We start from the raw sequence: 72089 nt of genomic DNA on the forward strand, positions 1-72089 counted from the left end.
TTAATAGCCCCCCTGTCCCACCAGCCCTGTGCCACTGGAGTCTGGGCCACCCAGGTGTGCAGGCCCAATCTGGCCTCACTGTGAGGGCTCAGGGGAGACCCAGTGGGAGTTAACTGTGCCCTCTGCAGGGGAAAAGGACTTCTTGGTTCCCAGTGATTCTAGGTCTAGGAGAAAGGTTTGCTATTCTGCAGTCATCTCAGCCCAAAAGTAATAAAGGTTATATAAATACAGGCTGGGACCAAAGGAGGGGGTGCTTGGTTGCTAAGAGATGCATGCGTGACATGGCTGCCAATTATGACACGGCTGCCAATTGTGACACGGTGACCAATTGTGACACCGGCGTCAATTATTCACTTTATCTCAGTGCATGGTACTGGTACCTCATTTACTTAGGTCACATACTGTGAACTACTTATCTGGGTCACTTTCCGTGTCTCAATTGTGCGAATTGCTCTCTGTATCCCAAACATCATGTCCGGGATGCGCTTCTGGGCCCCACAGCTCCTATTTATGTGGCAGCTGTTGTGGCTCCTGGTCCAGGCTCGTCCGCTTCCAGAGCTGGCCCTGGACCCTAACCTGTTGACCACCACCACCCTGGGGCTCACCGAACCCTGGCCTCAGGATCAACAAAACCTTGCCAAAGAGCCCTCATATACTGCTGGAGAAGTAGAATTTCCCTCCCAAAAGGAAGTCTCAGCTCTGCAGACAGAGTCCTCTGAGGAGGAAGAAGAGGAGCCTATAGAAGTGCCTCCAAAGAAGGGCTCAACTACACCCCACGTGCACTTTGCCAGTGCAGAGCTTTCTGCAGGTAATGAAGAGGGTCCTGCTCAGCCTCCAGAGATCCCTGAGGCAACGCTTCTTCATCCAGAGCCTGCTCAGGCTCAGCAGCCAACCCCGCCTGAAATCGGGGTTGAGTCTGTGGACCTGGGGCTCACCATCACCCCACGTCCAATGGAGGAGGCTGTACAACCTACCACCCTGCAGCAGACTACAGCTCCTCCAGAACACCCTGCGGTGACACCTTTCCATCCAGGTCCTGCTCAGGCTCAGCAGCCAACCCCGCCTGAAATCGGGGTTGAGTCTGTGGACCTGGGGCTCACCATCACCCCACGTCCAATGGAGGAGGCTGAACAACCTACCACCCTGCAGCAGACTACAGCTCCTCCAGAACACCCTGCGGTGACACCTCCCCATCCAGGTCCTGCTCAGGCTCAGCAGCCAACCCCGCCTGAAATCGGGGTTGAGTCTGTGGACCTGGGGCTCACCATCACCCCACGTCCAATGGAGGAGGCTGTACAACCTACCACCCTGCAGCAGACTACAGCTCCTCCAGAACACCCTGCGGTGACACCTTTCCATCCAGGTCCTGCTCAGGCTCAGCAGCCAACCCCGCCTGAAATCGGGGTTGAGTCTGTGGACCTGGGGCTCACCATCACCCCACGTCCAATGGAGGAGGCTGAACAACCTACCACCCTGCAGCAGACTACAGCTCCTCCAGAACACCCTGCGGTGACACCTCCCCATCCAGGTCCTGCTCAGGCTCAGCAGCCAACCCCGCCTGAAATCGGGGTTGAGTCTGTGGACCTGGGGCTCACCATCACCCCACGTCCAATGGAGGAGGCTGAACAACCTACCACCCTGCAGCACACTACAGCTCCTCCAGAACACCCTGCGGTGACACTTTTACATCTGGATTCTGTTCAGAGTTGGCAGCCAACCTTGCCTGGGGTCATGGAAGGTACCATATCTCTGAAACCAGAACCATCTGAACTAGTTCCGATTCAAGAGAAAGCCACCAGGAGCGTGTGTCAGCTCTGCTCCTGCAGAAATGAGACGCTGTCCTGTGTGGCTCACAGCTCAAAGCAGAGGCTCCGCAGCGTGCCTGTGCTGCAGCCCGGCATCGACAAGGACACCTTCACCACCTTGTAAGACTCCCCTGTCCTCGTTTGTTCTCTGCATCCTGCCACACAAGGCAGCCTTTTACTGAGGTTGTCCTGAGCTTCCCACATCTTCCCCAGCTCAGCTTGACTGATGTGGTTTTCCTTTTGTTTGTCAACTATCTCTTATCTTCATTACCCTTCTTACTATTATTTCCCGTTTACTAGTATTTTACTTGTAATTGCCCATATTATCTTTCCTTATTCATCTTTTTAGCCCATCACTTCATTCCTTAACCTCCACTCTCCCACTTTTGATCCATTCCTTTTACAATGTGGCCCCTCCCCATCTCACTGGTGGTGATACAACATAGTGGTTAAGAGTAGAGATTCTAGAGTCAGAGTGACTGGGTTTGAACCCAAGGATGTCATTCATTAGTATTGACTTTTTTTTTTTTGGTGACAGAGATAGAGAATCAGAGAGAGGGACAGATAGGAACAGACAGACAAGAAGGAGAGAGATGAGAAACATCAGTTCCTCATTGCAGCTCCTTAGTTGTTCATTGGTTGCTTTCTCATATGTGCCTTGATGGGGCCAGCAGCAGAGTGAGTGACCCCTTGCTCAATCCAGCAACCTTTTGGCTCAAACCAGTGACCCTGCGCTCAAGCCTACAGCCCCGCACTCAAGCTGGTGAGACTGCGCTCAAGCCAGATGAACCTGTGCTCAACCCAGCGACCTCAGAGTTTTGAACCTGGGTCCTCTGCATCCCAGTCTGATGCTTTTTCACTGTACCACCGCCTGGGCAGGCCCATATTCATCAACTGTAACAAAGATTATGATAGTTATCATCTCATAGGATTGTTGTGATATTTGGTTGAGTTAATATAAACTTAGATCAGTGCCTAACATACGTATGTGTTAGCTATTATCATTATTCAATCCTCAGTTATGTCGAAACTTATCTTTGTCTCTGGCTTTCTAGATAAAATACTCATTTTGTGCCCAATCTAGGGCCACATACTGTGTGAGCCACAGAAGTATGTCATTGTGGATCGTGACATACGATGAGAAGAAGATAATGTGCATAAAACAGGAGGTGATATATGATTAAGTTCTAAAAGAGATTCAGACCAGAGGTGTGACAGTTCACCACAGTCTGTAGGTGCTCGGGTGTGGAAGTCAGGGAAACCTGCAAGGATAACCTAGAACTTCAGCAGGGGCTTAAACGCTGGATATGATTTGTTAGAGAAAAAGTATTGAGTAGTGTCCAGGCAAAGGCAGGGCTGCGGGAGTGATCAGGATTTAATAGGCCAGTCTCGCTGTAAAGCATTGGCTTAGGAAGCAGTGAAAAATAGGACTACGCAAAACCCTGGCTGTCAGCTGTAGGGGTTTGAAGGTCACACTGAGACAGGGAGAGCCACTGAAAGATTTCAAGTGAGAGAGACAGAAGATTAAAATAAAGATTATTTTAGATTTCATATATAGAGCAATGTAAAGAGGAATGCTTGACTCAGGGAGATAAAATGCTCTGGCAAAATTTAGGTGTGAAATGAGAAGGTGCTGAAAATGAGTGGTTGTGACAGGAGTAGGAAGAAAATCCTGGGAACTCTATATGGAAGAACAGACAAGATTTAGTAACTGCCTAGAGTTGGGAGATGGGAGGTAAGGAAAGAGAAAAGTCAAACATGATCCTGTCAAGATTTTGTCCTGGATACAAGGAGAATGGTAGTGGTGTAGCAGGTGAACATACAGCAATTGGGAATGAGAGCCAGGCTGAGGGAGATGAGTTCAGTTTGGGTATTTTATTGCTCAGTGTAAAGCAACCAGAGGCTCCTGGGTGAGTGGAAATGTCCATTAGGCAGAGGGGTAAACAGGTATCTGTTTGACTTTTTGTGACCTTCCTGAAAAATCTGTATGTAAACTGAATAGGTGAGTCGTTGCTGATGAGAGAGGACAAAGCTAGAGGTAAAGATTCAGAGCCATCCACAGATTTAGTGGTTGAAATGAACCTCAGGAACTGATCAGTTTCCAGTCAACATCTGTAATTCATGAATACGTTCTTACTACTTTTTGTTTTTTATTTTTCTGAAGTGAGAAACAGGGAGGCAGAGAGACAGACTCCAGCATGCGCCAGACCAGGGGGCAATGCTCTGCCCATCTGGGACATTGCTCTGTTGCAACTGGAGCTATTCTAGTACCTGAGGTGGAGGCCATGGAGCCGTTCTCAGTGCCTGGGCCAATTTTGCTCCAATGGAGCCTTTGCTGCAGGAGGGGAAGAGAGAGATAGAGAGGAAGGAGAGGGGGAAGGGTAGAGAAGCAGATGGTCATTTCCGTGTGCCCTGGCCGGGAATCAAACCTGGGACTTTCACATGCCGGGCCGACGCTCTACCACTGAGCCAACTGGCCAGGGCTTTGATTTTTTTTTTTAACATCACCAAAGTATATTGGATAAAGTGTGAAAATCCCACCTAACTCTTTCTATGTATTTCTTTTGAACTTATTTATTAATTTTAGATAGGAAGAAAGAGAGGAGTCAGAAACATCAATCTGTTCCTGTATGTGCCCTGATTGGGGATTGAACCTGCAACCTTTGCAAATTGGGACGATGCTCTAACCAACTGAGCTATCTGGCCAGGCCTCCACCTAACCCTTTCTGTCACTCTTGTTACCATTTTGTTGTATGTGTACCCTTCCAATCTCTCTCTCTTTCTCTCTCTGTCTCTCTCTCTCCTTTGAACTCTTCCCCATAATGAGGTGGTATTTACCCCTTGTTTGGTGATTTCTGCTTTTCCTATCAAATATGTCTATGAGATCTTTCCATATTAGTCCTTTTCACTTCTCTTTGCCCTTATTCTTCTAACACCTGGAGAGATTTTTACAGAGGGCTTGAGCCAAAGCTTTGATGAGGCCTGGCATAAGGTTTCTTTATATTTAGTTGCTGATGTGATATCTTTTCCCATTGATTTGTAGAAGGAGTCATTTTAGATACAAGTAATTGGTGGGGGGGGAGCACTCAGAGTAATTAACTGGCAGCACCTGTCTCAGGTAAGAAGGTCAGGTCTGAGGTGGTGCCTCATTGTTTGTGCCAGCGACCCCACATCAGGTCTTTATTAATTATGCAACCCGGGAAGCTGATGGCTGTGGAATGAGAAAGCTGGTGTGTTCTGCATTTGAGTATTCCCCACAAGGTCGCCATGGTTGCTTCACTTACTCTGTTCATTCTTTCCCTGCCTGTTCAAGGACACTGACTGTGTTTTTCCACAGAGATTTGCGGGGAAATGCCATCGCGTCCCTGAGTGAAAATTCCTGGGAGCCCTTTCACCACATTGAAAAACTGTGAGTATATACCTCCAAAAATGAATACAAAGAACCAACCGCATTGTAAGATCCTTCTTGGTCCAGTATTTTGAGGTCAATAGCTCTGAAAAAAGGTGTTTCCTTGTCTGCATCCCAAATTAACCTCTGTTGATTAAATCTGGTGTTTATTTAAAAAGTTAAATTTGGCAGGCCCTCTTTACAATGAATCCCTTTAAACTGATTTTCTATTATCACAAGTAATACACGATTACGTTTTCAATATATGACAATGAAATAACAGGTATCATGAGAACTCGGATGTGCCCTCGTCCCCCACCCTTAGGGTAACCGCTACTCTGAGTTTACTGTATCCTTCTAGACCTTTTCCCACACACTTGCCTAATTACATATTTACAGAGAGCAAAATAGGGATGTCACATGATTTTCATATCACATGTTTTTTTACACCAATGGTAATGTCCTATGACTTGCTTTTTTCACCTAACGATGTATCTTAGGTTTGTTGCCCTCTTGGTGCATAGAGGGTTTCCCCATTCACTTAAACTCCTGCTTAATATTTCAGAGCATGGGTGTATCACAGTTTAATAACCCTACTGACGGATGTTTAGATTATGTCCAATTTTCTCATTACATGTATTGCTGCAACAAACATTCTTGTACATGCATCTTTGTGAACATGGGCAGGTATTTATGTCGCATAAATATTTAGAAATGGAATTGTTGAGGTGCAGACTATATCGACATAGCATTTTAATTGCCCTCAAAGAACTTGTGCCAGCTTACACTGCGATCTGTGGGCCACGACAGCATTCATTTCCCTCTACCGTCCACCACTGGATAGTCTCCACTTTTTGGCTGATCTAATGGGTGAATAAAAAGGGGTGCCATATAAATTTGAATTTCTCTGTTTACTTGTGAACTTAAATATCTGCTTATATTTATTGAACATTAGTATCTCTTCTCTAAATTTATCCTGTCCTTTTTTGCCCATTTTTCTATTATTTATTTGTTTTTTATTGATCTGTAGCAAAGTTAGTTTAGACACATAAATGATTTTGGAAAAAAAATATTTACATTCAAAGTAACTAAGTGGCATATTAGTTCTTCTTGAATAAATAAGTCAAAATGACTTCTGAATTAATAATAAAAGACATAATAGTCATAGTAATCTAAAAGTAGGGTTTAGGACCATTGTAAAATATTCCTCTCTTAGTTTATCTTATTTGTAAGGAAAAAATACAAGAACCAAGCTGTTTTATTTTTTATATAGGAATTTCTTTAAAACTCTATATAGTTTATATTTCTTATAATAGTATCAGACTTGGAGATTTTATTTCCAAAATTTGTAAGAAAAATGAAAGTCATTTGGCTGAGAGTCACGAGGAGGAGAAAAAACTTTGGATTGTATACTACATACCTTTGGAATTTTGAGCCACGAGTATATTGAGTTTTATTCAGCAATATCTGCCCTAAAGAGAAAGTCCACAAATGGGAATGACACGCACACTTTTGCATGTATTCAAGAAAGTGCAGTTTTCTAGGGAAAGGGCCCATAGGCTATATGAAATTCTTATAGGGCTCTTGTTTCAAAAATTAAGAGTCACAGATGTAAGGGAGAAGAAAGACACATCTTTTCCTTTAAGGCTGTACTTACCCTCATGAGTACTAATAAATGGATGATTTGTTTTAAATAAAAGTACTATACCTAAAAATTAACACTGGCTACTCTCTGAAGTCACTGGACAAATATTTATGAAGCATCTTCTATGTGCAAGAAATGTTTCTATGTGTCAGGGTCATAGGCCCAAGAGCAAAATAGACAAAATACCCAAGCTCTCAAGGGGTTTATAAGGATATACTATAAAAATGAATAGATAAATATAATAAATAGATAGACATAATTTCAAATATTGGTAAGGTCTTTGGAGAGTAAGATAGCTGGGGAAGGAATGTGAATCAATTCCAGAAAAAGCTTGCATCCTATGTATAGTTAAGTCCTCAAAAATCGCCCCCCAAACCCTGAGCCTCTCAATTCTCTGGAAGTTACAGAGGAGGTGCTAAGGAGAATTGTATAAGTGATTTAGAATTAATGACAAATATGTGAAGTTCAGAAGCTTGCCTTAGTGAAAAGAAGCCTGACCAGAAGTCAGACGTGGACAATTCTTAAAAGTTAATTTATGGCAGGCTTTGATGTTTTTCTGGTGTGAGAAAATTTTTAGATGTGGCTTTAACTCTGATTCCCTATAGTTTTTAAAATTTTTGCTTTAGTCAAAATGAATATGTGGAGTTCTACAGATCAGAGTGTTTTGTTACAGTTGGTTGCTTATTTGAAGCTCTTCTTTTTAGGTAATTTTTTGGTGACTGACTCATACTCAATCTAAACATTTTTTCCAGGTTTAATTTACTGTTCTTATTTTAAAAATGTGTTTTGGCCTGGCTGGGTATCTCAACTCAGTAGGACATCATCCCCATATTTCAAGGTTGTGGGTTTTATCCCTGGTCAGGGCACTACAAGAATAAGAATCAGCCAATGAATGCACAAATAAATGAAACAACAAATTGATCTCTCTCTCTCTCTCTCTCACTGTTTTTCTCCCTAATTCTCTCTCTCAAAGCAATACAAAAGTATTCTTAATTCTTACTATGCTGTCATCCAAATAGCTTCACAAAAAGAAACCCATTAATTCAAAATCCATACATACCCTTGAGTTACCCTTTAGTTGATACTCAAACTCTTTCACCAAACAGACTATGGGCTTTTGCCAATCAGAATGGACTACTTTATAATAGCTGAGGATTTGACCCATTTCTCTGTCCATACTGGATTCCTGTCAGGGTTTTATATCATATATATATATATATATATATATATATATATATATATATATATATATATATATATATATATATATAGTGTGTGTGTGTGTGTGTGTGTGACAGGGATAGAGAGGGACAGATAGGGACAGACAGACAGGAAGGGAGAGAGATGAGAAGCATCAATTCTTTGTTGCCTCACCTTAGTTGTTCATTGACTATTTTCTCATATTTGCCTTGACTGGGTGGCTACAGCAGAGCAAGTGACTTCTTGCTGAAGTCAGTGACCTTGGGCTCAAGCCAGCAACCATGGGGTCATGTCTGTAATTTCACGCTCAAGCTGGCAACCTCGGGGTTTCAAATCCTAGTCCTCCACATCTCAGTCTGATGCTATGTCCACTGTGCCACCGCCTTGTCAGGCAGGGATTATATTTGTAAAATGATAATTGTATATACAACTTTACTTTTGTCTTGATTTCTTCATACACCATTATTTATTTACTATGATCTTTTTGTATATAATCTATATGATACACATATACCTTTGTTAAGTGATAGGGGGAAGTATAGGTTTTTCCAAGTATTTATACTCAAAAAGGATTACTATAGGCCCTGGCTGGTTGGCTCAGTGGTAGAGCACCGGCCTGGCGTGCAGGAGTCCTGGGTTTGATTCCCAGCCAGGGCACACAGGAGAAGTGCCCATCTGCTTCTCCACCCCTCCCCCTCTTCTTCCTCTCTGTCTCTCTCTTCCCCTCCCGCAGCTGAGGCTCCATTGGAGCAAAGTTGGCCCGGACGCTGAGAATGGCTCTGTGGCCTCTGTCGCAGGCGCTAGAATGTCTCTTGTTGCCATTTTTCATCCTAAGTCTTTGAAATTTCCATTTGTTTGCTAAATTTTTTTATCATAAAGACTTGATCTGTATTTAGAGTATATAAATTTACAGTTGAAAAAGTAGCATCACATACCCAGTTGTTGCTACCATATTTAAACAGGAGTCAGAGGAAGGGCTGTGATTGGAGAGGACCGTCCTGTGGGCTCTGGGATACTGCAGTGTTCTTTCTTTCTTCCTTCCTTCCCTTCCTTTCTTTCCTCTTTCTTTCTTTCTTTCTTTCTTTCTTTCTTTCTTTCTTTCTTTCTTTCTTTCTTTCTTTCTTTCTTTCTTTCTTTCTTTCTTTCTTTCTTTCTTTTTTTTCTGAAATTGGAAACAGGGAGGCAGACAGACTCCCACATGCGCCCTACTGGGATCCACCCAGCATGCCCACCAGGGGTGATGCTCTGCCCATCTGGGGTGTTGCTCTGTCGCAACCAGAGCCATTCTAGCGCCTGCGACAGAGGCCATGGAGCCATCCCCCATGCCCGGGCTAACTTTGCTTCAATGAAGCCTTGGCTGTGGGAAGGGAAGAAAGAGACAGAGAGGAAGGAGAGGGGGAGGGGTGGAGAAGCAGATGGGCGCTTCTCCTGTGTGCCCTGGTCGGGAATCAAACCCAGGACTCCTGCGTGCCAGGACGACACTCTACCACTGAGCCAACCGGCCAGGGCCTGCAGTGTTCTTTCTTGACATGAATGGTGTCACATGGCTGTTTGTATTTATATTGTGTGTGCTTTATGCACATTTTAGTTTTCAAAAAAATGTTTTATATTTTTATTTTTTAATTTCCTTCTTTTCCAAGAGAGAGGAAGAGAGGTAGAGAGACAGACTCCTGCAGAACCTGACTGGGATCCACCTGGAAACCCCTGTCTAGGGCCAATGCTCTGCCCATCTGGAGCCATGCTCACAATCAAACTGTTTTTCACATCCTCAGTGCCGGGACCTGGTACACTCAAACCAATCGAGCCATGGCTGCTGGAGAGGAAGAGAGAGAGAGAGAAAGAGGGGTTAAGGAGGAATGGAGAAGCAGATGGTCATTTCTCCTGTGTGCCCTGACTGGGAAACAAACCTGGGACATCCACTCGCCAGGCCGAGGCTCTACTACTGAACCAACTTGCCAGGGCCTAATAGAATTTTTTTTAAATAAGGGAACTCCTTAAATGGCTTCACTTGCAGCCCTAATGTGTTCTGTATGGGACTTCCATAATAAGTTTTGGGAAAAGAGAGGAGCAAATGGTAGTTCTGCCAGTGTTGGTACCAGCCAAAATTGGGTTCTAACAGACTTTGTTATCTAGAGAGTAGGCATTAAATAAATGACTTGTGTGAAGTGTGTGTGTGTGTGTGTGTGTGTGTGTGTGTGATGGAGAGAGATGGACATAAAGGAGGACATGGGAAGGAAAGTTTGAATAAAAACAGAACAAAGATCCTCATCATTAAATTAAATACAAATTAAATTAGGGTATTTCTATGGCACAATTACTCAGGTTTCCCCATGGATATTTCTATGTAGTTAATGGTTATAGTTATTTTTCATTATGATTCAGAAATAACCTTTTCCTTTTTCAGCATTCTCAGTGGAAATGAAATAACTGAATTAAGAGAAAATTCATTTAAAGGACTGCTATCTCTCAAATATTTGTAAGTTTATTATATTTATTTTTCTATAATTTTTTAGCTATAAAATATATAAAATAAATAAGGGGTGTAACTGATTTAATCTCTTTAATTTCTCTCAGGAATAGAATTCTGAAATTTTCTAAGTTATGTAGACCTACTGCCTATCTCCAGCATTTAATATTTTTTATGTACTTTCAAATTTTTAATCATATAGATAGAAAACATCTTTAGTTATAGAGGAAAAATGGTAAGAGGTCTGAGTAATTATAGGCACCTATAGGAACCTTTTTATATGTGTTCATATACCATCTGCTTATATTCATATTTAGTTTAGAGCCCATGGAACAAATCGGGTCTATTGTCTATTATTTTACAGCCCTTACGTTAAGAATAATTTTCACACTTTGAAAGGTCAGCAAAAGAAAGAAGAAAAGGAATAAACAAAGAAGAATATGAGACAAACTGTTGGTGGCCTGCAAAGCCTAAAATATTTACTCTTTGGCTTTTACAGTGAAGGTTTTAAAATACTGATTTAGTAAAATGGGAGGAATTCAAGTTAACCCCAAATTGTCACTATAAGACAAGAAAAGATACAACACTTACATTAACTTGAATGCCATTAAACCAGAATTTTTTGATAATTTAATTTACAAGAGAATAATATTTACATATTGAATGTTTAAGCAGATGAATTATGTAGAGTCTGGTAAAGAACATGATAAGTTACCAAGAGGACAAACTGGTGTTAAGGATTTCAGTGCAGGAATTGTTATAGCAGTATGAAAAATAAATGTTTAAAATGATGGTTAAGTAATATAGTGAGAATTTTTTACACTAAGTGAGCCTATCAGAAATGCTTCTAACTTCACTTATTACAAAATAAAAATCTCTCTAGCCTCCTGTCTTAAGAAGTGCTTGCCTAGTAATTCTATCTATGTAGAGATAAAGAAATGCTTTTTGCTATAAAAACTTAATGCTTATCCTTTGTCCATGGCATCCAGAGCTATGTATGTCACTACTTCTTATTAAACTAATTAATGATGCTCTTTAGCAAATATTCTTTTTGCAAATGGAGAAGGCTAAAGGGAAGTGGGTATAAAGAGCCTCCCATGACACTGAAAATAGTCCTTTGAATTATCAAACATTCCCAGCCTCAAGGGGCAACCACTTTCATATTGGTCAGCTAGGGTATCGCTGTCCTCTGGTTCCAAGCCTTATAAATTGAATGAAGAGAAACAATTGAGGTAACTAACAGCTAAATAGTTTAGGTCATTCATTACATCTACTGTGAAATACATGGTAAGCTAATTATTTCACGCTAGCATAAGTATTTTCTTTCATTAAAAAATGCCAATCTGTAAACAAGCAGAATAAAAATATGCCAAGCACTGTACCTAGTGCTGTCAGCACAAAGGTAAGACAGGGTTCCTACCCTTCTAGTAAGTCATGATCTCACATGAAAGTCTACGCATAAGCTCAGACCATAATGCATAAGAGCTCAATGAAGAAGGAAGGCTGCAGAGGCACACAGGAGGGGGCCGTGAAGGATTAAAACTGCATTTTTTAAAAAACAGTTTCCTCCCTCTACTTCCCAGTTATTGTACAAAATTTGAGTTTGCATATGTTCTTGAGTCAATTTTAAACATCATAGACAATGCAGATGAGCAAGACCTAGTTCATACTTTCAAAGAGTTCATGCTCAGAGGAAATAGGATACATAAATAAATGTGTTAAAAAGAAGAAATGCATATGGGCCATGACAGGCATAGATTGGTTTTGGAACACAGCAGAGGAAAATGAGACTTCCGGTTGGAGCAGTGAAGATGTTACTAGAGCAATGCCGCTTTGAAAACGGCTTTGAAGGGTCCTTGGGGATCATCAGACGGACATCTTAGGTAGAATGAGTTTGCAACAGGAGCATGGAGAAAGACAAAACAAGGAAAAATACTGCGAGTACCTGTAGAGTACAAGTAGGCAGAGTAGGAGATGAGAGCCAGATCTTCTGGGGTTTGGAGGCCAAGGCAAGGATAACACGCCAAGCTACCATGTTATCACACCCGCTCTCTAGCACAAACCAGCCTACAACAGAATCACTTGGAATGAAAACTCAAGCTCCACCGCCACAGTTACTGATTCAGTCTGTCCAGAGTAGGGCTGAGAATTTGTATTTTCAATAAGTTCCCAAGTGCTGCTGGCTGGCACTTGAGAATCACTCTGGAGAGTTGATCTGGTGACTGTGCAGGATGGATTAGAAAGGGAGAGACTAGAGATGGAAACGCCAGTCAGAAGACAGTTACACTGTCTACATGAGAAGGGAGGGACTAAGCTGGAACCGATGGACAAGAGTGGGTGTTTTCAAATAAAAATCCAGCACCGTGTGGTTTTTCGTTGTCCCAGAACTGCACAACTGAAGCAACTAAATTTATGAATTAGTAAAGCAGTGTAAAAAATTGAATTTCAATTAATATAGAAAGAATCATTCTGAATTAGTTCAAAGTTCTGATTCAATTAGAAGAGTAAATTCCTTCCAATTATGTGAGACTTGGCATTTTTTATTTCTTCTGGTATTGAACTGACCTAGAAAAACAACTAAACTAAGAAGGTGTGTGTAAATGTGAGACCAGTTCCTTTAATGTTAGAAATATTTAATTATATATGAAAATAAAAACTTGGAGCTCATAATCTAAACTTGATGAGACCACAAAAGGTCATCCAGTTAATTTTTTTGCTCTTAGAAAAGATCACCTTCACAATCTAGCAAGATCTATAGTTGTATATATTATTTAAGATGATCATGAAGGTGAGACACTTATGAGAGGTGAGGGCAGGGTTAGGGGCTGTGGAAGGCTCAGATCACAATTCTGTTCAGAGTTTAGACTACAGCTAAGTATTCAGTATTATCATTTTCACCTTTGCCAGTTATTTCTACTAATAGGTATCTAGTAGCTAATTGAGGCAATATCTCTTTTACTTTTTCTAGAGATTTATCACGCAATAAGATCCAGTTTATTGAAAGAAATACATTTGAATCCCTTCCTTTTCTGGAGCATTTGTAAGTTATAAATATATCTTCATTATGTTTAGAATTTTCATAAAACTTAATTGTAAACCTCTTTGTTACAGTAATTAAAGTAAGCTTAAAATTTTGTTAGAAAGATATTAAAGTTATGTAGCAAATTCTTTTTTTATGTAGCAAAAATTAATGTCAGAATTATCTCACAGATCAGAATGAACCATTCTACAGCAGTGGTTCTGCACCAGGGTGATTTTGCGCCCAGGTGACAAGATCCAAACACATTTTTAGCTGTCAGAACAGAAGGTACGCTACTGGCACCTAGTGGGCAGAGGCCAGAGTTGCTGTTCGACATCCTACAATGCACAAGACAGTCAGTCCCCTTATCAAAGAATTATCTAGCATAAAATGTCAATAATGTTGGAGTTCTGTAACCCTTTCTAGAAAAATAAAGATCACTTAACACAAATATTTGAGCACTTACTGTTTTGTATCTAATACACCACATGCATAAACATGAAAGCATGAATCATAAGCAAACACTTTCCACAGTGAGATTTATTTACAGTATGGAGGGGTATTCAGGTTGTTTTATCATAGGTGAATTAGAATCCCTGCCAAAGGATATAACGGTCCTAAAGAATATCCTTGTTCTTTTTTGTCTTTTTTATAGAAATCTGAGCTACAATTCATTAGAAAAACTGAGCTTAGGAACATTTGAGGCCTGGCATGGAATGCAGTTTTTATACAAAATTTAAGTGAAATTAAAGATGAATACATGTAAAAAGCTATGTGTAAAAACATCATACAGTGATTGGTTAGCTAAGTATAAGCCCAGTTTGAACTCTGAAAAGGGTGGCTTAAGACTCATTCATTTTTCAAAAACACTGCGGTACAGAGAGGCCGAGAGACTTGTCTGACTCAGAGGTGGCATGCTCTGCTTTCCCCAGTGCTGGCCCTCAGTGTGGGCAATAGAAAGTACCTGGCAAATTACATTCAAGGTAGCAATGTTGCAGGAATTCCAGCGGTGCTGCTGCTCTGCTATGTGAATGGTCCTTGAAATTCCACGTGTGTATTTCACTTTGATTCCCGCTCATGTGCAAGTTTTCTGACTGCTCATCTGTATGCAGCATAGAACTGAAAGAATTAGGTTTGGCTTGAAGCAAAATGTCCAGGTATTTGTCAGCCATGTGTCTCTTTTAAAGGGAAAAGTGGAATAAATTCTGAAAAACCCACCACAGGGCACTTCTCTTCTCGATCACCCAGAACACTGTTTTTCAGAAAGTATATGCCTCTGAAGTGAATTAATTACCTTTGGGCAATGGAACCTTTGAGGCATGAGAAAATACACTGTTTGTGTGAAAAATATATTCATAAAGAAAATACATAGCTATAACCTGATTCCAATATTTTTCCTGACTACTCAGTAAGGATTGTGGGTTTTATTCCCTCAGCTGAAAAATTCTGTGATTTCTCTGTGACCCCAGCATATCATACTGGGTGTGTTCAGTGGCCTGAAAAGGATTTTAGACTCAGGTTGAAGTACAGCAAAGACTGTCTGATTGTCTTGTGGTTCAGAAATCCAGTTTCACACAATTCGTTTTGGGTTAGATGCAGGTGTTTAGGGCGTGTCTGCAGCTGGACTGACAGCTCCTGCAGATGCCCATCTGTAGCGGCCTCCCCTCTTCTCTCATTCATTTGCTGATGCCTGACTTGGGACAGAACACTGAGGGCCAGTTTCCCTTTCAGCAATGCAGCAGAGAGCATGCTCATTAGGTCCCACCACCAGGAGGTTTGGTAGCGTCAGTACAATGTGTTAAACTCACCACCTTCACTAAGCATTGTGGGACACCAAGAGTCCCTTTTAAGAGTCTGTGTTTCACTATAGTTATGAAGGCAACACAGGAAAAAAACTGTGGAAACACAGTTGACAAATATTAATGAATTCATTCAAAAACATTTACTGGGTGCCATGTTCATGGTGTGTCAGCTCTATTCTAAGTGCTGGAGGTACGAGAAGAATTCGACAGGGACTTTATCCCCAAGAAACTTTTATACTGGCTGGAGGAAGATGGATGTGATGGGAAAGCATACGAGAGCTATGCCAGCATCTCTACAGAAGGGTATCAAGATAGTGGGGAGACAATGTAGAAAATGGTGATAGGTTAGAAAAGATTCGTGCCTTAGCTGGGTGGTTCAGTGGATAGAGCGTCATCCTGACATACCAGGTCATGGATTTGATCCCCAGTCAGGGCACATACAAGAAGCAATCACTGAGAGCATAAATAAGTGGAACAGTCAATGCTTCTCTCTCCCTTCATCTCCCTCGTTTCCCCCATCCTCTCTCTCTTGCTCTCAAATCAATGGAAAAAGAAAAAGGACTCATAATAGGGGTGGCACTGAGTTGTTAATTTTGAGTTTCTGGGTTCATCTAAAATGACAGAAAATGTAATGAAAGAATCAGAGCTAGCTGGTGTTAGAAATAAATTTATACCCTACCACATGACTTGAATAGAGCTGTATTTCTAAAACGATTTCACAATTACTTTCAGAACATCGTCACAATACCGTAAGTGTGTGTTGGGCACAGGGCTCCTTTGTTTTGGGCCAAATCTTCCAAACGGACAAAGCTAATTTGCTTCAGGAAGCACTGGGTCTTAAGACAGTTCCATTTTTAATTTTTTGAGGAAACTTCATACTGTTTTGCACACAGACTGCATCAATCCTCATTCCCATAATAGCGCACAAGGGTTCCTTTTGTCCCTCTCCTTGCCAGCACTTGTTTGTTGATTTATTGATGGTAGCGTTCTGACAGAGATGTGGTAGTATTTCATTGTGGTTTTAATTTGCATTTCTCAGATGATTACTGACTATGGACATCTTTTCATAGGCCTATTGGCCACCTGTATGTCCTCTTTAGAGAAGTGTCTATTCAGGTCCTTTGGTTATTTATTAATTGAATTGTTTGGATTTTTTTTTTGGTGCTCAGTTGTGTAATTTCTTTCTACATTTTATCAGATGTATCATTGGCAAATATGTTCTCCTGTCGAGGGGGTGGACTTTTCATCTTGTTGATGGATTTCTTTGCTTTGCAAAATCTTCTTAATTTGATGTAGTCCAATACTCATTTTTCTTTTGTTTCCCTTGTCAGAGGCAATATAGCAAAAAAAAAATATTGCTGAGAAATGTCTGAGATTTTACTGCCAATATTTTTTTCTAAGATTTTTATGCTTTTGAATCTTACTTTTAAGTGTTTAATCCATTTTGAGTTTATTATTGTGTATGCGTAAAATTTAGTTTCATATTTTTGCACATATCTGTCCAATTTTCTCAACGCCCTTTATTGAATAGACTCTCTTTACCCCATTGTATGTTTTTGCCTCCTTTGTCAAATATTAATTGATCATGAAGGCATGGGTCTATTTCTGATCTCTCTATTCTGTTCCATTGATGTATATGCTTTTTGTTTTGTCTTGTTTTGCTTGCCAGTAACCTGCTGTTTGGAGTTCTATGGCCTTGCAGTAGAGTTTGGAGAACAGTAGCACGATTCCTTTAACATTGTAGAACAGTATCTTTTAAACTTTGACTCTGAGATAGCCTGTCAGAATAATAAAAATCTCTGCCATGTTTTATTCTTATTAAGGTAAGCCCATAAATATAAAAAGAAATGAATGAGGAATCAGCACACTGTTTATCTGTAAAATGAGGGAACTGATGCGAAGTGGAAATGATACATAGTGCAAACACGCAATCACTCATATTGTGGTTTGTGGAAAAACAGTTGCTGTAAAGTCCCTCAAATTTGAGCTGTTGAGTCAGCTCTCCCTCCTTCTCTCCTTTGCCCAGGCTCAACCCTGGTGAAGAGAGGACGGCACTAAAGGCCAGAGGAGGAAATAGGATTCTTGAGAGTGGCTCCATATTTTGATTCCACTAGGGATAAATGCATGGATATTAATCTTCAATATTCTGTGTTCTGGATGTAGACCTCTATCAAATATATAATTTGCAAATAATTTTCTCTTATTCTGTGAGTTGCCTTTTTATTTTCTTGATAGTGTCCTTTGAGGCACAAAAGTGCTATATTTTTATAAAATTTATCTATTTTTCCTTGTTTTTTTGTGTGTGTGGTTTTAGTATCCCCTCTAGGACACTGTTGGCCTAATATAAGGTCATAGAGATTTACTCCTTGTTTTCTTCTAACGGTTCTATAGCTTTAGCTCCTACATTTAGGTATTTGATTCATTTTTTTTTTTTTCTTTTCATTTTTCTGAAGCTGGAAACAGGGAGAGACAGTCAGACAGACTCCCGCATGCGCCCGACCGGGATCCACCCGGCACGCCCACCAGGGGCGGTGCTCTGCCCCCCAGGGGGCGATGCTCTGCCCATCCTGGGCGTCGCCATATTGCGACCAGAGCCACTCTAGCGCCTGAGGCAGAGGCCACAGAGCCATGCCCAGCGCCCGGGGCGTCTTTGCTCCAATGGAGCCTTGACTGCGGGAGGGGAAGAGAGAGACAGAGAGGAAAGCGCGGCGGAGGGGTGGAGAAGCAAATGGGCGCTTCTCCTATGTGCCCTGGCCGGGAATCGAACCCGGGTCCTCCGCACGCTAGGCCGACGCTCTACCGCTGAGCCAACCGGCCAGGGCGGTATTTGATTCATTTTGAGTTGATTCTTATAAATAGTGTAGTGTAGGCTGAATCCAACTGGATTATTTTGCATGTGGATGTACAGTTGTCCCAGCACCATTTGAAGAGCCTATTCTTTCCATATTGGAGTGCTTTGGCAGCCTAGTTAAAAAAATCAATAAAAAGTACAAGTGAGCGCTGATTTCTGGACTGTCAATTCTGATCCATCAATTTAGATGTCAGTACTAGAGCCTTCTGCAGGTAACATACTGTGATTGCCATAGCTTTGAATTGAGTTTTGAAACCTGCACGTGTGAGGCCTCCCACGTTGTTCCTCTTTATCAAGAGCGTTTTGGCTATTCTCGGTCCCTTGAATTGTTATACAATTTTAGAAGAGTTTTTCAGTTTCTGGGAAGAAATCAGTTGGGAATTGGATTAGGATTACATTGAAACCATAGATCAATTTGGGGAGTAGGGCCATTTTAACAATATCATTTCCTGATCTATGAACACAGCTTGTCTTTTCATTGATTTACATCTTCTTTAACTTCTTTGACCAGTGTTTTGTAGTTTTTAGTGTATGAATCATGTACTTCTTTGGCTAAATTTTTTTGCTGTTTCATTCTTTTTGATGCTTTTATACATGGAATTGTTATCTTCCTTTCATTTCTTGATTACTCATTTCTAGTGTGTAGAAATACAGTACAGCTAAGTTTTGCATATTGATCTTGTATCCTGCACCCTTGCTGAACTCACTTATTAACACTAATAGTTCCATTCTAGATTCCAGGAATATGTCTCATGGTCTTCCAGTTTCCCGGGCATGTGCTGAAGCTCTTCAGAGTCTCTATGCACATCATTTCTCAGCTTTTTCTTTTAAGCTTTTTTGTTAAGTCATTTTGTGCTCCAACTGTTATCTGTTGTCTCACCACCTGTTGTGTTAAAATATGTACTGTGATAATTTTCTTTTTGTTTTTTTTGGTTTATTTTTTTTTGTGACAAGAACAGAGAGAGTCAGAGAATAAGACAGACAGAATGGAAGAGAGAGAGAGACGAGAAGCATCAACTCTTCGTTGTGGCACCCTAATTGTTCAATAGATTGCTTTCTCATATGTGCCTTGACCAGGGGGCTACAGCAGACTGAGTGACCCTGTGCTCTAGCCAGCAACCCCAGGCCCAAGCTGGTGAGCCTTGCCCAAACCAGATGAGCTTGCGCTCAGGGTGGTTACCTTGGAGTTTTGAACCTGGGTTCCCTGCATCCCAGTCTGATGCTCTGTCCACTGTGCCACCATCCAGCCAGGCCTGTGATTGTTTTTTAAAAAATTCCCCCTGAGGAGGGAGGCTTTTGGTGCTAAGCCGCTTTCAGGCAGGTCAGAGACAAACCTTCCATGTGAGGTCTTCCAGGGAACCACCCAGTGGCGGGATTCAAATACTTTAACAACCAGTTCTCTGCCCTAATGACCGTTTTAAATATAAAAGAATGATATACTAAAAGGTAGTTTATTATTTCATGCATTTAATACTTAAGTAAAAGCAATAAGAGATGAACAAACAACTAGATTATGCTATAAGAAAGTTTTAAAATATTAATGAAAAAATTTTAACTAATACCTGACAAAAACCAATAAAACTGTTATGAAGTTATTTCCAATGACAGCTTATCACCCCCTGGCCGTCTGGCATTTTCTCTTTACATTATATGTTTACTGAAGGAACAAATGCAAGGGGATTAAAATGTATTTTATCTAAGGTATAATGAGTTTTATGAATGAATAAACAAATATAAGCATAGTTCTGTCCATTTTTTTTACCTATTGACTAAATGAACATTATTACAGGTGCTTAGAATTTTCTGTTGCTAGTTAAAATGGCCCTATTACCCAAAGCAATATATAAATTTAATGAAATGCTCATCAAAAGTCCAATGGCGTTTTTTATACAAATGGGAAAAGAAATCACCAGGTTTGTATGGAACCATAAAAAACCCTGAATAGCCAAAGCAATCCTGAGAAAAAGGAGTGAAACCAGAGGTATTTCAGTACCTGACTTCAAATTATACTACAGAGCCACGATAATCAAAATAGCATTATATTAGCTGAAAAATAGACACACAGACCAATGAAACAGAATCAAGAGCCCAGAAATAAAATCACATACATAGGGCAAATCATCTTTGACAAAGGAGCCAAAAACATACAATGGAGAAAAGAAAGCCTCTTCAATAAATGGTTCTGGGAAAACTGTAAAGCTACATGCAAAAGAATGAAACTTGACTACATTTTGTCCCCCTGCACAAAAGTTATTTAAAATGGATCAAAGACCTAAATATAAAATCTGAAACAATAGGTAGTAAACTCATGGACCTTGGCTATAGAGAAAACCCCCTTTTTTTTTTGTATTTTTCCAAATTGAAGCGGGGAGAGGCAGACAGATTTCCGCATGTGCCTGACCAGGATCTACCCGGCAAGCCCACCAGGGGGCGATGCTCAGCCCATCTGGGGCATTGCTCCCCTGCAACCAGAGCCATTCTAGCACCTGAGGTGGAGGCCACGGAGCCATCCTGGGTGCCCAGGCCAACTTTTTGCTCCAATGGTGTCTTGGCTGCAGGAAGGGAAGAGAGAGAGAGAGAGAGAAAGGAGAAGGGGAAGGGTGGAGAAGCAGATGGGTGCTTCTCCTGTGTGCCCTGGCTGGGAATTGAACCTGGGGCTTCCACACACCAGTCTGATGCTCTACCACTGAGCCAACTTGCCACAGCCAAGAATTTAACCCCAAAGGCAAGGGAAGTAAAGACAAAAATAAATGAATGGAACTATATCAAACTAAAAAGCTTCTGCATAGCAAAAGAAACTAACAACAAAACAAACAGGCAGCCAGCTAAAAAGGAGATTATACTTGCAAACAACAGCTCTGATAGGGGTTAATATCAAAAATATACAAAGAACTTAAAGCTCAGCAATAAACAAGAACACAATCCAATTAAAAAATGGGGACAGACACTCCTCCCAAGAGGACACACAAATGGCCAACAGATATATGAAAAGATGCTTATCTTCACTAGCTATTCAAGAAATACAAATCAAAACTACAATGAGATACCACCTCATGCCTGTTAGATTGGCTATTATCAACAAGACAGGTAATAACAAGTGTTGGAGAGGCTTGTGAATGAGAAAAAGGAACTCTCATTCACTGTTGTTGGAAATGCAAATTAGTACAACTGTTATGGAAGAAAGTATGGTGGTCCCTCAAAAAATTAAGAATAGAACTACCATATGAGCCAGCAATCCCTCTACTGGGTATCTACCCCCCAAACTCAAAAACATCGTTATGTAAAGACACATGCGCCCCCATGTTCATGTTGCTCTAGTCTGTTTATGTAATGTACCTCACTCTTTGCACAGGGACCATATTGGCAGAGACCTGTCGTGTAGATTGTGAAGCGAGCAACTCTAAAGGGATGGAATGTTGGGCAAGCAAGTGTGTTAGGCTTGCTCACTTGTAGTTTGCCTGATTGGTGCATGATCTTGGGGCAGCACCATGCGTGTATAGTCTGTAAGGCTGCAGGTGCTTGCCTTCAGGACTGCAGAGTGTACATTGCAAATTGCATTTCACTTTTTGGTATTGTTTGCCAGAGAAGGTTTTCTCCTCCAGCCTGTTTGCTCATCAGCCCTGAGAGAGAAAAACAGTTTACCCTGCCTGCTCGCTAGTCTGCATTGTAAGACTAATAAATGGAACGGCTCACCATTTTCCAGCTTCATAGTTTCTCTACCATCTCCCCGAATCCAATGTGAACTTGCATGGCCACGGCCACCAGCCTTACAGGGGGACATGGGGGAGGGTGTTGGGGGAAGGGTATAAAGAGGGACAAATATAAGGTGACAAATGATGATTTGACTTTGGGCTATAGGTATACAACATAATCGACTGTTCAAATGATGTTTACCTGAAATCTATGTACTCTTGTTGGTCAATGTCTCCCTGTTAAATTTAATTTAAAAAAAGAAAGAAAAAGAATATGCTATTGTGCAGATGAATGTAAAAAAGAGGAAGGAATGTAAATCTGTGATGTCCACATTGGGCAGTTGCCCAGGCGCCCACCTTAAAACCCTGATTACAAGTATCATTTTAACTATCAGTTCACTGAACTCAACAAAATTTAGCTATTGGTTTTGCTGAACTGTTGCAAAACAGCTGATTGCCACCACTGGAACCACTGGACAGGTGAAAGGACAGTTCTTTGGGGATGAAAGTTTTGTTCTATTCTGCTCCCTCTGGCATTGGGGATTGTGAACTAATTTTCAAGGTTACCCCTGAGATGCAGAGCAAAGGTCTAGAATGTGCTAAAACAACACACAACACTGTTCTTGCAGAAATGAATCATTTTTCTTGGATAAATGTTTTCTAGATTTCTGCAAGCCTGTTGGTTGCCAGAGTTTGAAAAAATTCTGACAACTTTTGCCAGTTTTTGGTTGTTTTTTAGGGATGAGTTTTCAGGTGTCCTTACTTCACCCTTTTCACTGATTTGCAGGGTTCCAAATCCCTAAAGTTTCAATGACTATAAGCTAGTTAACTATTCAGTCATGGGAGATAATTTGGGAACAGGAATGAAAAGAGAAAATATAATTCTCATAGAGACTCTCCCAAACAGTACATGAAATTTGAAAGGTATTTCTCTATTTAGTGGTCTCAGAATTAAAGTTAAAGTAACAGCTATTTCAAACCCTTTTTATTAATACGGGTTCAACACAGGCTTTGGAGTCAGAACTGATTTCAAATTCCAGTTCTGGTTCTTTCTAACTTGATGACCTAGGACAAGTTACGTAACCTCTCTGTTCCTGAGTTTCCTCATTTGTAAAATGGGATAATAATAATATCTATCAATAAGGTTATTGTGAGGATTAAATGTGAAATGTTCATCACAGATGACAGCAGCCTAATAGATATTAGCTGTGATAATCACCTCTATAATATGCTGCAAAAGTACACTCATGATTCTTGAATCGAGTTAACCGAAAGACAGGTATCTTTTTCTTTCTTCCTGTTTTTCTGTTTTGCTTTGTTTTAAAGAACTGAGAAGAAAATTTATTCCAGCATTTGGAATAAAAATTTGTGTCAAAATTTTTATTTCATTGAATGTAAACAAAATGTTATTTATATATAAAACAAACATGTCTTACCTAGTAAATGTCAGGCAGTACCAGTCAGAGAAATTGACAAGTAAACAGGTGATTACATACAATCTAACAAAACCTGTGCTGCAAGAAGACACATGCGCCTATGTGATGGGAGTGGGGCTTTCAGCAGCTCCTTTTCTATTTATCCCTTCCTTGGTTCCAAAAGCACGGAATTAGTCCGTTTTTGTTTTTAACTGGGTGATTTAAACTGTGGAATTCTTTATATTTCTAGAGATGAAAGAAAAGTACTTTGAATTACAGAGGACACTATATAAATTAAAGTATTTCCTGTAGAGAAAGAGCTTCCTAATAGAATAGTCACGTCTAGGTTTTTTATTGATAGAAAGATTGATTGATTGATTTTAGAGAGGAGGGACAGAGAGAGAGAGAGAGAAAGAGAAAGAGGGAGAAGCAGGAAGCATCAACTCACATATGTGCTTTGACCAGGCAAGCCCACAGTTTCAACCCGGTGACCTCAGCGTTCCGGGTCAGTGCTTTATCCACTGTGGCACCACAGGTCGGGCCTAGGTGTTTTAATCTGAAAAGTTCTTGAGCATATATTTTTCCTTTGCTATTCACTTTTTTTTTTAACTTTCTGTTCTTCACTTTATCATTTAGAGACCTGCGTCATCCAAAAAGAATGTTTTAGAAATTCTTAGGGTGATCTATAGGTAAAGACAGAATATAATTTTTTAAACTTAAAGTTTTGTACTAACAAAATGAATATAAATTTTCATGGCAGTTATTGAAATGCAGATAATTTACTTCCATTGCATTTTTCAGAATTCTCGATCAAAATCCTCTAAACACAATTGAAGATCCAAATCTTTTGAAGTTGCCAGCATTAAAATACTTGTAAGTATTGCAACATCTCATGCCTCATGAGATGGTTTCTGCTCTTTCTTTCATCAAAGATTAAGTATTTTGCATTTTGACTAAAAAGTTAAAATTTAAATTTTAACTGGGTTATTACTGAAAAAGTTATTGGTACAGAAAAATGATTGAGAAAGGGTGTACGTGGAAAAGCCAGCCAGCAGAGGGAGGGAGTGTGCTGAAGAACACACTCAGAGCTGGGACATGTAGGTGCAGGTGGACAGGACAGCCAGCAGAGGGAGGGAGTGTGCTGAAGAACACACTCAGAGCTGGGACATGTAGGTGCATGTGGACAGGACAGCCAGCAGAGGGAGGGAGTGTGCTGAAGAACACACTCAGAGCTGGGACATGTAGGTGCACGTGGAAACACCATTGATGTCAGAAAAGCGAAAGGAGTAAATTGTACATTATGCATTGTTGTAAAGAGTAATCCAATGGTGGATACAATTGAAAGTGAGAAGTGGGATAATGATAAAATAAGAAATATAGAAAAAAATTGTACTGTTCACCAAGGTCATTAATTTGATGATGCAAATAAATTTACATTTCTTCAAGGCAAGCTCTCTGAAATTACCATCTCTGGCAAGAAAACGCTTGAGCTGGTTGACAGAGAAGCTAGACTGAAGTAAATCACATGTTAAGTGTCTTTTTAAGTGTAGAATTTTTTCCTTTGGGTTCATATCATGCATCTTTGCGCTTTCTCCTTCAGAGACCTGGGAACAACAGAGGTGTCACTTAAGACAGTTGAGACTGTCATCATGAAGACCCATGAATTGGAAAAACTGTAAGTTGACAGCACCAAAATCAAACTGTTTATCACGTGGAAAGGTATTTTCATGTCTCCTTGCCCTCCCCAATCCCAGTGCATCCACTGATCTGTTTTCCGTTGATGTAGATCAGTTTGCATTTTCTAGATTTTTGTAATATTCCTTAAATTTGTTTTGTTTTGGTCCAGGATCCAATCAAATGTCAAGCATCACATGTCATGTTTTCTTTATTCCAAAACATTTTCTGGCCCTGGCCGGTTGGCTCAGTGGTAGAGCGTCAGCCTGGCGTGCAGAAGTCACGGGTTCGATTCCTGGCCAGGGCACACAGGAGAAGTGCCCATCTGCTTCTCCACCCCTCCCCCTCTCCTTCCTCTCTGTCTCTCTCTTCCCCTCCTGCAGCCAAGGCTCCATTGGAGCAAAGTTGGCCCAGGTGCTGAGGATGGCTCCATGGCCACTGCCTCAGGCGCTCGAGTGGCTCTGGTTGCAACAGAGCGACACCCCAGATGGGCAGAGCATCGCCCCCTGGTGGGCGTGCCGGGTGGATCCTGGTCAGGTGCATGCAGGAGTCTGACTGCCTCCCCGTTTCCAGCTTCAGAAAAAATAAAAATAAAAAATAAAACATTTTCTTACATATATATTAATATATATTTATTTATTTTAAGAAATTTATTTACTTATTTCCTACATATACATATACATATGTATATATTTTTGTGTTTTATGACACTGGCATTGTTGATGTGTATAAGACCATTGTCTGTAAATTGTCCCACAGTCTGGATTTGTATGTTTGATCATGAATAGGTTCAAAGTAAACATTTTTAGAAACAATCCTACATAGGTGATACATCCTTCCTATTTCATCACTTAAAGTGTCCCATAATGCTAAGTTTGACCACTTGGTGAAGGTGGTATCCCCCAGATCACTCTATTGTAAAGTTACTTTTTCCCTTGTAAATGTGGGCTGATACGTTGAGATCAGTGAAGATTCTACTTTTAATTTATTACCCAACTGTGCATCAATAATAATCTTGTCTGTATCAGTTATTACATTGATTGCAAAGTGATACCTTTTCCTATTATTCCTTCTTTATTTAGTAGCTAGTATTACTCTATAAATAGCTCCCCTTATTTTTTAAATTTTAATTGATTTTAGAGAAAGATAAAAAGAAAGAGAGAAAGAGAAAGTGAAATGTCGAGTTGTTATTCCACTTGTTTATGCTTTCATTGGTTGACTCCTGACCCGGCATTGAACCTGCATCTGCAGCCTTGGCATATTGGGATGACGCTCTAAGCAACTGAGCTATCTGGCCAGGACTCCACTCATTTTTTTTTTTTTTTTGAGAACCAATTTTTTGTGTGTGTGTGTGTATTTTTCTGAAGTGAGAAGTGGGGAGGCAGAGAGACAGACGCCAGCATGTGTCTGACCAGGATCCACCCAGCAAGCCCACCAGGGGGCAATGCTCTGCCCATCTGGGGCATTGCTCCTTTTCAACTGGAGCCATTCTAAAGCCTGAGATGGAGGTCTTGGAGCCATCCTCCAAGACCAACTTTGCTTCAATGGAGCCTTGGTTGCAGGAGGGGAAGAGAGAGAGAGAGAGAGAGAGAAAGAGAGAGAGAGAGAGAGAGAGAGAGGAGAGAAGGAAGGGTAGAGAAGGAGATGGGCGCTTCTCCTGTGTCCCCTGGCTGGGAACTGATCCTGGGACTTCCACACCACAGGCTGACTCTACCACTGAGGCAACCAGCCAGAGCCTTTTCTGAGTATCATTTTATTTATATTTTTTGTATTTTTCTAATGTTAGAAGCACAGAGGCAGCCAGACAGACTCCTGCATGCACCCGACCGGGATCCACCTGGCATGCCCACCAGGGGGTGATACTCTGCCCATCTGGGGCATTGCTCTGTGGTGGCTGGAGCCATTCTAACATCTAAGGCTGAGGCCACGGAGCTGGCCTCAGTGCCCGGGCCAATCTTGCTTCAATGGAGCACTGGCTTCGGGAGGGGAAGAGAGAGAAAGAGAAAGAGAGGAAGGAGAGGGGGAAGGGTGGAGAAGCAGACGGGTGCTTCTGGTGTATGTCCTGACTGGGAATTGAACCCAGGACTTTCACATGCGAGCCGATGCTCTACCACTGAGCCAACAGACCAGGGCTTGAGTATCATTTTAACTTATGGGCTCTGCTTTAAATTACTATGTTATACCTTATTAACATAATTCTTTTGAATCTTCAAATATTATTATTTACAAATGTTTTTTATGCCCAGAGTAATTTCTAATATGTTTATCACTCACAATTAGGGATTGAGAAATTGACTCCACAAGTTGGGAACTTATTCAGGGCCTTTTTAAGAGTCTTTTCCCTTTTTGTGTACACTCTACCCTAAGTGAGACTTTTGGGTTGTGAGGATATACTTCTGAATTAAAGTATAGATCTGTGTCACCCAATTCTAATCCCTCTCCCCTTCATGCTAGGCATTCCATACCCACTGCCATTCTTCCCCTGCTGTTGGGCACTTCGGGCCTCCTCTCTCTTTATGTACAATATTCAAGGGTAGCGTATGGACAGCGGATCCCTACCAACCTGTTCAGGCGATGTGGCCCAGCAACTCTTTTCTCCACAGCCCTGTGGTAGCCTTGAGCTACCTCTTCCACCTACTCAAGTAACTCCTGTGCACTAACTGAATTCTCTGTGTTTCCATTTGTAGGATCTTACCCAGACGTTTGTCCTGCTGCCTCTGCCAATTGAAAAATGATATTGAGGCTGTCAGCAAGACAATTAAACTGCACTGTGAAACTGCATGTGAGGGATTCACATTTTGTGGTGAGTCCGAATTGCCTGATGATAAAATTTTAATTTTATTATGTCTTAATATTTTTATTTTTAATGGATGATAAATTTTAAACAAATAATGTAATTGCACTTTATTCATTCATTTAGAGTTCAACACCCTACATTATACTCCCCTGCTAAAAGTCAGGTTAAGACACATGAGAAAGGAATGGAAGCGGAAGGGAAGTAACATTAATGGTCACATACTGCGCGTTGTGCTCTCTGCTTGGTGCTTTACTTCCAAATGAGAACCTGTTCATTAGTGATTTACAGTTTGTAAACAGGTCTGTATGCATTAGGTTTCATTCCCCTTTGCCTTATAGGACAGGTATAGATAAATTTTTAATTGGCTTGTTTTTGCAATTTTTTTTTGTGGGACAGAGAGACAGAGACATTGAGAGGGACAGATAGGGACAGACAAACAGGAAAGGAGATGAGAAGCATCAGTTCTTCATTGTGGCACCTTTGTTTATTGATTGCTTTCTCATATGTGCCTTGACTGGGGGTGACAATTGGGCCAGTGAACTCTTGCTCAAGCCAGTGTCTTAGTCTTCCAACCAGTGACCTTTGGACCCAAGCCAGTAATTATGGGGTCCTCAGCACCCCAGGTCAATGCTCTATCCACTGTGCCACTGCCTGGTCAGGCTGTTTATGCAATTTTATAAAGAGAGTACAAATTGCACTATTTCATGAACATTTTATTTGGAACCTGAGAGTTTCTGGTTCGATCAGCAGAACTGCTCCCCAGCCCTTCTAATGGATGGAGGCTCTTGTGTTCTTAAACTGTCCTGCTCCAAGCCTGCTCTGAAGCTCAAGTTTTTCTATCCACCAAACACTCAGGTGCTTTGAACTATTTTTGTACACATTAGGTTTATTTGAACCCATTTGATCAGTTCCAAAATGTATCCTCCTGCCCCGATAGCTTGAATATGGGTCTCTGTCAGTGATCTGGGCCACATCATAAATAATAACACTTTGCTACTTATATAAACACAGTGTCATTTATTTTTCAAAGCAATTTTTTGACCAAATAGATGAGTCCTTTTTACTCAAAAAAGGGCAGAACAGGCATTTTCATCTCCTTTTACAGCTGAGCAAAAATAGCATCTAAAAGTGTTAATTGCTGTCCCCTAGTGACCAGGTCTCCTGCTTCCAGTTTGGGGTTCTCTGAAGCACGTGCTTCCTTTTTTAGTACTCCAACCTCCTTTTCTGACCTTGTCACCACCAGCAGCATACTTTTAATTCTTTCTTAAAAGAAACCCTGCTGCACAAACACACACTTGACCTTCATGTGGTCAGAAGCTTTGGATGGTTCCCCAAGTATAACTGAAAATATAAGACATGACATAACCTACATCCTAGATGCCTGCTGAAATTCTTCTTTCTTTTTTTTCCAAGTGAGAGGACATAAGATACACAGACAAACTCCCTCATGCACCGACTGGGATCTGCCTGGCAACCCTGTCTGAGGCCGATTCTCTGCCCATGCTCACAACCAAGCTATTTTTTCACCTATGGGGAGGCTCCACAGAGCCATCCTCAGTTCCCGGTGTTGCCGTGTTGAACCCAATCCAGCCATGGCTGCTGGATGGAAAGAGAGAGAGCTGAGGGAGGGGAAGAAATGGAGAATCAGATGGTTGATTCTCCTGTGTACCCTGACTAGGAATTGAACCTGGGACATCCACAGGCTGGGGTACATGCTCTACCACTGACCCAACCAGCCAGGGCTGATGCCTGCCTAAGTTTAATCAGAGCTAGTGTGGGCATAGTGGTTTTTCCTGTATTGAGCCTTCTGCTGTGGGTGTCAGGATATGTGGCAGCAGAAACCAAGCTGAGGAGTGGGTGGTAGGTTGGGAATGGCAGGTCCAGATGAGGACATGTTGGCGCTGGGTGTTCATCATGGTCACCTGTGATGGTAGCAGGAACACGAGCACACTGACACGATGCAGAGAGGAAGCCTCATGCTCCCTCCGCATCTGAGGACAGGATGAGGCACATGAATGTGAGGAGTCACGTGGATCTGCAGAGTCTACCTGAGAGGTGTCTTCCAGCCTTGGCTTTTCCTCAGTACTGGGCAGGTGTCCCTTGGGGACCAGAAGAATAATTCTAAATATACCTACTATAATCATGCTATGTAACCACTTTTGAAAAAGATGCCTTTTCTGCTTCTGTTACATTGCCAAGCATAAGTTTAAGTAGGGTTTTTTTTTCTCCTCTGTAAACAGCACTGAGATATCTGCCAATTCCTAATTGATCTGGGTCGAATGCAGGCTGTGGACTGACAAAAGCTGTCCCATGAGTGTTTCCTTATCAAAAGTGGTCTCTTCTTTTTTGACAGATGAAGAACTGTCCACAGCAAAGGCAGCGTTATTAGATGCAGTAAGAAGCCATAGAGAAAGCACCAGCACTGAGCTGACTATTGAACCGGAGAAGACGTCCCCAAAAACACTTGGCAACATACTGTCAAACTTTGGGAGTGAGTAGCTTGATTTTAATGACACAACTGATGTTCTTAGAGCACTAAGTTACATGCTGCCTTATTTCATGAAGGGAAATATAGAAGATAGAGAATCAACATTATTAAATTCTCTTTTTCAAATGTACAAGGTGGAGATATGCCCAATTCGTGGTAAACGCAATAGAGGGAGCCCTTCTCTAAACCTGAATTTTACAATTCAAGTTACAAAAATAATTGAGGAAACTCTGATTTCTGGAATAGGACTCCTGAAGAAGCTTCTCAAGCAGGAGGAACAAGTCGAGGTTCCCAAAGAAGAGTGGGAGACGGGCCAACTGGTTAATGCGAATACAAATGCCCAGGATGAAGAGGAAGAGCAGGAGTCAAGTGAGGTGAGGACAGCTCCCAAAACACAGGACCTGGACTTTAGTCAGAGTGGGACAGGCCATGAAAGCAGCGGCAGAGGACCAGGGGTGCCTAGTCTGTGTCTTGTGTTGCCATGTGACTTTGGCGAAGACAGTGATCTCCCACTCTGCTCATTTAGAGACTGGTGCCACTGTCCCTAGGGTAGATGAGAAGGGGACCTAACACACAGGATAAATTGTACAAGAAAATCCTACTGCTAAGGTTACATAACACGGTACATTGTGTGCATTCTTTAAGAACCTGAAAGAGTGGTATTTTAGAGTAATAGTTAGCTATTCTTTTGAATAGACTCAATAATAGTTTTTATTTTTTCTATCTGGTTTCTTTAAAAAGTTGTTCTTTTATTTTTTTTTAGATGAAAACAGAACTTCCATCCTACCTGTTGAACAAAAAACTCATCGTGGTCATACCTATTTCAGTGGCAGCAATGATGTTCATTTTGCTTTTGTGTCTCATCTTGGTAAGACATCAGTTAATTCAGGTTTCCAAAATACATTCTGTCTTTAGAACAGATTCAGAACCCACAAACAGAAAATGAAAGCCACTTTCCCACCTACTCCTACTTGATATTTCTCTTTAGTCACAAACACTGAGATATGTTTTGTTCTTTTATTACAAACTGTATTCCAGGAACTTTTAAAGGATGCTTCCTCTCAGAGATGTATTAAAATTGACATCAAGAAAACAAGCCACCAGACTATGTTGAGAAGGTTAATAGGCCAGAGTTGGCATGATAGCAAAATTCCTGCAGCTCAAAATGAACATGTTCATTTCATCTACTGTACTCTAAAATGACTCTTTCTGATTTCTTCTCTTGTTGGCTGCAGTGAGGAGAGATACAGAATCTCCATCCTCATGGTGCCGTGCCACCCTGGCTTAAAGGACACGGCTAGTCAAAGTGTCTTCTTGTCAGTTCCTTACATTGACTTACCAGCTTTCTTCTCCAGTGTGTAAGGTGCAAATAGTTCAGTTAGAACACCACAACCTAAATCCTGCATCAATCAGGCTTCTCTAAAGCACGTCATAGTTACAGTCACCTGTTCCTGGAGATGGTTTGTGTCCCTTTTGTTCAATTTTGTAATGGTTTATTTTTCAGCATGTCAGAGCTACCATTCAAACAGTGATTAATAAGCTGACAATCCTGACTCTACCCTACTAATTTGCCTTGTTTACCTTTTCAATGGTCCTGGCAGCCCCTCTTTCCAGCTAAGGAAACCCCTCCCCATAGCTAGCCACCACGCCCATTCCTACCTTTGTTTGTGCCTCTGGCCATCTAAAATTCCCTTATCTCTCTCTGCGTGTGGAAGTGCTATGTATGTCTCAAAAGCCAGCTCAAGTTCATCCTTCCTCATAAAGCCTTCCCTGAGTACTCCAGCCCCACTAGTCCCGGTCCTTCTGTCAGATTTGTTACCATTTTGGGGGCCGGGGAGGGGGTAGAGGGATGGGAGCAGTAGTAAGTCATACCACTCTCCTGGCAATTTAAAAATACGGTAAATAATTTTTTAAAAGGTGAATCCCCAAGTAAGAAATTCCAAGGTAATAAATACCAAGGTCAGTACATCCTGGGGCAGAGCATAAATGTGCAGAGACCAAATGACTTCCTGGTCTATCAGACTCGAGTAAAACCTGACTGTATGTATTAACTGCTTAAGATAAACAGATCTATCTGCAGAGGGTTGATCAGCAGTAAGAACAGAGAAAAGGTGAAGAAGAGACCAACCTGAGCATTGCCCATCGTAGCGGTGGCTTAGGATAGAGATGGCAGATGTAGAGTCGGGCTATGGCTGTCGGGGAGACAGAGGGATCTTGAGAACTCAGTATTTTCCATCCACACTGGATTCAGCTGATTCCTGCTCTCCTTCTGTTTTCACCAAGTAGGCATCAGATTGTGCTTTACTGTGCCCCAGTGGCCTCTCTGTACACAATGTATTTTTCTAATGTGTGGACTAAGAAGCTGTCTGTGGAGCAGATGTAATTCTGTTGTAATTTGGCATTCTGGATTTTAATCAATCGTGTGGTGTCAGCAAGGCGAAACTTCACCAGTGGGAAGAAGTGAGTTCTCTCTTGGTGAAGAGAGTTTGATTTCTGAGCCTAAGACACTGGGGACAAGCCTGGGCTCAGCTTGCCAAGGCCTCTGGGAAGAAGGCCTTTGTCCAGACAGTAGCAAGTATGTCTCTTAGTGGCATACAGTTTTTTGTTTTATTGGAATTCCCATAATCTTTTCTATTGCCTTTAATTTCTATGTACTCTATTTCCCCATGTATAAGATGCACCCCTTTTCAAAAAATTTGGGGTCTAAACACTGGTTGCCTACTATACAGTGGTTGTAGATTATTTTACTTGCATTTCCTGCTTTTTTGCTTGTGTTTTTATGCTCATTGTTGAAGACAGTGATTTGTCATCAGACACAGATGAGGACAAGCTAATGGATGGGAGTTTTGACAGTGATGAGGAGTTGTATGAATTTTATGATGAATAAAACTTGAGTTCAATAACTTTATGTAATACAGTTTACTTTTCAAAATTCAGCCCCCAATATTTAGGTGCATCTTATACAAGGGGGCATGTTATACATTGGGAAATACAGTAGTTAAAATTTGCATTTGTGTTTATTTATGGGGTTTTATTACCAGGGGAGCAGTGGGCAGCGGCAGCTCATCCTCAGTTAACCCCCTGAACCTGTCTCCAAGGCCCCCTTTTCTCTTTCCTCCTGAATTCATAATAAATTCTTTCATTACTTGCAAAAAAAATAAGGAAAAAAAAGAAATGTCACCTTTTAATATTCTAATCAATAAAAGAAAATGCAGAAGTCATGCAAGAGCAACCAAATTGCTTGAGGAGGGAATAACAGCACATCTGTATTTCTCACCTTAAACAAATGTATTTACATAAATGTAGAAAAAAAGAACTTATAAAATAGTAGAAAAAAATAGAAGTAACATTTTTATAATCTGGTGGTAGTGAAGAGCTTTCTGAGCTCACTACCACAGGCAGAACCATTTGACAGATTGGAACACCTTGTCTGTGACACAATTAACAAGCTTAGCACTGGTTTATGCCAAGTATAGGATGCAGAGTTTTCCATATATTGTCTGACTCAATCCCCAGAATCACCTGAGGACGATATGACCTCCTTCCTCCATAGATGAAGATCAACTTAAGGTCCCAGTGGCAAAACCGAAAGTAGAACCCAGTGTGGTGTGACTGCAAAGCCTGTGCTTCTTACTCCAGTGTTCTGTCTCCTTAAGCCAAAAACACTGAGGAATATTTGAAACATTTAAATTCATGAAGTCATTGAAAGGATCAAGATATTTAATATTAAAAGGAAAAACATAATCCAGGGGAGAAGAGGGCAAGGACTGTGAAGAATAGGGTGTGTATTGTTCATGTGTCACCATATCTGCCAGTCCTCTTATGGCTTATGTGCTGTGGGTTTTCTTAGTGAGGCCTTTGTTACCTCCTGGTATGAAAGTACTGATATTTTCTTCTAGTCCTTTTCCTAACATTTCTTGTTATGTATAATTTTTAGGTTTTTACAAAAAATTATTTTTCTTAGTAATTTTTTAAAATCTGTCAATTATTTTCCCTACATGAAGATCCAAGTGTTGTAAAATCATTTATTGACTGGCTTATTCTTTGTTCACTGACCTAAAATATTACCTTTATCTGAGTCTAATCTGCTGAGCCAGTTATCTTTTCTGTACCAGTAGCAGTGTCACTAGGAGATTCCAGTTTTTTTATAACACATTTTGGTACCTGGCAGGGTAAGCTTCTGCTTTTTATATATTTATTTTATTATTAAATCTAATGCAGTGACATTGATAAATCAGGGGGGGAGGATGGGGCGAAGGAGGAGATAGAGGGGGTGGGGGAAGGGAGGGGCACAAAGAAAACCAGATAGGTGACAGAAGACAATTTGACTTCGGGTGAGGGGTATGCAGCTCCTGCTTTCTGATCTTACTTTTTCATACACTTCATAGCTATTCTTGGATTATTTTCTCTGCCAAATGTCAGCTAGATAGTTTCTGTTAAACAAACTGTGTAGAAATTTGAATAGGATTGCATGCATTTGTAGGTTAATTAGAGAATTGACACATTACAACATTCCAGGAATGCTGTATCTCATGTAGTGAGATAGAAGAGTTTTAAAGTTTCCATCACATGGACCTTAGACATTTCCTTTGAAGTTTATTCCTTGGTACTTTATGCATTTTTATTGATATTGTAAATGGGTTCTTTCTTTCATTTTCTAATTAGTTATTTGCGATATATAGGAAAGCTATTGATTTTTCCATGTTGAGTTCTTGATTTTGGATTTAGCCATCTTAATTAATTATCATGTTACTTGAGATAAAATTTTAGTCAATGCTCTTGGGCTTAATAGGTTGTGCATCATCTCATAATTAAATATCTTTTGTCTCTTTCAAATAGTTCAATTATTTTTCTTATTACATTGATTAGGACTCTAACAATGATGAATAGTAACAGTAGTAACAGGTGTCCCACCCTTGTACTTGACCTTAAAGCTGCTGTGTTGATTTCTGGTAGGTATATATTTTTTTCTCCTGAGTCTTTTTTTATTAGGGATTATCTGCTGAATGTTACCTAAAACAGCCAATAAACTGCATTGCCAGCTGCAAGCAGGACCCTACATTAGGGACTGTGGAAGAGTCCAAGGACTATTAAACAGAATTACTGTCCTCAAAAAGTTATCTCATTAGAAAGGGAAACAATAAAGATTCAGACAGGGGTTGTTGTGATGAATAATCATGATGTTGTTTTCTTCCAAAACAGATCTGTCACAGATTCACAAAAGGGAGAGAAGGAAGCTCAAGGTAATGCAGGTCTGACAGTTTTTAATGTAGAATTTTAAAACTAGAGGAGCTTCCCTCTCTTGTATGTAGCCTGAGGTGAAAACTGAAAATAGTTCAGTATTCACTTGACCCAGAAACCCCCACAAAGTCATGCGAGTCAAATCTTCCTCTTCACTTTAAGAACACTCGTGAAACTGCTCAGGCCGTCAAGGATATTCATGTCTGAAAAGCCACCAAGTATCTGAAGGATGTCACTTTACAGAAGCAATGTGTGCTATTCTGTCTATAATGGTGGAGGTGGAAGGTGTGCTCAGGCCAAACAGTAGGTCTGGACACAGGATGGGAGTCCAAACAGAGTGATGAATTCTTGCTGCACATGTTTAAAAATGCCGAGAGTAATGCTGAATAGGGGTTAGATATAGACACTGGTCTAAAACAAAATTATTATGCACTGTGATTTTGTCCTATTCTGTTTGTATTCAAAAAAACACTTTGGAAAAAAAAGTACTTAGTGCTGGTTATGAGGTTTAAACTGAGGTCACAACTCACTCACTCATCAGTGACAGCCTACAGTAGGAAAGTCAGCAAGCTCGAGAACTTTGCTAAGTTGACTCAGGCATTTAATTGGCGTGCTTTAAGTTACCGGATAAAGCAGCTAGGAAAATAAAAGCACCTTCTCCCACACCGCCACCAAACAAATGCTGCATGGGAGACTACGTCTGAGGGGGCCGAGGTAACATGGTTCTGGAGAGTAGACGCTTCTGCCCAGTGTGGCTGTGCGTTTCTGTTCACTGCACGAAGGCACCTGGCCAAGAGCCAGTGAAGTGGAGGAGGCGGCTCCTCCCTGGACCCCCTCCCGAGGCACATGCAGGGTCTCCCCAGAGACCTTGCAGGGCCATTTTAAACAGGCACAGAGAACTTCTGGGAGCCCAGCATGCAAGGAATCATTTTCAAGGTCCCAGGTCTGGAGCATTTTTCTCATGACTATGTACCCAGTACACATTTAGTCCTACTTAGACCAGAGTTGTGCATTGTGAGAGACATGAAAAATGGCACAAATCACTAATTGTTGGTATATGTTTTCCCCCCGAGGGGCTTTTTGCCAATTATGGGACATAACAGAAGCTCTCCAGAAAGTGAAATGGAGGTAACTTTGAGGAGGGTAAAGTATTGAGGTGGTCAAAGGAGGGAAAATGCAGAATTCAGATTTCCCTGTCTGTTTCTAGGCAGGCAGTGTCTGGAGCAGGCGGCCACTGGGGCTTAAAAATGTTTATAGACCGCTGACCACCATTTGGAAAAAAAATATGGCCCAGAGGCTCCATGATGAGTCATCTGATGAGGATGAGTCTCCGGACAAAATGTAAGTGATTGCGAACAAATTAGAATTCTTGTCTAAGGTGAGGAAATAATGAATGGTTTAACTGTTCCTTGCACAAGTTAAAGGCTTCACCTTATTCTTCCTCCCCCAGGGATGAAGGTGAACTCACAGAAGTGAGGATTGAAGGATCAGAATCAGCTGCTGAGGACACAGGTGAAGAAAGGGAGTCATAACATCACCTCCTCCTCGGGCTAGCTGAATAGTGTTGAAAGAATGTGCTCAGCATTGCTGACAAAATATATATTTTCCTCTTTTGAAATGTCTAAGTTTATAGCCGACGCTAGCCACGAGGTTAGTTAGACATTAAAACATAACTAGTTAAGCCCTGGCTGGGTAGCTTAGTTGGTTACTGCAGTGTTTTTCAACTGGTGGGCTGTGGACTGGCAGTTTTCTGGTGGACCCACACCGCTCTACAGACCTCTGGTTGAGAACCACTGGGTTAGAGTGCTCACGACACTCCAAAGTTGCAGGCTTGATTCCTGGTCAGCACACATAAAAGAAGCAACCAATTACTGCATGAATAAGTGGAAAAGCAAATGATCTTTCTCTCTCACTCCCTCTGTGGGGAAAACAGCTGTGTTAGGCTTACTGGCTGGTTTACTGGCTGCAAGCACTTTGCCTGATTAGCGCATGAGCATGCGGCAGCGCCGTGTGTGTGGTGTGTGTGGTGTGTGTGGTGTGTGTGTGTGTGTGTGTGGTGTGTGTGGTGTGTGTGTGTGTGGTCTGTGTGAGGCCACGGGTGGTGTCCCTCTGGGGCGAGTCTCCCAGATCGCTCTCCCACCAGTGAGTTGTGGTTTTCCTGCTCCATTGCCCTTCACTGAGAAAAGCAGGTTCTCCTTTATTAGCTCTTTTCCTTTTTTATTTGCTCGCCTCCAATAAACGGGTATGGCCTGACACTTTTCGACTCTGCAGTTCCTCTACCATCTGTCTGCATTCATTAAGAACCTACCTGGCCCTGGCCGGTTGGCTCAGCGGTAGAGCGTCGGCCTAGCGTGCGGAGGACCCAGGTTCGATTCCCGGCCAGGGCACACAGGAGAAGCGCCCATTTGCTTCTCCACCCCTCCGCTGCGCTTTCCTCTCTGTCTCTCTCTTCCCCTCCCGCAGCCGAGGCTCCATTGGAGCAAAGATGGCCCGGGCGCTGGGGATGGCTCTGTGGCCTCTGCCTCAGGCGCTGGGGTGGCTCTGGTCGCAACATGGCGACGCCCAGGATGGGCAGAGCATCGCCCCCTGGTGGGCAGAGCGTCGCCCCCTGGTGGGCGTGCCGGGTGGATCCCGGTCGGGCGCATGCGGGAGTCTGTCTGACTGTCTCTCCCTGTTTCCAGCTTCAGAAAAAGGAAAAAAAAAAAAAAAAAAAAAAAGAACCTACCTGGCCTCAACCACCAGCTCTACACTCTCTCTAAAATCAATACATTATATACAAATAAGCAGGCACCATAGGCTAGAAGAGCAGAACTGAAGCTGGAACCCAGGGTAGCCAGTGCTTCCTTAGTAGCTGTGTGGTCACACAAGGGTGAGAGCAGCTTCTGTCCTTGTTTCCCCAATCCAGCCCATCCCTGGGAACTGGAAAACACATCACCCTCAAGGGGTGGAGGTTATTAAGCCAAATAACAATTTGTCTGGTGCTCCCTCCCCTGGCTCACCGAGTACCAGTTATGTACAACATACCTGACCTCCTGTCCACGGAGCATCATGCAGTTCCGGTCCCTGGCATCAGGTCTTTGGGACTGGCAGAATATTTGGATCCCCGAGCCGACCTTCACGTGAGGTGGGCCTGTCTTTTCCCCCAAGTGTTAAGCTCATGCACAAATGTGTGCCCTGTCTCGGTGTAGCGGGTTCTCCTCCCTTACAAGCTAGTGGAAAATTCACATTGGGTTTTGGGTTTTCTTTCTTAATTTAGAAAACTCCCAACTGCTGGACAGCTAGCAGGGAGGTGCCGGAGAGACGGGGTAAAGAAGGATGTGTGAGCGCAGTAATTGCACAAGACTTCTCTCCTCGGGCCCTGATTTCAGGAAACACATGGCTGAGCCACTTCTCCATCCCTTGTCCTGCCGCAGCCTCTCCTGACCCCGCTGAGGGTCGGTGTGTGCTGCTCGGCGCCCTCCCGCTCAGCTGGCACCCAACCCCCAAGTGACAATGCACAGGTTCCTCCGCTCCTTCTGCAAGGAGCCGCGTTGCTAGATCATGTAGAAAGTCAGTGACTTAAATGCCTGAGAGAGTAAAAGAAACTCTGAATGAACAAGCTTCAATAATTGACCTAAATGACCACAAAGGAATGCTGATGGTTTAGCAATCTGAGATGGAGAATGGTGCCAGCCATGCAGGGGACAATGGCACACAGTCCTCCAGTGGGTCAGCGGGACTGGGAAACAGCCCAGTGTGTTCGTGGTGGGAGAAAGCAGGGGAGACGCAGAATTCATATTATTTTGTCTGTTTGCTAGGAGGGCAGTTTCTGGAGCAGGCAGCTGCTTTGGCTTACAAAAGCATGCAAATAGTGTTGACTTTCTAGCCAAAAAATTACAAAACTAAGGTGTATGCATATATTGTTTAAATCTTTGTTCACATTCCATTCTTTTGACTGAAATGTATTCAATCTGTCCTTATATTCTCCATTTGTGAAAGGCATCACTGTCTAGTCAGGCCAAATTTCCTTCACCATGCCCTACCCTCTAGTTAGAATGTTACTCTGTTACTTGCAGATGAAAGTATCTTAATTATCCTTTAAAATTTAGCCAAAGTTTCTACTCTGAGGAAACTTGCAGATTATTTTGTTCACTTTTATTTATTTATTTATTTATTTATTTTTTTGTATTTTTCTGAAGCTGGAAACAGAGAGAGACAGTCAGACAGACTCCCACATGTGCCCGACAGGGATCCACCCGGCACGCCCACCAGGGGCGACGCTCTGCCCACCAGGGGGCGATGCTCTGCCCCTCCGGGGGGTCACTCTGTCCTGACCAGAGCCACTCTAGCGCCTGGGGCAGAGGCCAAGGAGCCATCCCCAGCGCCTGGGCCATCTTTGCTCCAATGGAGCCTCACTGCAGGAGGGGAAGAGAGAGACAGAGAGAAAGGAGAGGGGGAGGGGTGGAGAAGCAGGTGGGCGCTTCTCCTGTGTGCCCTGGCCAGGAATCGAACCCGGGACTTCTGCACGCCAGGCCGACGCTCCACCACTGAGCCAACCGGCCAGGGCCTGTTCACTTTTTTTTATTGTTGTTGTTTTTGTTTTTTTTTTTTACAGAGACAGAGAGTCAGAGAGAGGGATAGATAGGGACAGACAGACAGGAACGGAGAGAGATGAGAAGCATCAATCATAAGTTTTTTGTTGCGATACCTTAGTTGTTCATTGATTGCTTTCTCATATGTGCCTTGACCACCGGGCTACAGCAGACCGAGTAACCCCTTGCTGAAGTCAGCGACCTTGGGTCCAACCAAGCTGGTGAGCTTTTGCTCAAACCAGATGAGCCCGTGCTCAAGCTGGCGACCTCGGGGTCTCAAACCTGGGTCCTCTGCATTCCAGTCTGACGCTCTATCCACTGTGCCACCGCCTGGTCAGGCTTGTTCACTTTTTTTAATCAAAATACTTTACTAGTTCTGGCTGGTTGGTTCAGTGGTAGAGCATTGGTCTGGTGTATGGAAGTCTCAGACATTCCATATGCTAACAAGACATTTTTCTAAATTTCTCTGGAATTTATCTCTTTACCATTAGAGGTCCTTTTTGCAATTCCATTTTTTCATAAGTCTGACATGTGAGATTTTAATTGCTGTACAGCAGTTTTCTCTTCTTCAGTCAATGGTGACAGCTAGAAAACAAATGACATGACAAAGTCTTTATTTCAGAAACCTTTAAAGGATTCAACTGCACTTTAATTAAAAAAAAAAACCTTTAAAGGCTATTAAATTAATTTAGTTAACTGCTTTTTTTTTTTTAGTGAAGGGTGGGGAGACAAAAACAGATTCCCACTTTCTTCCTACTGGGATCCACCCAGTAAGCTCCCCCAGGGGGTATGCTCTGCCTATTTTGGCAACAAAGCTATCTTTAGTGCCTAAGGTGAGGCTCCAGGGAGCCATCTTTAGCATTGGGAGCCAACTTGCTTGAACTAATCGACCCATTGCTGCAGAAGGGGGAGGAGAGAGAGGCAGCTGCTTTGAGAGAGAAACAGAAAAGGGGCAGGGGGTAAAGAAGCAGATGGTCACTACTCCTGTGTGCCTTGATCAGGGAATCCAACTGGGGACATCCACATGCCGGGCTGACCCTCTACCACTGACCCAACTAGTTAATTTCTTTATCACACCAACTTTCCAAAAGCTCATACTGTGGACAAGTCCTGCTGGGGGTGAGGACGACGGAGATGCAGAGACCCGACTCTGGGGACCAGGTTCAGTGATGCAGATCCACTTTATTCAGGAAGTAAGCTAGCTTATATATACAGGTTCAGCCTATAGGGTGTTACAGCGTGTGCTTTATGGCCAATGGCTGAAAATATCAGGGAGCTGTGTGGTTGGCGCCAAGTCACTTCCTTATAGCGGGCAAGCTTCCTTCCTGGGTATACCCAGGAGGCTTCTGGGAGCTGGAGTATTCTCACAGCATTGCATCAGCCACAGCTTCTAGGAATGTGCTCTGCACTCCACCCACATCATACCATTTATTTGATCACAAAATTTAGAAAAACAAGGAAAAGATAGATTATTTGGCTATCCACATATAAAGTACTTTGATGTTTCAGCTTCCAAATAATTTGCAATTAAGTTGAAGAAAACAGATGAAGAAATCAAAGAACTGAAGGACTACAATTGAACAGAACCAAAGAAGTCGCATTTGAATGTCATATTAGTAAAATATATAGGTTTTTTTTTGTATTTTTCCGAAGTGAGAAGTGGGGGGAGGCAGACAGACAGACTCCCTCATGCGCCTGACCAGGATCCACCCAGCATGCCCACCAGGGGGTGATGCTCTGCCCCCCTGGGGCATTGCTCTGCTGCAACCGAATCCATTCTAGCACCTGAGGTGCTATCCTCAGCGCCTGGGCCAAGTTCAATGGAGCCTTGGCTGTGGGAGTGGAAGAGAGTGAGAGAGAGAAAAAAGAGGGGGAAGGGTGGAGAATCAGATGGGCATTTCTTCTGTGTGCCCTGGCTGGAAATCGAACCTGAGACTTCCATACACAGGCCAATGCTCTACCACTGAACCAACCAGCCAGGGCCTAGTAAAGTATTTTGATTAAAAAAAACGTGAACAAAATAATCTGCAAGTTTCCTCAGAGTAGAAACTTTGGCTAAATTTTGAAGGGTAATTAAGATACTTTGATCTGCAAGTAACAGAGAAACATTCTAAAATGGATAAATAATAAGAAAAGTTATCATCATTGCAAAAGAAATACAGAAAAAGGGCAGATGTCAGGGCTGGTTTATTCAGCAGCTCAAGAACGTAGGGACTCCGTGTTTTCCTTCTCATGGCTCTACCATCCTTGATGGTGGCTTATCCTCAAGCTGAGAGGAAAATAGATCTAGCAGTGCTAGGCATCACATCTATACAAAATATTTAGAAAAAGAAAAATGTCTCTTCCCAGGGCGCTCTCAGTGGTGAGGAAACTCTTCCTCATTTCCTACTTCCGGACTTTCCCTCCTCACATGTCACAGGGGACAGAAATCCATTCCTGAATCAAGTTTAAGGGGAGATCCATTCACCTTGCCAATAATACACACACTGAAAAGCTGAGGTTAGTGCCAACTTAATTTACCTCAGGCATGAGGCTGTGAGGGACGGCACACATCTTAAGAAAAGCAGCACTCTCAGGCAGGAAGGGAGAGCAGATGCTGAGAAAACAACCAGTGCATAGTATCCACGAAAGCCGGTAGGAGCAAACGCAAAGGGAGGAAGAGATGCTGAAGGGGGACTTGTAAAGGACTGTCACAGAGCACCAACACACAGGGGGCTGGAACAGGGAACTAACAGGAGGCGGAAGCTAAAGAATCACTGAGACAGAAGTCTGCCTAACCATATCCAGTCGTCCTAAGATGTGTTCCAAGACCCCCAGTGGTTGCCTGAACTTGGAGCTAGTTCTGAACCCTAAATATGCTTTTTCTCATACATACAAACATACATACATACATACCTACGATAAAGCTAACCAGCCAGGACCCCTCTGTGCCCTTTTTAATTGCCCTTCCCTCCCCAATATTCATCTCTCATGACATAACAGAAACATCTAAATTATTTTACATTTAATTTTTTTGTAATAGAGAGAGAAGGACAGGTAGGGACAGACAGGCAGGAAGGAGAGAGATGAAAAACATCAATTTTTCATTGCAGCACCTTAGTTTTTCAGTACTTGCTTTCTCATATGTGTCTTTACAGGAGTGGGGTTCAGCAGAGCAACTGACCCCTTGCTCAAGCCGGTGACCTTGGGCTCAAGCCAGCGACCTGGGACTTTAAACCAGGGACCTTTGGCCTCAAGCCAGCAACCATGGGGTCATTTCTATGATCCCATGCTCAAACAGGTGGCCCCACTCACAATCTGGTGAGCCTGTGCTCAAGCCAGATAAGCCTGCATTCAAGCGGTGACTGTGGGGTTTCGAATCTGGGTCCTCTGCGTTCCAGTTCAACGCTCTATCCACTGCACCACCACATAGTCAGGCAGATTTTCTTTTTGTATTTTTCTGAAGTGAGAAGCAGGGAGGCAGAGGGACAGACTCCCACATGCACCTGACTGGGATTCAGCCAGCATGCCCACCATGGGGCAATGCTCTGTCCTTCTGGGGTGTTGCTCCGTTGCAACTGGAGCAATGGTAATGCCTGAGGTGGAAGCCATAGAGCCATCCTCAGTGCCCAGGGCCAACAATGCTTCAATGGAGCCCTGGCTGCAGGAGGGAAAGAGAGAGATAGAGAGGAAGGAGAGGGGGAAGGGTGGAGAAGCAGGTGGGCACTTCTCATGTGTGCCTTGGCTGGAATTGAACCTGGGCTTCCACATGCCAGGCCAACACTCTACCACTGAGCCAACTGGCCAGGGTCTAGTCAGGCAGATTTAATAAATATTATCATCTTTTCTCTTCAGTCATGGCCATATAATCCAAGACAGCATACCTCTTAATCAGCCATGCCAAGTCTACATGCTCATTTTAAAATAAAAGGAGCTAATAAAATAAAAGAGAGTCAAGAGAATCTTATTTCTTTTTTTAAAAATAAATTTTTATTAATGTTAATGGGATGACATTAATAAATCAGGGTACATATATTCAAAGAAAACATGTCTAGGTTATCTTGTCATTAAATTATGTTGCATACCCCTCGCCCAGAGTCAGATTGTCCTCCGTCACCCTCTATCTAGTTTTCTCTGTGCCCCTCCCCCTCCCCCTAACTCTCTCCCTCCCTCCCTCCTGCGTCCTCCCTCCCCCCACCCCGGGTAACCACCACACTCTTGTCCATGTCTCTTAGTCTCGTTTTTATGTTCCACCAATGTATGGAATCATGTAGTTCTTGTTTTTTTTTCTGATTTACTTATTTCACTCCATATAATGTTATCAAGATCCCACCATTTTGCTGTAAATGATCTGATGTCATCATTTCTTATGGCTGAGTAGTATTCCATAGTGTATATGTGCCACATCTTCTTTATCCAGTCTTCTATTGAAGGGCTTTTTGGTTGTTTCCATGTCTTGGTCACTGTAAACAGTGCTGCAATGAACATGGGGCTACATGTGTCTTTACATATCAATGTTTCTGAGGTTTTGGGGTATATACCCCATAGAGGGATTGCTGGGTCATAAGGTAGTTCTATTTGCAGTTTTTTGAGGAACCACCATACTTTCCTCCATAATGGTTGTACTACTTTACAGTTCCACCAACAGTGGATGAGAGTTCCCTTTTCTCCGCAGCCTCTCCAACATTTGCTATTACCCGTCTTGTTGATAATAGCTAATCTAACAGGGGTGAGGTGGTATCTCATTGTAGTTTTGATTTGCATTAAGAGAATCTTATTTCTATCAACAGTTGAAACTGACTGCTGAATATTAAATGAAAGTTACTGAGGATTTATTTTTCAAAGCAACATTCAGAATAAAAACTGTACAAATCCAATGTATCAATTGAAAGGATTACTTCCAAGTCTGTTTGCTTTTGTAGTTCTTGTATCATGGTCAAAGTCTTATTGAAAGTGGCACAAATGCGGCTCTTAGTCACGTTCTGCTCATCAGCAATTGGCTTAAAGCGTGCACACAAAGTTTGATATTAAGACTTTATTGCTGACAATTCCTGTAAGAGTGCAACTGGATTTTTCTACATTAGAAAAAAATGTTTACATATCTTAAATTGTCAAAATGAAAAATTAAGCTTTTAAAAATTAAGATATATACAACACCTTCTACTGAAGTGTAGAAAAAGTCATTTAACATGAATAATTTTTGGCAAAATAATACTTTCTGTAAAACAAAGAGACTTTTAGCAGAACTTACTTTTTCTGAAAAGACTCCCAATTCCAGGCCTTGAGGCTGGTCTCACAGACTGTGGCCTTGGGATAACTTTGTAAAGTTGCAGGTGTTCTCAGAATGTTTCTCCCTGAATTAACCCTATAGACAAACATTGTAGAAAGCTTGTTTCACTACTCTGCTTTACTGCTATGCTTTCTCTCCTCCCCATTCTTCAATTAGTATGTAATTCTGCCTATAAAACCTAATTCAAAATTGCAGTCGGGGCCGCATTGATTTGAAGGACTTAGGTCTCCATGCGGTCGTGCAGCTGGTTAATTAAAGACTCCCTAATTTGGCTAATTTATTGTGTGCCAAGACGTCTGTTTCCTGCTGTTTGATACAACATATTATTGAAGGCTCCAGTAAGATTACTGTCCTCTGGACACATTTGTCTTTTTGTCTTTGCAACACAAGCAGGGTGGCTGACCTCCTCGGCCTGACTGCCAGGAGTGGAAACCCAGCAGGGGAGGCACCACCTGAGACATTGCAGGGCCCCGCTGGTCTTTTCGGTCTGGCCAACAGTCAGCCGCGGACAATCAGCATGCCTGTCCATCCATTCGGAGTCATCAAGAAAGCCTCCAGAGGTAAGCAGAGCAGATTCGCAATCTGCTCAATTTGTGGTTTGTTTGTTTGTCTATGGCTAGCTGTCTCTGTACTATTGTGATCGAGGATCGGACAGGATCGAACTCACACAATAGGCTCTCCAGTGCCAAGACATTGGTGGAGAGTAATCTGGAAGAGGGATCTGTGTGCTCTCGGGAGGACAGTTGCTGGGACTGAGTCCCACCTCAAGCTTCCCAGGACTCATTTGGATTTGCTCTCATATGTTTGCCCTCTGTTTGTTTTGCCACTTTTGTTTATTTTTACAGGATATCCCAAAAGACATGTCCTGCTTTGGTCCCTCTTTGGGATCTCCTTCCTGCATTCTTCACTGAATAGAGGACCTCTATTTTCAAGGGTCCCTCTATGATTTTACTCCTGTCGAGATATCATTCTTCACTTCTGTTTTGTTATTCTCTGTGTTGAAAACCCCTGAGTGAATGTGTGAATAAAGAGCTCAGGCACCTGAGCCTGAGTTTCCAGTGTGTGGCTCTTCATGGGCACCCCCTTCCCTTTTGTCTGAAAGTTCTTTGTCCTTTGGTTCTCCAGGATATGATCCAACGGGGGACATTTTAGAAAACTGGCACAAACTTCGGTTCTTGATCCCTTTTGTGATCTTGGGAAGTTCATTTGTACTCATATTGTTTGTAACAATGGGGGAAGGGCAAAGTAAGAGTCAAACTCCTCTTGAGTGTATGTTTAAAAATTTCAAAATTGTATTTTCTGATGATTATAGTGTAAAACTAAGCAAGGGGAGACTTCAAACTCTTTGTGAACTAGAATGGCCATCCTTTGGGGTAAAGTGGCCAAAACAGGGCTCAGTAGATCCTAGAGATGTCAGAGCGATATAGAATGTAATAGCTAAGCCACCAGGCCACCCAGACCAGTTCCCATATATAGACCAGTGGAGGGCTCTAGTAGAGAACCCCCCTCCCTGGCTGAAAGGCTGTGCTGTCAGAGACGGTCATCATGTTTTGCTAGCAATAGCCCCAAAACCAGAAAAGAAGGTCCCTGTTTTACAAGCTGTTCAGGAAGATTCAGGGTTGCCCCCTCCAAATCTTCCTCTTCCATTGGCTCCATCCACCTCGGAGAAGCCTCAGGTTCTAACAGGACTGTTAGAATCTATGCTGTACACACATTGCCCCATCTGGGACGACTGTCAGCAGCTTTTAGTTACTTTGTTTACTACTGAAGAGAGAGAAAAAATCAAGTCAGAGGCAAGAAAAGCTGTTATGCTGGGGACAACTGGCTCTGAGGAGGACAATTGGGACCACCTTGAGAACGTGTTCCCCATTGTCCGGCCTAAATAGGACCCTATTATTGCGGGATGGGAAGCTTTGAACACTTTTCACCAGTTTCTGTTACCCGGGATCAGGGGAGCTGCTAAGAAACCCATGAATTTAAGGTGTCGGAGATTATCCAGGGCCCCCAGGAAACTCCCTCAGCTTTCTTAGAGAGTCTGCAAGAAGTTCACAGGGTCTACACACCTCTAGACCTTGAAGGACCAGAAAATGCAAGGGCAGTTAACTTAGCTTTTGTGTCACAGTCCACTCCAGATATCAGAAGGAAGCTACAAAAATTAGCTTCCCAGGGATAGTAATTTCCCAATTGTCTGAAGTAGCTCAGAAAGTTTATAATAACAGAGACATCCTCGAGGAGAAAGACTAAGAAAATAACAAAGGTAGTTGTAGCTGTTTTAGAACACCAGATTAAAACAAAAAGAAAGCCTAAGTTAAGCAGAATCAGTGCGCTTCTTGTAAAGAAGAAGGACATTGGAAGAAGACTGTCCAAAGCTGAAAGTCACAGCAGACTGCAAGAATCTTTACCTAAAAGAGGATTGATGGGGCCAGGGCTCCATACCTGTTAGCCTTTACAAGTAGGAGGCTACCTGGTAGACTTCCTCACTAGCACTAGAGCTTCTCACTCTGTTCTCACTGCCCCCCTTGGACCGCTTTCAGGGGAGCAAGTGCCCATACAAGGTACTATTGGGAACTCAATTCTTTGTCCATGGACTTCCTGGTGGACTGCAAATTTAGGAGATAACACTGTCACCCATTCGTTCTTGGTTATTCCAGACTGTCCTTATCCTTTACTTGGGAGGGACTTGTTAAGAAAACTAAAGGCTACTATCTCTTTTAGTCATAACTCTGCTGAGTTCCATGCTGAGGCTGATAGCCAGGTTTGGTTTATGGTCACTTGCACCTTGTCAGAAAAATATCTATTAAATATAGATACTAAGGAAGAACAAGGAGTTTCACATGACTATTTAACAGACCTACAGCATAGATTCCCTTCAGTTTGGGCAGAAACCAACCCACCTGGACTTGCAAAGCATCAAACCCCAGTAGTTGTTCAGTTTACTGCAAGTGCCGTCCCCATACGGGTGAAGCAATACCCTATGTCAGTGGTCAGCAAACTCCTTAAGCAACAGAGCCAAATATCAACAGTACAATGATTGAAATTTCTTTGAGAGCCAAATTTTTTAAAGTTAAAGTATATAGGTAGGTACATTCCTTATCGAGGTAGTGCCCGCACGTGGTATTTTGTGGAAGAGCCACACTCAAGAGGTCAAAGAGCCGCATGTGGCTCACAAGCCTCAGTTTGCCAACCAGGGCCCTATGTCAGGGGAAGCTATAAAGGGAATAACCCCCCATATTAAGAGACTGGTAGAAGCTGGTATTCATGTTCCTTGCCAATCCCAATGGAATACTCCTTTACTGCCTGTCCAGAAGCCAGGCACCAAAGACTGTCATACAGTCCAGGACTTACAAGAGGTAAATAAGTGGGTTGAGACAATACGCCTAACTGTGCCTAACCCCTACAAATTTTTAAGCCTGTTGTCACCGGACTTGAAATTTTACAGGGTCTTAGATTTGAAAGATGCTTTCTTCAGTATTCCCCTGGCCCCTATAAGTCAGCCCATTTTTGCCTTCAAGTGGAATGACCCAGAGGCAGGCATTTCAGGACAACTAACCTGGGCCAGATTACCACAGGGCTTCAAGAATTCACCAACCCTCTTTGATAAGGCACTACATCAGGACCTGCTCGCCTTCCACCAGGAACATCCAGAATGCACGCTGCTACAGTACGTAGAGGATTTGCTTCTAGCTGCAGAAACGGAGGTAAGCTGCCAGACAGCCACTGAGGGACTTTTACAAACACTGCAGACTCTGGGGCACCGGGAGTCAGCTGAAAAGGCACAATGCTGCACCTCTAAGGTGACCTATCTAGGCTACCACATTGAGGCGGGGAAGCATCCTCTTCCAGTTGTATAGAGGCAATCCTTGAAATTCCAACTCCCACTAGCAGGAGACAAGTTCGAGAATTTCTCGGGGCAATTGGATACTGCAGGGTGTGGATCCCTACATTTGCAGAGATAGCCAAGCCTTTATACTCCTGTACAGCAGGAAACCAAGAGTTAATTTAGACAGCTATGGAACAAGAAGCTTTTGAAACCCTCAAGAAGGCCCTCATCGAGGCCCCTGCCCTGGCTTTGCCAGACATTACCAAGCCTTTCCAGCTCTTTGTTCATGAAAGGAAGGGAAGAGCAAAAGGGGTTTTGACTCAAACTTTAGGGCCATGACCAGAGAGCAGGCCTATTGCTTACTTCTCTAAGTGGCTGGACCCCTTTGCATCTAGATGGCCAAACTGTCTCAGACCATAGCAGCCACTGCCATACTAGTAAAAGAGGCAGATAAACTAACCATGGGGCAAGAATTGTTCCTGACAGCCCCACATGCAGTAGAGACTTTGCTTAGGTAGATATCTAATGCCAGGATCACGCAGTATCAAGCCCTGCTCATAGATCAGCCTCGAATTAAGTTTGTTCAGATGCAGGCTATCAACCCAGCAAGCCTGATGCCTGATGAAGAACCAAACGTCCCTTGCATGACTGCTCTGAAGTGTTAGACTCTGTTCGAACTGCAAGACCAGATGTACCTCTATTTAATGCAGAAGTACAGGTATTCAGTTTTGTCCTAGATGGGGTTTGATATGCTGGAGTGGCTGCAGTAACTCCTGATGAGACCATATAGGCCGAAGCCCTGCCCCACGGGACCTCAGCTCAGCAGGCAGAACTGATCACTCTCACCCAGGTGGGCCAAAAGAAAGAAGGTCAACATTTACACTGACAGTAGGTATGCTTTTGCTACTGCCCATGTTCATGCAGCAACCTATAAGGAGACAGAATTCCTGACATCTTCTGGTAAGGACATTAAAAACAAAGAAGATATTTTAGCTTTACTAGAAGCTGTGTGGTTGCCGGAAACTGTAGCACGTACCCATTGCCCAGGACACCAGAAAGGGAACTCAACAGAGGCAAAAGGACATCAGGCAGCAGATAAGGCGGACAAAGAAGTCGCTTTAAAACCAGTGGCGCCTTTAGAAGTCTTAGTGACTTTACCAGAATGCTTATTGCCAGAGAAGTCATTTTATAAACAACTAGAGGAGGATTTTGCTGTAAGAAAAGGAATGTCTAAAAATAAAGAAGGATAGTTAGAGTTGCCAGAAAAGACCATTCTTACCTGAAGCCTTGGGCAGAGAGGTTATCAGTCAGCTACATTAAACTCATTTAGGCCAAACTAAGCTAATCATTTAAGAAAAATTACTACTTGCCAGTCTTAGAAGCTATTGCAGAAAGCATAGTGTCCAAGTGTCTAATTTGTGCCCAAGTAAACACTAAACAAAACAGAAGTTGTGAAAAGGAATAGGGATAGAGAAGCTTTCCCAGATAAACATTGGGAGGTAGGTTTTATGGAGATAAAGCCATCAGCACAGGGATATAAGTATCTATTAGTTTTTATTGACACCTTTTCAGGATAGGTAGAAGCTTTCCCTACTAGAAATGAGACCACAATAACAGTTGTTAAGAAATTGCTGTATGAAAGTATTCCCAGATTTGGCTTGCCCATTAATATTGGGTCTGATAATAAGCCTGCATTTGTATCTAAGGTCTCACAGCTAGTAGGAAAGGCACTCAACATTAATTGGAAGTTGCATTGTGCTTACAGGCCTCAGAGCTCGGGACAAGTTGAGGTAATGAACCGAGCTCTGAAAGAAGTCCTAACTAAATTCATTTTAGAAACTGGTGAAAACTAGACTGACTGACTTACTCCCCCAGGTTCTGCTAGAAGCTAAATATAGCCCCTACTAGGAAAAATTCACCCAATATAGAATTGTATTAGGCAGGGTGACACCCCTTCTCCCTATGCTCCCTTGAAGACCCCCTCAGAGATGGTGCAAATGGGTCCCACCAACCTCTATAAGTTGACCCTAAGAAAGACGCCATGCCCTGCTCCAGCCACAAACTGGAAGCTGGCTGGTCTATGTACAACTGAAGCCTGAGGAATGTCACCATGGAACTCTTTTATAATTGAACTTTGGGAAAGGGGGAAGCTTGGGTCAGGGGAAGGCTAGAGCGAGTCATCTTAAAATTTAATACATGTACTGCTGTGGGTCATGCAGAAGGGGAGTTTAAGTCCCTTTGCTAAGAGAGAAGCTACAAGGTAAATAAAAAATATATGTGCTCATAGCTACCCCTGAAAAGTAACCTATAAATATTAATCACATGTCCGACAAGCTGCTTAGGGGGAGGACACCTCCAAAAAGAAGCATATTTTTTAAAAAAATTGTTTATTACTAACACGTTGTCACTGAAGGTTAAGATCTTTAAAATTAAGAGATCTGGTTAAAAAGGGATTGTATAGTTTTAATAATAGAAGATATAAGGTATAAATGTACTTTTAAGAAAAGAGAAAAAGCAAGTTATGAAAGCTAGTTATTTCTGAATAGATAAGAAAGTTCATGAAAGCCAAGGGTTTATGTCAGTTGCAGGTTTGTGCAGGCTGTAAGTGGTTTGTACGAAAAGAAAAAAAATAGGTTTAGGTAACAGAATAAGCCTCTATTATATGATATATTCTAGTAAATGTTATGCCTCAAGTTTATTTGTATATAAAATAAAAGAGGATTAGATTTACTTTTCCTTCAACAAGGTAGCTTATGTGTAGCATTAAAGGAAACTTGTTTCTATGCTAATCATTCTAGTGTAATTAAAGAAAGCCTATCTTTAGTTAGGGCAAACACAGAAAAAAGAAGAAAAGAATTTGAACAGTCAGAGAATAAGTTCCAAAGAGTTTTAATTAATTACCATGGCTCACTACCCTTTAGTCTGCAGCAATTGGTCCTCTTACTTTGATTTTAACTTGTCTGACAGTAGGATCATGTTTAATCAATTTTATAACAAGGTTTGTTCAAGAGAGAATAAACTCTGTCAAATTAATATGTATAGTAATCAGAAATCAATACACACCAATACAAGAGGATAGCAATGAAAAGGAAAACAAATCAATTATTTGATTAAAATTTAATTAAAACCAGTAGGGAATGAAGTATAGAAAAGAAAGGCTCTTAACATGAATAATTTTTGGCAAAATTTATTTTCTCTAAAACAGAGACTTTTAGTAGAACTTACTTTTTCTGAAAAGTCACCCTATTCTTGGCCTTGAGGCTGGTTTTCCAGACTGTGACTTTGGGCTAGCTTTGCAAAGTTGTAGGTGCTCTCAGAATGTTTCTCCCTGAATTAACCCTATAGATAAACATTGTAAGAAAGCTTGTTTCACTGCTTTGTTTTACTTCTATGCTTCCTCTCCTCCCCATTCCTCAATCAGTATGTAATTTTCCCTTTAAAATCCAGCCTCCAATGTGGTGGTCACCACCACATTGATTTGAATGACTTAGGGCTCCATGCGGTCCATGTAGCCGGTTAATTAAAAGACTCCTTAATTTCTTAACTTGGCTAACTGATTGATTGTGTGGCAAGACATCTTATCTCACTGTTCTGACACAACATTATAATGTAATAATAAAAGGATAAACAACTCAACTTGAAAATGGGCAAAAGATTTGATAATTCATTAAAGAAAACATACCAACTGCAAACAAGGACTTGAAAAGATATTCAATATCACTAGCCATTAAGGAAATGCAAATTAAAACTGAGATAAAACTACACACCTATGAGAATGGCTAAAATGAAGAAGACTGACAATACTAAGTGTTGGTGAGGATGTGGAAAAACAGAAACCAAATATACATAGCTTTGGAAAAGATTTCACCAACTTCTTATAAGATCAAGCATACATTTATCATGCTACCCAAGAGAAACAAAAACATTATGTCCACACAAAGACTTGTAATACAATGTTTATAACAACTTTATTCATAATTGGCAAATGCTGAAAATAACCCAAAGTCAATTATCTGGTGAATGAATAAACAATTTGTGATACTCTATACAAAGAAATGTTACTCAGCAATAAAAATGGTCAAACTACTAATATGTACAACACAAGTCTCGAAAGCATTGTTAAGTGCAAGAAACCAGACACAAAGACTGCATGCTATATATAGTTCTATTTACATTAAATTATTGAAAAGGCAGAACAAGAGATCAGTGGTTGCTAGGGAGTTTAGGAGGAGGAGGTTGACTACAAAAGGGCATAAGAAAACTTTTTTAATTGATGGAATTGTTCTATGTGATGGCTGTGATGGTGGTTACATGATGGTATACAATTGTCAAAACTCATCAAACTGTATACCTAAAATTGGTGAGTTTTAGTGTATGTAAACTATATCTCAATAAAACTGATCAGAAAAAATAGTGCTGGATTCACACTTTACTATCTATCATAATTACAAAAAAAGTTTTAAATCAAGCATTCTAAGTTTTAAATTTGAGCATTTACTACACAATACACAGATTAAGGATACGGGGCAAGTTGTCATAGGAAATATACAACCTGACATTGTTTTCATCACTTACTACTTCATCTTTAAATTAAATTAAATAAAACCTGAGATTTGCCAGAGCCTATCCAGATCTGTCACAGAAAGAAACAAATTACAAAGTACTCCTCATTTAGATGAACCCGTAACATTAGCTATGAAAATTATTGTCTTGATGTGTTTCATAATGCATTACGACAGTGAGTTTCTAATGAGTTAAAAACACTTTTTAAAATTTTGACTTGGTAAAAGAAGAAACCGTAGAACAGAGGTTAATTTGCCTACAGCTAGAATTCCCATCCAGGTAGCTGGCTCCAGAGCCCATTCTCTTAACCACTTCCCTTGTCACCAGCAGGTAATTGCAACCGCCTCTCCTTTTCATCCTCCAGCTCCTGTTAACGCTCCACCACTAAGACTGGCACCTTCATTTATTTCCTCCTCTGTCTAACCAGCCTAATTTAATAGACCGCTAATTGGTTTCTTTACTTTCAGTCTCTTTCCATGACAACCCATTTTATGCACCACTGTTCAGTTTTCCTTAAAAAATTATGTGGCCCCACATTCTTCAACAATGTTTGGTGAATTCTCTTAACTTGACCCCACCTCTCCTGTCCAAACTGATTGTCTTTAATTCCCATCACAGACTGTCTCCTTAGGCAGGTGACTTCTTCATTAGTCTCCAAACATATTCATTTTGTTCCTCCCCATCTGAGACTTACTACAACTGCTCCCTGCCACCAGTACTGTCTCCCTTCACCTTTTAATTCCACAAATCCTTCAAGGCCCTGATTAGTAGCATTTCCTCCTCAAGGCTTTCCTCAACCAATTCAACTCACCCTGATGGTCCCATTATAACTATATGAATATTTAAGAAAAACACTCCATAGCCTTTTATGACTCTTTACCACAAACAATCTTACACAGCGTATTTATTTTACCCCCTAAAAACACTAAATTCTAGTGGCAGGGCTTAGGATTTATATTTCTTTTAGAACGCCCCCACCCCAAGCCTTCAGTACTTAACCTTTTAACTATGGCTTCTGCTCAGTTTTTACTGAAGGGATACAAAGAGAAAATCCCAGTCATTGTCCTCATTCTACAATGCCCCAATTCCATAAACCAGCAGAGGAATGGGGGGAGATGCGGGGAGTAGATAACACGTGCAGATGTTGAAAAAAGCTTTCATGGCTTCAGGTCAGTCTTTTCCGAGCCCACCCTGAGCTGAGAATAGAGAGCTAACTGTTCTAACAGTTGATCCGCTTTTCCTCGGGACACGAGCTGGCCCCAATGTACAGAACAGTTTACCACGGGATTATTAAAGATGATGAGATGATGTGGAAAGGTGCTCAGCCTCCCACCAGTAATAGAAGCTTAGTGAACTTTATCAAAATTGAAGACTGTTTCTGAAATATACCTTTTTAATAAGTTCTCTCATGGCTAGAAGTTTTTCAGTCTCAGATCCAACAAAGAGAAGCTCTTGTTCTACAGTTTCTACTGCAGAATTCCTGAGAAGAAAACATACCAACTTGTCAGTAAGAGCCAATTTTTGCTTCCCTGCCACCTTGAAATTCTAAATAAATGAAAAAATTTATAACTCCAAAGAATGAACTTTTCCATTGTCAATATGAGCACTTAATTATATATACCTGACCTAAAGACAAAGTTATTTAAAAAATCTTTTACTATAGTTATACAAGTGTTACCAAGAAAGTTTGAAAAATATAAAGAAATGTAAACAATAAATTGCCCACATTTCTACTATTTTAGAATAAACCTTGACATTTTGTCAAATAAATTTTCATGTCTAACTACTTAGCAAATTATTTCTAAAAGTAATATTATTCAGTAAAATAGTGAGACAATTTTTAAGGTTGTAATTATATATTGCTAAACACTTTCATTAATTTTTTCTTAATGATAGCAGGGTTTATTTATAGACAAATATTGGGGCTGAGGTTTTTTTAACTAACGCTCTATAAGCTGCTGCAGAAAATTGTGTTTATTATAATTTTTATTTTATTCTTCCCTTACTGTTTTGTTTCATCTTGCATTAGTGTGGTACATTTAATATAATTGATAAGCTAATTGAGGTTTGACTTGTTTGGAGGTTCTAGCAGGGGAGCGCAGCTACTCGTATACCCTTGACCGAAGAACGGTCCTCTCCTCTAGCAGGGAAGGTCGTCCTCTTCGACCGACCGAGCGTGCAGCTTCGGGAGGGACGCACATGGAGCGGTGAGGGAGGAAGGGGACACCCGCCTAGCCTGCCAGATCAGCCGAATCAACCCTGGCGATCAATGGGGTGACAGATATCGCAGCCAGATCGCCCTCACATCCTGATAAGCTAATTGAGACATCATCATTAACTAAAGTCCATAGTTTACACTAGAGTTCACTCTTTGTGTTGTACATTCTATGGGTTTTGATAGATGTATAATGCCATGTATTTACTTCCACAGTATCATACAGAATAGTTTCACTGTCTAAAAATTCCTTTTGTTCCACCTATTTATCCCACTTTGCCCCTGAACCCCTGCCAACCACTTTCTTTTGACTGTCTCCATTGTTTTTGCCTTTTCCAGAATGTCATATAGTTGGAATCACATAGAATGTGATCATGATCATCACCTCATGTTCCATTCTCCCAGTTAGAAAGGCCCGAGGAGAGCCTGGCTAACAACTGAGAGGCTCCCAACAAGGCACATCGGTGGTGAATTTCACACACCTGGGTAAGACTTACTGAAAACGAAAGTAAACTTAGGTACATCCAATGACTGCAAACAATAAATCTGATAAAGTAAAATTGGCTCTGAAAGATGAACAAATGGTGGGAGCCAATAGCTTCCTATAACAATAATAGTAATAATAAAGAAAACAATAGTTGTTTATACCATACTTATAGAAATAATTTTTCCACAACAATCTATTAATGAAGGACCTTAATAAATGGCAAAAGGGGTATTATGTTGCATTCTATTATTATAATACAATTAATTTAAGTTATATATAAATGATAAAAAGATAACCAAAATGTCACTATTTGTAAATAAACACTTTTTCATATTACCATGATCCAAAGTGAAATGATCTAGAAGAGATTTAAATATCTCAAAACCTATTATATACAGCTAAAGCTGGACTCTAAGTCATACTTTTATAACTAAAAAGTATAGACTGAAAGTAAATAGCCAAATATTCAACTTAAAAATTAGAATATCCAATAACCCAAAACATAGTGGAAAGAGAATTAATAAAGTTAATATTAGAAGATTCAAAAAATAGTAGAATGAATAAAGCTAAAACCTATTATAAATATTAAAGCTTGGCCCTGGCTGGTTGGCTCAGCGGTAGAGCGTCGGCCTGGCGTGCAGGGGACCCGGGTTCGATTCCCGGCCAGGGCACATAGGAGAAGCGCCCATTTGCTTCTCCACCCCCGCTCCTTCCTCTCTGTCTTTCTCTTCCCCTCCTGCAGCCAAGGCTCCATTGGAGCAAAGATGGCCCAGACGCTGGGGATGGCTCCTTGGCCTTTGCCCCAGGCGCTAGAGTGGCTCTGGTTGCGGCAAAAGCCAGGAAAATGGAAGCCAGCTGGTCTCTGAACCCAGTTTTGCCATCTTCAAATAGTTTATCCTATTCATCTACTACCAGCCATTCAACACCAAGAAATAACAAAACAACTTGTGGGAATTAAACTGGAAGATCCAAGACATTTCACTAAACTGGGGACACATGAAGAAGTCAAGCCGTAATGCTGCTTCTCAGACCCACATCCATACCACAAAAGGTACAAGAAAAATAAGCAGGAAAGGGGCCAAAATAAGATAACAAATTAATATACTTATTCCATTAGCCTCAAAGTTATGAGGTTCCATTAGCAACAACAATGCTTCACATAAACCTTATAAACTTCATCCGCATTGCTGAAAGTCTATGGGAATTATGTGCTGCTTATCAGAATCTGTAGCTTTCTTCCAGACTAGATAGTTATTTTTCTATGAATTTAATGAAAACCATTATTCTCAGCATCAATACTTACTGAAAGATGGCAGACAGCAAGCTCCAAAAGGCAACAATACAAGCAATTAAGGATGAAAGATGGAAAACACACATAAAAGACATTAAAATATCATCTGTACCTTGTTAAGTCTATTCCTGGAGGATCTTGCTTTAATAAATAGTCGATTGGGAGTGGTCACAAGAATATTTATAGCAAAAACAAATGGTACAAGTTTCAAAGACAAGTATATCCCTCTTGAACTAGAGAATTAAGCCTTTTGTATTTTAGTTAAATTCCCCTGAAGTGGGAAAAGGAGGGAGTGGTTATACTTACTACACCAACTACACAAATGTTCTTCCCTGTCAGTAAGTTAACAAACATATTTTTATATCTATCACAATACAAACTAGAATATCCCTTCTCTATTTTTATATTTGACTGTCTTCTCAACTTCTAAGAGCCAACAACACTGTAATCAACAGTTTGATTTTCAAATTTTTTTCCAAGGAACATCCTTTTTAAAAGAAATTCTATTCAGAAGTTGAAAAGAAAAGACAGGGGAAATCAGATTCTTTGGGTAGGGATGTAAGCTATTCTTGCCTGCAGAGTAGTTCCACGGCATTTAGTATAAAGGAGGGTTTGTCAACCTCAGCATATTGACTTTTCGGGTCAGACAGCTCTCGTTGTAGGGGCTTTTTTTTTTTTTAAATTTTAGTGAGAGGAGGGGAGGCAGAGACAGATTCCCGCATGCACCCCAACCGTTATCCAAGGGCCTATCCCACTAGGGGGCGATGCTCTGCCTGTCTGGGGATCTGACTTCGTTGCAACCAGAGCCATTTTTTAGTGCCTGAGGGAGAGGCCATGGAGCCATCCTCAGTGCCCAGGACCAAGAAAAATTTGTATTTTGTTTTATTCCAAAAACAGACAGAACTTTCCGGTAGACCTTATACTTTAACAAACAAAAAACCAGCAGAATCCAGAGGAAGAAGTACCTATATAGTCACAATCCCACTTCTGTTCTGTGCTTCCAAAGGGAGAATCAACTCAAATTCATATATTAACCTGAGGTGCATTTTTAAAAAACAAATGTGCAGATTTTGATTTTCAGAGACTGAAGAGTTAAAAACATTTCACAAAATCTAGATACAGTTCATAAGTATAAAAAATAGAGTAAGTACAAATGGAGCAATGGAGATAAACAATAAAATGAACATCACTTTAGATCAGCAGATCCAAATACTTAAAGAACATAAGCCAAAGAGTAAACTGAAAAGTACTTACAGCCATAATTAATTCAAAGGGGCGTTTATACACCTGCACTAGTGACTGGTATTTCTGTACCATGATTGTAATATAATAGCAATTGTCTCTCACCTGCAAAACACAAACATATGTGATAAATAACCATGAATTGGAAAAAATTAAGTCTGCATTTACACATCATGCTACAGTCTAAGGGTGGAAAGAAAACCTCAGCAGGTCGTAATTCTATGGACACAAGAAACAAAAGATGACCGCAGGGGCTGGAGAAGGCAGTAAGACTGAAGGTGAAGGAAGCCCAGACTGAATGAGGGAAACAGCCCTGTTCTGAGGTTTGAAAGACTCCATTCCTGCCTCCCTCTCTGCCTCGCTCTCGCTGCACCTCTCCCAGGGCTGCCCTGGGTTAGAGTCCTTTCCAGCAGTCAAATGCCATGATAGGATTATTCTGATAACCGACGTGATTAGTTCTTGAGTCATTTTCTCTACAACTTGAGAAGCCAAATAAAAATGGTAGCACTTTAAAATACTAAGTGCGGGGTTACACAGAAATTTAAAAGTGGGGAACAAAGTGAAAAGAAATACCATTCTTAGTTAAATTATGGACTTCTTCTCAAAAGCTAGCTTCCAAGGAAGCCTGTCAATGCCTGCTTTTGAACTGCACAGACTATGATTTCAGAGACACCAGAAACCCGAGGCTCCACTGAAGTTTCTAGCCTCAAACAGCTGTAATATTGGTAAGCGATCAATTAAATGCCAGCACCTACTTCACAGGCCAAGGAATTCACACTCCTGTCCCAGCCTACATGGGTTTTTCTGAAGGCACACTTTTATCTGGACTCTTCTGTTATGACTTTATTTCCCCATTGAAAAGTGAGAAAGATAAATCCAAAGAGCCCACCTGTGTGTAAAATAAAAATGTTATTTTATGCGGAGTATGGTGAGTGAATACTCAAAAGTAGAAATGGAATACCCTCAAAGAGCCCACAGTTCAGACGCAAAAAAAAAAAAAAAAAATTTTTTTTTTTTTACAAAGATAGACTCTCTTTCGCAAGATTCCTATCTATAGTATTACATTTAAACAGGTCTGGAACTTCCTCTGGTATGTTTGGTTAGCATGCCTCTCAGAAAGAATAGGTTATGTGGAAAAGGGCACTGCCTGACAGTCTGAAGACTGCTACAGGTGATCTCCAGCAAGTCATTTGACTTTCCTGGGACTCTGTTTCACCTCTATAAAATGAGGTTTGGGGTGAGATAATCATGAAAGACTTCCAAGTTCCAAAATCATGAGACTCAAGAGCCAACTCCTGAGTTCTCCGCCACACTGAACTGGAAGACGTCATTAATCTCCATTCTGGGACTGGCAGGTCCTGGTGCGCTGGGACCACGTTCTATTGACGTAGTTGGTGCACAGTAGGAATTCCATAACCTTTTTAAAAATTGGGAAAATTATTTTATTGTTATCTTCCAATAAGGAGGAGTGTGATCATCGAGTATAAAAAGCAGGTGGGTGTGGGGGGATAGAAAAGCATAATGCTCGGCTAAGTCATTGCGACATTCATTCAGGATTCCACCGCCCGGCACAACCCAAAGTGACTACGCTGAAGAACCTGCTAATTCACAAGCTTGTTCCCAGCTTCGGATGCTCCGATCCAGGGAAACGTCTTACGTGGGAATCCGGAGTTACCACGGCCAAGTGTCACCCAGGCCCAGAGCCCCCTCTAAAAAATAGCCAATGGCCAGACCCAGTAAATTCATCCCGAGCAGGAACAAGGGATGCCGGGCCCTCAGATCGAGCAGGAACAAGGGATGCCGGGCCCTCAGATCGTAAGTCAGGGGGTCCAGCGCGGCGGCTCCGGCGGGCCGCCAACCCAGGCTGACCTCGGGAGGTGCGCCAGGGATGGCTGGGCCCCCAAACTCAGCTGCCAGCAAGGAGTCACGGAGTGGGGAGCCTGTCGGCGTGGGGGTGGGGTGGGGGCGGGGAGGAGAGGGCGACCATCAAGGAGGAGCGGCGACGGGGGCGGGGTGTGGCGGGCCGAGGGAGCCGAAGGGGGCTGAGGGGAGCAGGGGAATGGGAAGGGTGGGCCCGCGAGGAGGCGGCGGCGAGAGCCCTGAGCCCACGGGAAGGACCCAGCCAGGGCCACTCTCAGAGCCCTCCTCCGCCACGCGCGCTACCTGTCAGAAGGGCCAGGCAGGAATGCCGGGCGGTGGAAGTAAGGTGACCAATATTTTTACAGTGAAAAGGACAAAAGTAAAGTGAAGACAACAATATTGTAAATAAAATAAACATTTTCTTCATTGCAACAATACACTATAATATGATAAATGCATAATAAAAACATTTATAATATTTTGTAATTATGCTTACATGCCTATTAATTTTTAATAATAATTGTAAGAAATAAGTACTCATTTAGTTACTGATCCTTGGCGAACGGTCATGTCAAATACAAATACCTCACATCAGATGGACCGACTGTGCATGGATCCAATGCGGACATTTACAGATTAGTCTCCCAATATCAAAAAGGAGGACATGTAGGAGTACACTTTTCCAGGGAGAACGTAACTTATGAAAGGACTGTCCTCCCTAAAAGGAGGACGATTGGTCACCTTAAGCGGGAGGCACTCATCTCAGCGATGTCTGCGTTCCACCGCCAGCCGCAGCTCCGCCACCGGTTTGGAGAGTGGGCGGCGAGGGGCGGGGCGGGAGGGGAATCCGGAGGCTAAAGTGGTTGCTACGGATGACAGAAGGCGGGCGAAAGGCTGGAAGTGAGTTAAAGTGAATTAAAGTGAGTTTAAAAAAAGCCATTCCGAAAGGGTTACATGCTGCATGGTTCCATTGAAAAACATTGTTAAAATAAAGTTATAGAAATAGAGAACCAATTGGATATCACGGGTTAGGAATGGGATGGAAATGGAGGTGGGTGTGGCTATAAGAGGGCAACAGAGGTGATCTTTGTAGTGATAGAAATGTTCTATATCTTGTCTGGATCAATGTTAATATTGGGAGAGAGAGAAGGTTACATAGGGTCGTTTTATATTGTTTCATAAAACTGCATGTGAAGCTGCAGTTATCAAAAAATAAAGCTTTAATATATATATATATATATATATATATATATATATATATATATATATTTTTTTTTTTTTTTTTTTTTTTGTATTTTTCTGAAGCTGGAAACGGGGAGAGACAAACTCCCGCATGCGCCTGACTGGGATCCACCTGGCATGCCCACCAGGGGCGATGCTCTGCCCACCAGGGGGCGATGCTCTGCCCCTCCCGGGCGTCGCTTTTGCCTCGACCAGAGCCACTCTAGCGCCTGGGGCAAAGGCCAAGGAGCCATCCCCAGCCCCCGGGCCATCTTTGCTCCAATGGAGCCTTGGCTGCAGGAGGGGAAGAGAGAGACAGAGAGGAAGGAGGGGGGGGGGGGTGGAGAAGCAAATGGGCGCTTCTCCTATGTGCCCTGGCCGGGAATCGAACCTGGGTCCCCCGCACACCAGGCCGACGCTCTACCGCTGAGCCAACCAGCCAGGGCCAAGCTTTAATATTTATAATAGGTTTTAGCTTTATTCATTCTACTATTTTTTGAATCTTCTAATATTAACTTTATTAATTCTCTTTCCACTATGTTTTGGGTTATTGGATATTCTAATTTTTAAGTTGAATATTTGGCTATTTACTTTCAGTCTATACTTTTTAGTTATAAAAGTATGACTTAGAGTCCAGCTTTAGCTGTATATAATAGGTTTTGAGATATTTAAATCTCTTCTAGATAATTTCACTTTGGATCATGGTAATATGAAAAAGTGTTTATTTACAAATAGTGACATTTTGGTTATCTTTTTATCATTTATATATAACTTAAATTAATTGTATTATAATAATAGAATGCAACATAATACCCCTTTTGCTATTTATTAAGGTCCTTCATTAATAGATTGTTGTGGAAAAATTATTTCTATAAGTATGGTATAAACAACTATTGTTTTCTTTATTATTACTATTATTGTTATAGGAAGCTATTGGCTCCCACCATTTGTTCATCTTTCAGAGCCAATTTTACTTTATCAGATTTATTGTTTGCAGTCATTGGATGTACCTAAGTTTACTTTCTTTTTCAGTAAGTCTTACCCATAACTAAAAAAACCCAGAAAATTGTGTTTATTATAATTTTTATTTTATTCTTCCCTTACTGTTTTGTTTCATCTTGCATTAGTGTGGTACATTTAATATAATTGATAAGCTAATTGAGGTTTGAGACTTGTTTGGAGGTTCTAGCAGGGGAGCGCAGCTACTCGTATACCCTTGACCGAAGAACGGTCCTCTCCTCTAGCGGGGAAGGTCGTCCTCTTCGACCGACCGAGCGTGCAGCTTCGGGAGGGACGCACATGGAGCGGTGAGGGAGGAAGGGGACACCCGCCTAGCCTGCCAGATCAGCCGAATCAACCCTGGCGATCAATGGGGTGACAGATGTCGCAGCCAGATCGCCCTCACATCCTGATAAGCTAATTGAGACATCATCATTAACTAAAGTCCATAGTTTACACTAGAGTTCACTCTTTGTGTTGTACATTCTATGGGTTTTGATAGATGTATAATGCCATGTATTTACTTCCACAGTATCATACAGAATAGTTTCACTGTCTAAAAATTCCTTTTGTTCCACCTATTTATCCCACTTTGCCCCTGAACCCCTGCCAACCACTTTCTTTTGACTGTCTCCATTGTTTTTGCCTTTTCCAGAATGTCATATAGTTGGAATCACATAGAATGTGATCATGATCATTACCTCATGTTCCATTTTCCCAGTTAGAAAGGCCCGAGGAGAGCCTGGCTAACAACTGAGAGGCTCCCAACAAGGCACATCGGTGGTGAATTTCACACACCTGGGTTAAGGTCATTTTCCAAAAAGGTGGGAGGGTCCCAAAGGACCAGACCTAGAGTAGGGTCAGATCTCTCAATAGCACATTGAAAGCTGGAAAACATGGAGAACTACGAAGCATAGCAAGGAAATTATTTTCAAACTGGAATTCTATATTCCCACAAATGATTAATCAATCTATCAAAGAAAGCCCTCCACCTACACACACTTTTCCAGAAAGCTGTAGAAAGGAATGGTTCAACAAAACAAGCTGAAAAGAACAAGGACAGAAGAACAAATCCAGGCAAGAGAGAATCCAACCCAAGAGAAAGAGAAAGGTCCAGGAATTTCTCAGGATATGTGGAAGTCCCAAGATAACGGTTCTGCCACAGACTTAGAGACAACTTCCCTGGTGGCGTCTGAGGACACAAGACTGGCTGAAGGGCAGGAGAAGTAGGGGGAGGCACAGAAATGAGTTGACAGCAAACCTAAGGGAGCTAGAACTTGAGCGCCCCTCATGGGCCGCTTACAAGGCCCCCAATGGCCCTAGCAATGTCTTTACTTAATTATGTTTTTGTAAATTATGAAAACAAGTTATTTTGACTATAATCAGTTAAGATAACTACTGTCACTTTCCACTCCGACTCCCCCTCCTGCACACTTTCCTCTGTGTCAGGTGGCTTTTGTTCATCCCACTGAGACGTTGGGTTGAGTGAGAGGGACATTGATATGTGGTTTGCAGTCACATTATGTATCCTTAGGGTTGGCCCACCAGCACAGGAATGGCTTTCAGGGTCTTTGTGTCACCCACTATGCAGACTCATTTGGGGTGACATGAGGGACCTGACATCAGTAACGAAGACACAAGCCAGAGAAAACACTCAACCATCTCTTCTCCCTGTAGACACCCACCTTGCAACACTTTGGTCATATATGTTTGCTTGGTTATAGTTTGCATGGGATATGGGGGACAGGCTGTAAGCAGGCAGGATCCTTATAGCCTAAGGCTTGGTTTTAAAACTAATCTTTTCCCCACATCCTAGGATAGGGGGTGGTGAACTCTCATGAGGAATCCCATTATGCCTTAGATAAGTGACTTTGTATCAGAGACTTCCTTGTTTGTATATTGGATTAAAGGTTGGTTTTGATTTCTACACTATAAAATGGGGCAGACCAGGAGCTTACTCTTTCTCGGTTCCTGAGATTAGCACTATAAAAGACAGCAGTGAAAGGCCATGTGGAGGAGAGGAGAAGCAGCCAAGATGGCAGAGTGCTGAAGGAAAAGCCAGTTTGTGCAGAGAAAAAGAGATGGGGAATAGAGGTGAATAAGGCTGGTAAGGTACAAACCTTTGATTCTAGGAAACTTGGATAAGTCAGTGGCTTTGGGAGCCCTGAATGGAAAGGGAAGTGTTTTTCCACTGTGAGTATTTCTTGCCCACCTGGGTGCAAGCTAGGATTAAAGCTAAAGGCCCATAAGTTCTTGGCTCTGTTGTTTTATTACTGTCTGTCTGAATCTAACGAGAACCTGCACTGGCCAGGCAGCTGTAATGGTGGCCGTGGCTACTGGCTTTACAGAGACCAAGGCCATTGGACCTTAAAGGACAAAGTATCAGAGGAGAGCTGCACAGAGAAACCCAGCAATCTGTGGAGGGTTTCCTTCAAGTACTCAGCTGAGCACTGAGCAGTGCATGCAGGTAAGGAAAATGAGCGGCACTAGGAGAAACAATCTGAAAGGATTAGGACATGCCTGGCACTCATCCAGGGCCAGAAATAGTGCCTATTCCTACCAACAGAGCACCTTACTCAGGGAAAGGGCATCCCCATTCCTAAAGTAGGTGTGGAGGGTGAGGCAACTCGTCTGCCCTGGGTGTCCCCAAATGCAGAATGAGTTGAGGGAGCCTGGCTATGAAGGACTTGCCCTCGTGTCTCTCAGCCCTCACGTCTCATCTGACCAGTACTGGGTTTTCAGAGTCACCATTAGTGACGGGGGACCTGGTCCCAGTTAAGAAACAGAGTAGCCTGGATGAAAGGTGTAGGGAAGAGAGAGTCTCACCTCGTGAATTAGTTACCACTGTTGATAGGATGCTGGCAGACGAGAGGGAGAGAGAGACTAAAGTCCCCTTATCCAGAGGTTGAAGGTCTTCCTGCCCAGTCCAGAGGAGATCTAGAAGGAATCTGGGGCCTGCAATAGCCAGCCGATCCACTACTGCAGGTTCTCTCGGGTTTTGGCACCAAATGAAAGGCCTGAGATCTGGCAGGAGTCACATCAACAACGCAAAGGCGTAAGAGGTGCAAAGAAAATTTATTGCAAGTGCCTGGGTGCAGGTGGATTGAATCCAATAAGGGAGTCTGCCCTGAGCAGCAGAGAAATCTGTATATTCTGCTGCCTCCTTCTGGCAGTTCTTTAAGTTCCTTAACATGTTGCTAAACTCAACTCAAGTCTGAGCCATAACCACCTTAGAAGAATAAACATCCTGGAACAACCACTGCTACATGGACACCTAGGGCCTTCCTTCCTTCCTTGTCATTTTTACCTCCTTTGTTTGCATATTCAAAATAACCAATCTCTGTTGACCAAACCAGTAATCCCTCATTTGCATAAAAGAATTATACTTTGTGGTTTTGCATTTATAAATTATACTTTTCTTCTCTCCAGAGCACAGTTTGGGTTGCTACCTGAATCTGTGTCTCCGGAATTTGACTCTTTTAAGACCACAAATCAACTTTTAATTTGTTTTACACCCTCAAACCTTTGTTGGTTAATGCAACAAACCACTCTTCCAAGTAACATGACTATATTCACCTTTAGGCTTAGAGAATACCACTCCCCCACATTCTTGCCTGCCTGGAGGAGAAGCCATTTGCCTGTGGGCATCTCTGTGAGGGGAAGGAGCCTTCTCTGTTCTTTGAACCAGATTTCCCTGAAGCAGAGGGAGACCTGAACATGCAATTTGATTGCTGATTGTGGACTAGCTGCCCAGAGCCCAAGGCTTTGTTCCCAGACCCTCCTCTGGTCTAGCTGCACTTCTCCCCTTCTGTTGTTATTCAGGCTCAGGACTTTAAATGCCCTCCATGGGCTGATGACCCCCCACATCTCTATCTCCAGCCCCATCATCCCTCTGAATCCCTGCCTTTATCCAGCAGCCTCCTGAACCTCTACCTGGGCATGTCACAGCTGTCTCAGACTGAACACCCCTAACTGGAGCTCCCAGTTTCACCAGTTTCCCTTATCCCCTCCAGTGTTTTTTGCCCACGGGCTCTTCCTTTCAGTGAATGCTTGAGCCCAAAACATTGAGGTTATGTTTGACTCCTCTCTTTCTCTTAGCCCTCATGTCCCATCTGTCATCAGGTCCCACCAAAGCCATCCTTTAAATAGATCCAGCACCTGATTCTCACCATACCCACTAATGCCACCCTGATTCCAGCACACCGTCACCTAGTCCCCAGATCACTGCAATCACTCCTAACTGTCCCCCTGACTCGGACATTGCACTCTAGTGTCTATTCTCAGTCCAAGAGCCAGAATTACCCTTTTAAAACAAATCAGGTCAGGTCACCTCTCTGTTCAATTCCTACCATTACTTTCTACTTCAATCTGAGTAAAGCCAAAGTCCTATGAATGGCTCACAAGGCTGCCTGTGATATTTCCCTGTCCTCCTCCCTACCGCGGCTCCAACCCTTCATTCCCCTTTTGTTCTTTGAACACACCAAGGAAAATATCACCTCAGGGCCTTTGCACTGGCTTTCTCATCCTCTTAGAATGATTTTCTCCAGAGAATCAGAAAGTTTGTCACCTCACCTTCTGTAAGCTGCACCCATCCCCCAAACCTTCCTGGACCCCTTATCCAGCTTTATTTACCTATGCAGCACCTTCACCCCTTACTCCATAAATTTATTTTTTTTTACCTTCTGTCACCCTCACCAGCCAATAGAATGTCAGCTCCCTGAAGACAGAGGCTTCTTGTGTTGTTCACTGTTGTATGCCCTGTGCCCAAAATAATTCCTGACCCACATTATCAGTGCAATAAAAGCTGCATATATTGAATGTCTTTGAAACTACGTTATTTCCTATTTAACCTTCTAAACAGCAACTCACTCTGGCCGTTAGATGGCAGTCAAGTACTTTCTGTGCATTGAAACAGCTTCAGTGTGGTCTACAGAGGACCCTCTTAGGTCTGAATTTTTAAAGTTATGTTTCTGGTGCTTTGGGTCTTTTGCTTCTTTCCTGACACTTCAGCGCCTTTTAGGAACACATTTAAAAACCTTACTTCCTGGGTAGGGTGGCCGTGAACACACAGTATGTTGTACAGACGTGTGTTGTAGAATTGTGGACCTGAAACCTATGTGATTATGTTAACCAGTGTCACCCCAATAAATTCAATAAAAAATCTTCTATTCAAATAATGCTAGTTTCTCTTAAAAAGTAACATGTGAGGGTAAACTATACATCCTATACCCCTTTAAAATAAATGGAATTAAAAAAAATACTCAAATAATTAAACGTGAATGCAAACCTGGATAACTTCTGGAAATTGGCTTTTCTAAAATTCCCTCTGCCCTCTATGTCCGAGAGCATGCCAGGTGTTGCCTCATGGGGGCTGTGCCATCAGTCCTCAGCTTCCTCCCTGCCCTCCTGGGCTGACCACCTTGCTGTTGCCTTTACGGTCTCAGACATCATCTTTGTCCTCCTTAGATGCTGCCTTGTGTCATCTCTGATCCACCAGGTCTGGCACACTGCTCTTTTCCTACTCCTCCTGCAATGTGGGACAGGCTTCCCCAAGTCTCCTCGGCATAGCAGAGCCTGTGACAGGAAGATGTGACTGTGCAAGACTGTCCTGAAGGGTCAAGGATACAGAAAGAAGACATAACACAATGTCCCTTTCATTGACTTCTGCCAACACTGTTCCCAAAGCTCGCAGGTCAGAGCTGTCCTCGGTGCCCCTGTCCCTTGCTGGCAGTCTCTGTGGTTCTGGCTGGTATCCATCTGACACGGACAGATCGTTCTTCAACCCCAAGGTTCTCTAGCCGCCTCCACAGCTGGGAGGCCTGGGGAATCTGGCCTCAGACTCCTAGAGAGGAAACAGTTTCCCCCTCACCATGTCTACTTCTAACACAGGCCCCAGTCATAACCTCCTCCAAGATAGTGATGTGGACATATCTATTTCATTTTGGTGTATGGTTGATCCTATGGAACCAACAAGGCAATTCCATAGGTTTGACAATTTACTTCCCCAGTGACTGTGTATTTCAGGCTTAAGTAAAGCAATGCACTTTTAAAGCAATTTCGTTTAAAATATAATTTGGTCCATCCATTGGCCTTCCCCTGTCCCTTCTCTTCCTCCCTCTAATCTTTTCTCCAGTGTGAAGTGAAGAAAATATCAGGATTGTAGTGTCTCCCCTTATCATGGCTTGCTATTAACCTCTTGTCACCTTTAACAGGAATACATACATATGCATCGCCATCTTCCAAACACCAACAATACAGGTGCAAAATGGTCTCAATACAGATTAAAGAAAAACACCCAAACCACTTCTCTAATATAATGTGCAGGTGTGGTTCTTCTAAAGGACACAACAGACTTACATCATTTATTATAGAACACAACTTCTCACTCTGAGTATTCTTAACTGGCTTTCTTAATTGCACTTAAGTCTTAACCTGAAATAATAGTTCATGCCTGCCTTAATTACCAATGGTGTAGAACAGAATAAGACATACCAAGTCTCTACCCTGGAAGGAAGAAATCATGCACGATTTATTAGAAACTCATTTTACTTTGAAAACAGTTCAAACTCATAGAAAAATTGCAAGAGTTGCATAGTGAACTCCCACTTAGCCTATATCAGATCCTCCAATTATTAACATTATAACATACTGACTTTCTAACTTTCTCTGTATACTTAGTACTATTTAATTTTCATCTTATTTATTATTTTGATGATGATTTGAGAATGAGCTGTAGATATCAGGACTTTTTACCTGTAAGGACTTTGGCAAGTACGTATAAACATTTTCTTACATAACCATAATACAATGATCAACACCAAACAATTTAACATTAATGCAACATACAATCTAATTACATGTAACATTAAAATGAGTTTCATGTATGTATGTATGTATGTATGTATGTATGTATGTATTTATTTACGTGAGAGAAGGGGAGATAGAGACAGATCCCCTCATGCACCCAGACCGGAATCCAACTGGCAACCTTGTCTGAGACCGACGCTCCAGTCAACCAAACTATTTTTAGCACTGAGGCTGAGGTGTTCAAACCAACCCAGCTATCCTCAGTGCCCAGGGTTGGTGCTTGAACCAATCAAGCCACTGGCTTTGAGAGGGCAAGAGAGAGACAAGGACAGATGGTTCTTGGGTGAGGAAGAAAAGCAGATGGTTGCTTCTTATGTTTGTCCTGACTGAGGATTAAACCCTGAATGTCCTCATGCTGGGCAATTGCTCTCTTCACTGAGTCAATTGGCCAAGGTGCTCCCTTTTTATTTAAACAAAATTATTAGGAGTAAAAAAATAAAATATAGAAATATGTAGAGTAAAAACTACAAATGGCTCTTTAATTCCTCCTATCATCTCATCTACTCCCCAAGGGTAACCAGTGTTAACATTATTACATAAATAGAGTTATAGTTCTTTACAAACTATAGACATAGGAGACAATTTTTTTTTTGCAAGTTGATTCTCTTTTTCTCTTAAGTTGTTTCGCAGACACTTTCATGTTAATACATGTGGGATCTGGCATTCTTTTTCCTTTCTGTATTTGTATGGTATTCCATAGTTAGTATGTACTAAAATTTATTTACTCCATCCAATTTGAAGGTAATTTATCTTGTTTTTATTAGTATTTTGCTGTTAACAACCGCTCTGCACTGACCAACTTTGCACACACGTATGTCTTTGTGCACATTTGTGAGTACCTTAAGGGCTAGATTTCTAGAAAAGAATTTCTATATTGAAGGGGACACACTTTTTAAAAATTTAATTCAGTAATGTGCTCTTCTTGGGAACTCACTTATTTTTGTCTTTCAACCACTTCAACCAGCAAAACAGGCCATTGTGCTTCTTTGGTTTGTCTTGTAGGAGTATTTTAAGTCAGGCACTTGACTTCTCTCTTAAAATACACACAAAATGTAACTTTAAAGCACATGCTTCAGGTTCTACCTTAATGTTTGGTTTTATCTTCTTCGTAATCTCGTTTTAATTTTGCTTGATATTTGTAGCAACTACATGCAATTTTTATTTTACTTTATTTATTTATTTTTTGTGCATGTAAGTTTGTATATGGAGTCCTTCCAGAATAAGATCGAATGGTTAAATTGATGTTTTTTTAAAATTTTGTTTATTTATTTATTTTTTACAGAGACAGAGAGTGAGTTAGAGAGAGGGATAGACAGGGACAGACAGACAGGAAAAGAGAGAGATGAGAAGCATCAATCATTAGTTTTTCATTGCTCGTTGCCCTTAGTTGTTCATTGATTGCTTTCTCATATGTGCCTTGACCACGGGCCTTCAGCAGACTGAATATCCCCTTGCTGGAGCCAGTGACCTTGAGTTCAAGCTGGTAGGCTTTTGCTCAAATCAGATGAGCCTGCATTCAAGCTGGCGACCTCGGTCTCGAACCTGGGTCCTCTGCATCCCAGGCGGACACTCTATTCACTGCACCACTGCCTGGTCAGGCTGAATTGATGTTTTTAATGGCAATGCTGGGAGTGGGGAGAGGGGCAGAGGATAGCATCTACCGAGTAGGATCTGCTTCCCACCGGCACTTTGTAGAGTCAGTGCACTTCATCTTCCCAATACTTTTCTAAGATGGGAGTCATTGTTGCTAGCTTGCAGATGACACCAGATCTAGGAGACTTCAAAGTCCTCATCCCTATGCCTCCTTCTGCTACCAATATGCTGAAAAGTGAGCTCTTGGTACAACTGGTTTATCCCTTGCCATTCCAAGGCTACTTCTAGAAGGCAGTTAAGAAGCAGGTCAGAGGTGTGCCTTGAGCTTGTTCTGGTCCTCACCACTGGGGGAAATCTGAGACTCTCAGAACATTCCTGTGTCCATTGTATTTAGTAGATTGTTGCCCACTCCCTTCCTCTGGAGGCTTTTTAGCTAGAAAATACAGATGTCTGATAACCTCTGAGTGTATGTGTCAAGTTCCATTGATGTCAATAAAAGCAAATTGGCTGTAGCTGTAGTAGACAAAACTGGGATTAGGTCCAGAGTGTGGTTTCTGACCAGTGAGAGGTTCTAGGTGCAAAACTGAGTTAAACATGGAGATAAGCA

The 72089-nt window shown here is 41.9% G+C and overlaps 1 protein-coding gene across 1 annotated transcript; it reads left to right on the forward strand.

Moving 5' to 3' along the window:
* Positions 1-480: 480 nt before the first annotated feature.
* LOC136392269 (leucine-rich repeat-containing protein 37A2-like) lies at positions 481-37451 on the forward strand. The gene is made up of 14 exons (XM_066364339.1): positions 481-1925; positions 5143-5214; positions 10443-10514; positions 13474-13545; positions 24086-24157; positions 24885-24959; positions 27646-27761; positions 30109-30246; positions 30490-30617; positions 31007-31111; positions 35446-35486; positions 36588-36612; positions 36692-36825; positions 36935-37451. The coding sequence occupies exons 1-14, from the start codon at positions 481-483 to the stop codon at positions 37014-37016; spliced, it is 2577 nt and encodes an 858-aa protein (XP_066220436.1). The 3' UTR covers positions 37017-37451.
* The last annotated feature ends 34638 nt before the right edge of the window (positions 37452-72089 follow it).

The sequence above is a fragment of the Saccopteryx leptura genome, chromosome 2, assembly GCF_036850995.1.
Source record: "Saccopteryx leptura isolate mSacLep1 chromosome 2, mSacLep1_pri_phased_curated, whole genome shotgun sequence".
Taxonomy (NCBI): Eukaryota; Metazoa; Chordata; class Mammalia; order Chiroptera; family Emballonuridae; genus Saccopteryx; species Saccopteryx leptura.

What these genes read in the sequence shown, in the direction of transcription:
- LOC136392269 (XM_066364339.1), top strand. Translation starts at nt 481, where the DNA reads ATGCGCTTCTGGGCCCCACAGCTCCTATTTATGTGGCAGCTGTTGTGG. An exon ending in CTGCTATCTCTCAAATATTT is followed by an intron (nt 10,515 to 13,473) that starts GTAAGTTTATTA and finishes TACTTTTTCTAG; the next exon opens with AGATTTATCACGCAATAAGA. An exon ending in CATACTGTCAAACTTTGGGA is followed by an intron (nt 30,247 to 30,489) that starts GTGAGTAGCTTG and finishes TTTCTGGAATAG; the next exon opens with GACTCCTGAAGAAGCTTCTC.